The 62,739-nt window shown below is 30.5% G+C and overlaps 1 protein-coding gene across 1 annotated transcript; it reads right to left on the reverse strand.

The window, feature by feature from the left end:
• Positions 1-22,175: 22,175 nt before the first annotated feature.
• On the reverse strand, positions 22,176-60,354 carry LOC147064590 (multicopper oxidase 3-like). Its single transcript, XM_085957584.1, has 5 exons — positions 59,996-60,354; positions 43,522-43,621; positions 41,557-42,683; positions 27,314-27,499; positions 22,176-23,936 (listed from the first exon to the last, which is right to left on the reverse strand). The coding sequence occupies exons 1-5, from the start codon at positions 60,129-60,131 to the stop codon at positions 23,566-23,568; spliced, it is 1,920 nt and encodes a 639-aa protein (XP_085813710.1). The 5' UTR covers positions 60,132-60,354; the 3' UTR covers positions 22,176-23,565.
• Between the last annotated feature and the right edge of the window lie 2,385 nt (positions 60,355-62,739).

Here is a 62,739-nt window from a genome sequence, read left to right on the forward strand (position 1 = left end):
TGCCTTTAACTCATTCGACGCGGATGACACGGCTGCCGTGTCCCCGTTAAGCGGCCGATCGATCCAATTAACATGTTATTTAAATACGGTAATTAAAAAGTAATTAAAAGTTACGCAGCGATTGTGTTAATGTGTAGTGTAATCATTTATTTTCCTCCGTCGATAAGTATATGTATTTAAAATATATGTATATTTCGTTGGATCCCACACGTATTACCAACTACATAATTACATAGGTACATACAAATAGAAAACTTGACCAGATAAATTTTATTCCCATTACCAAATAAGAACATTAAATATTCAACTCTATTCGAAAATGATAAATCAATAGCTCAATTTCTATCTTTCACAAAGCATTACGGTTACCACGTATATTCTTTTGTGAAATACAATTGTATTATTTTCTACGTCTTGCGTTTATTGTCGATCGTAGGTATCCCGAAACAATAAAAGAAAAGACGTAGCAGTTTCTGAAGTACCCGACGCAAGTTGCTAAAAGACTTTTTTATTACCGAAATCAAAAATAAAACTTTAGATCCATCTACAGCTGAAGTATATAAATAATATTACAAGAAAACCCTTTAGTATTTGTCCTTATACGTCTGTAAATGTTAAAAAAACTACGTATTTTAAGTAAAAAAACATTTTTTTAAATATAAATAGTAAGTCTTTCCTCTCTTTTTTTATTTGAAAGTTGGATACCATTGCCACATTCTCATTTTTATGCATCTATGTAGAATGTCTTCTATCAGCGCCATCTTTAGATTAATAAAGCCTGAGCATCTCTTTTTGCACAAGTCACGACTGGTCCACTGTTCAGCTGTCAAAATCAGATCCCAGATTGCTTGACATATTGATTCGCCCTTTTTCGTTTCAAATTGAATTATAAAAAAAATTCTCAAATCAAATATATTAATAAATTATAAATAATATTATACATTCCTGTTATTCATCAGCTGACAAAGTCAGACTATTTCTTCATACAAAAACCGGTGGTAATATCGATTTCCGAAAGATATGTAGCATTGAGCTATGCATTACATTTGTAGAAGTTTTTTTACATTTTTCATTTACACATGTAATTTATCTATTAAAATCAAACCATTCCTTGTGTGAACACGACAGACGCGTGAGTATGAGCACTCTATTGAACAATGACAGGCAATGACAGGTCACCCATAGACAACAGCGGGAGGGGCGGAAAAAGTAGGGACCAGTCATTGTGAATTTATCGGCTTTCTACTTGAGTCAGCAATGCTTCTATTCATTTTTGAATTATCAGTAAGTTACAACATAATATATTGGGGGTTTAAGATTACAGGGGCCTATTTACAATAACACAGTTTTGAGATAAACACAATTAAAGATTTTGCTATTAAAATAAAGCACACTTTACTGAACTATATCTTGTAAACGAATATAATATGTACGACATAGACTATAGAGTATAGAGCTTTGTGTCCCCGATAAATATAATTAAGGCATTATGGAAACTGGGGCTACCTCAAAACATGCATGATCCTAATACACCGACTCTAGATAGATAGGTACTTTTCGTTTTTTAAGATACGTTTCTTTACCTACTTTTTATTTTACAGCAAAGTAGTCCAACGATAATTAAAAGGTTTGCTATCCAGTTACTGTTAGTGATGTACCACACTCTCTCATTGTAATTATTCAACTTGGACAAAAGTATGGCTTTAATTACAAATTAAATAATTAGGTACACTTATCTTACACTGTAATAGAGAAATACTATGGTTCGGTCTTCTTTTGGACACATATTTGCAGCTAGGGACGTCATATCGAAATAAAAAGTATCGATACGACGTCCTTAATTATACCCATCGTTAAACTACCGTGCAAAGAGCCTACCGCGCGCGGGAATTTTCATATATGGAATATACATATATGTGTCACTACATTTCAAAATCAGCCAAGTCCACCTTTAGGTATTTTTGACTTTTTTGTGGAATTTATTAATTTTAAATATTCTATACTCGAAATAATATAAACTTCCACCCTTGTGACTGTGTATTTGAGAAAACAAAAAGCTGTTTTTTCTCCTATTTATCTATTATGGACTTGGCTGATTTTGAAATCTAGCGACATATATCGGAAATATTGAAAATTGTTGGTACTCAGATATATATTTTAAAAATATATGAACAGGATAAGAGTAACGATTTTAGCAAAAACTGTAATTGAATTCATTTCACTTATTTACCTAATCAATACGTAGGTATCTAAAAACATTTTTAAAAAAATTTTAAAATACTTACCAACTATAGAAAATTTGTGTTCACATCTACTTAATGTGATTTTTATTAATTCATCGTATTTCATGAATATTTTTATCATCAAAATGTAGTAAAGCTGGAATCGACGTAAACAAAAAGGATTTTAAATTATCCACATTCATCCTCTCTAGTTTAATCGATGATTGAATTAAAAAAAATGCTATCAATCAATAAATTAGATGTTAAAAATCTTTATGGTACCTTGGAAAAAACTTATCAAACTACAATTTAATGACAAAAACATTCATAAAATATGATGTACCTAGGTAAGTACTAATACAAATCGGATTTCCAAGTAACTCATTATTTTAATGCGAAGAACTCTTTTATAAAATAATAAGTAAAATGGCAAGATGGTTACGCATTTTAGTGGATCGTTTTACTATGAAAATAAGTACTATTAGCATTCATCTATTGAAAATATTTTGTTTTTCTTATCTACCACGTCATTCGTGAGAAGAATTTTTATACCGCCATCTTTGTTTTATTCAAAAAAACATTTAGTCACTATAAAGAAAATACTACGTGAAAATACTCTGATGGCTGATTTCTGTACTACTTTCACGGTAGGTACCTGATAGTAGTAGAAAACTGTAGCTATGCAATGTATGTAATAGATGGCAGTATGTCAGGTAATTGACGACCCGTAATAAATTCTAGCGAATAGTTTTTTACGCAATTACTATTGTTTTATGAAATTTCATAACTGACCGTAGAATGAGGGCAAAAATATTATTTTATTGTGACGCAATAATGCAGTTGTTTTTGCAATACATTTTTGTGGTACGGTAACGCACGTTTGTTTTCTTATTTGTAAATAAATACATAATTTTACTATCATTGCAACAACGTCACTATATTATATATTTTGACATAAAAATATAACTTACCGTTTTTTCTCCACATGGAACATAGGTAATAATATGTGCCCGCACATAGTGGAAGATAATATAAGTATGTAGGCACCTATCAAATATTCATATTTTCATATTAAAGCATTTTCTCTATTAGAAAAAGTATCCAGCCTTGATTCTTTATAAATAAATCATATTATGGACAGATTCCCTATACTATTCCAGTGTGAGCAAATGTGGTATGTAGAACTAGACATTTCAAAAAATTCGAATATTATTAGCATTAATAACTAATTTATAAATAAGTTTTAAAAAAAAAATGGAGCTTGCCCACTCCACACGCAAGTAATAACGTCATTTTTCCAAATTTTCAGTCATCGAGTACCTATTCAGTAAAAATTATTTATTTCAAAATTATAATATTGACGTGATATAAGTATATGTATAGGTACCTATTCTATGACAACATCTTCTTGGCTACGTGTTAAAACTGTGAACTAACATGCTCTCCCATTTTTAACCACACTTCCATTATAAACTAACAAGCTCCTCCCATTTAGTCGACAACAGCGCCCTCCTTCACGTAGCCAAGAAGATGTTGTCGTTCAATACATATATATCTGAAAATACATAAATTTTAATATATTTGATAAACAGCATATTTCACAAAACATCTCATAACAACTAAACATACATACACTAAACAAATACCTAAGTACCTACATGCTTTTAAAATAATTAACAATACCTACTATTAATGTCACTCATCTGGCGAGAAGATAAAATAACAATAAACACAGAAATAAAAACGCATCACCAACACAAAATATCATTCTCATAAATAGTTCTCACTCCTCAATAGCCTCAATCCATGCCAGGCCGTTTTCAGGCAGAAGGTCACCGAAGGAAGGAATATGAGACGCATGCCTCGTCAACATACTCAGAAGTTAAGATATCTCCCCGCTTACACAAAAGAGGCTTTTTTATTCCATACTTATGTATACAATACTCCATGGCCCCCACAAGCAGGGGCTGACAGGGCTCTAGCCTGGGGGCCCTGGCTCAGCAGGGGCCCGGAGAGGCGAGTCGACCAGATAAGTGAGATAAACACACATCACACATGTGCTTTACTAGTAAAAAAAAAAGTAATATTATTATTTTTAATTATGAGGTTGTCATCGTCATCATCAGGGGCGCGACAACCCGGTGTGGGTCCTGGCTTCCTCCAACAGCTCCCTCCACCTGTCCCTATCCAGTGTGGCCGCTTTCCAATTTGGTACCCCCAGAATACGGCAGTCACTGGCAGCTCCATCTAACCAGCGAATCTTTGGCCTCCCTCTTCTTCTACGTCCTATTGGATTGCTGGACATCACTCTCTTTGCCGGTTCATTGTCATTCATACGGTGCACATGACCTAGCCATCGCAGTCTCCCAATCTTTTATCAATTATGAGGTTGTACCATACAATTTTTAATTGTGTATCAATACTCGAGAACTCCATAACTCAAATAGATATATTATGTAAGTATGTATTGAAATATACAAAAAAACACTAAATATACACATTAATTTTACCGCGTACACCATTTAGAAAACGCTACTGTAGAGCGTCACACTGCCTTTATCCTTAGCCATAGGTAGAGGGGCCAGCCAAAGATCCTAGCCTAAGGGCCCGCTTCAGGATGTGGGGGCCATACTATACTCTCATCGGGACGATTCTGCACCTGGGACCCTTATAATTGGATATATCACCAGATATGAGTAACTCACCCTAAACTTAAATAAAAATGTAGTCATTATCTTTCTTCGAGATCATAATATTATGTTATCTGGTAACACGCATTATCGCTCAAAATGACACCAGTCAAGATCCTATAAGTTGTTAGAAAAACAAGATCAAGGCTTCTTTAAAAAAAAAAAAAAGTATGATACAAAACCTTCATCAATCTTAAATAATTGACTCATGGGCTGCACAATTCTGGTATGTAATTATCAATAAAAGATTAGAATGTAACTAGATTCAATGTGATAGTGAGATACTGATCTAAACCCGTAAGCTAGGAAAAGGATACGTGACAATGAAGGTACAACCATGATCCCCGTATTGTCTCACATGTAAAAGTAGAGAGACTCCGTTCGACAGGTCATGTCTGAAGGATAGATAACACCCGATCACCTAAAAGGCTCGTCTTTACGAGGAAAGGGATGGTCGGAATACTTGGACTAGTTACGTCCATTCAAGTGGACTAGGAAACATTTCAGTTGACAATATTATTCATTTCTGATAATTATTTATAAAATAATGTAAACGAAGAATTAATTCAAACATTGTATTCTATTATAAATATTATCGTTGCGTTAGTTTGCAATATTACTGCAATATTTGCAAATTACTGATGCTAAAATTTCTTTGAATTATCAAAACATTAATAAGGATAAACGTAGCTAACCTACAAATATATGCTGTAAGAGCTAAAAATAAAAAAACAGACTCTCAACCACCTATCTGGAACTCTTCAATTCTTTGGTCATGGAACAGCTTGGGGAGACCGATGAGAATATATTTTTAAATAGATCATTTAAAATTATATTTAATATAAAATATACTAGGTACTTCGACAATTTATACGTAAAACAAGTGACATAAATATGGCTTTAAATCGAAGCATCTTTTCCGCTACAGTTTCCTCGTCTTACGCAATGACTTTCTAAAAAATATTACAAACAATAAACAACTCAAAAAGCGTGAACGCCGGTCAGAAAGGTGATCGGCTAAATTTTTTTATGAAAACGTTTATAGTTTAATAAGAACGGTTTATTTACAAATAGAAATTAGTATTCCATGGGCTACTTTCGGTTTAAAGTTGAAAGCATTACTATAATTGTTACTTTGTTACTATATTAAACTTAATGCAACATTAATGTATTCTACTACATCTGATATTATTTCCGATTTAATCGTGAATTAACTGATCAATAAATTAGCTAGTTACCATGTTTGACCTACTCAGTGTAAATACAAAGTTTTGTGCACTTATGCAGTATCTACCTGCCTTTACTGTCCCAGTATCTTTCAAGTTGATACCTACTACCCGTTTTATGTGGCCATTTGAAATTGTAAACAAACAAAAACCTAACACAAATTATTTATCTGGTTATTTATCTACCTATATTCCTAGGTTAAGTACCTACCTAGTATTTAAAATTGTGGCAATACATGCTTTGACTCGAAGTTTATATTTATACAGTGTTTTTAAACCTTTTTTTCTTAAAATGACACCCTTGACACTGCAATGACACACCAAGCATCAACATTATAATCCAGCGGTTCCCAACCTGTAGTACGCGTACGCGAGTGGATAATTGGTGGAACGCGAAAAATAATCAGTAATGGCGGACATAAAAAGTAAAAAAAAATCAGTCATAAATATAACATTTAAACTATTGTATTTTTTCTATAATTCATAATTTTCATTAATAATATACAGTACAGTTGTTAATATGTACAGTCGATGATCGAAAATATTTTTAAATACAATTTCATTAATATTATTATATTTAAAACAAAAAATGTTGCTGTAAATTTGTAAAAATGAAAGTGTGAATTGTCTCGTTTTCATCAGAAGAATTTTTACATTTACCGTGTTTAATTAATTTTATAGAAGTACATATATTATTTTCTATTAATATCGGTAAGTTTTGGAAAAAAAATTGCCTGCGGCGCATTCCATTTTTTTATACAAATAATTTAATTTAATTCTATGTAATTTTTTTTTAATAAAAATTAGTTAAAAAAAACTTCTTTAAATGTCCTGGTTTTGAATTTCGACAAGAAATGAGCTTCGGCACCTTTTATTTTCAAATGTTTCAAATGTTTTTTTTAAACTTATAATAATATACTAGAAATATAGTCACCCTATAAAATTTATAATGCAAATAGAATAACAAATTTATAGAAATACAATCATTTTTACGAAGTGGTACAATTAAGCGTGATGTACGTGAGCCAAAAAAGGTTGGGAAACGCTATGATAATCAATTAGACATGACGGGGGGTGCTGAACTGACTCCAGTCTGGGTGCTCGAGCTTAGGGCGGGCTCGGTTTGGCTGATCGTGTTATGAACAAAAGACATAACTCTCATGTAGTCCGATTGAACTTTGTTGCCTTTGTTTCCAATAGCCACTATGGTCTTGTTATTTTGATCTCCTCACAATCCATAATACACCAACGCAGTGACCTAAGGCATCCTTATATGGTTGAAGACCAGGGCTCGAAATGGACCGGAGTGCTGTTCCGGTTCATAAAATCCCCAAAATTATCGCTCCGTCTCGTGAAAAAAATATTTGACCATCTGAGCTAGACAGGCCATGTAACAAAAAATATAACACACTTTTTTGAAAAATACACATAAAATTAGATAACTACCTATTTTAATATTTTCGTAAAATTATCGAGCGCTCCGGTTCGTAAAATTTTCCATTTCAAGCGCTGGAATACGAAATATAAATTCATCGAAATAAGAGTATCCTCGAATACCTTGAACCTAGAAGTCATAATTGTATTATAATATGATTTACGCCAATGGTCTCCAAAGTAGGGTACATATACCCCAGGCGAGTCGATTTATTGGTGCATGCGAGCTGATTCGTGTAGGCCAAAGTAAATTCACTGTCCTGTCTGTCGATAGATATATTTTATTGGGGGTCCACGCTATTTCTATTTTTTGCTATAAGGGTACGCGATCCAAAAATTTGGAGACCACTGGTCTTCTCATGTATTATGTATTGCTGTTTTAAATTAGAGAAATTTCAAGTACCTAATTCTAAATAAATATGTGTGGATTAATAAAATTTAATGTATTTTATAAGTCAATAAAATTTCAAATTTTACATTAGATAATACTAATTATTGTATATTGAATGATAAATTGCTTGAACACACTCTCTATAAAGCGATCATAACTACTATCTAATATATTCAAAATGAATTGCTGTCACATAACAACGAAATTTATTTAAAAATCAGGGTAAAAAATGTTGCGTGAATGCTTTTTCATTTCACTGGAATATTTTTTCTTCTCAACCAAAAAATACACATTTTTTACTAACATATTATATTATGAATGAATTAAATCACTGATTCAGATAATATTCACGAAAAAAACTCAATACTTACGAAACGAAATGAAGAGACATGAATGACGTGTGTCACAAGATATCTCTGCATGGTATTCTTTTAAATTTAAAGAATTCAGCCAACAAATAAATTCACTTTTATGAATAGTACAATCTTCTTCTACCAACGGTGCCCACGTTACTATGTTAACAATCTTTACCGTAGATGATCATTGGTTGCTATCAAGTAGGTAGGGTAGGAAGGTACTCAAAATTTTCATTTTTTTTTTGAATATGTTTAACGAGTAGCTCTTTCAAGCATATAGTGCATATATAATTTTCCAACCATGTTCGACCCTATTAAGAACATAATAATATGGGACTCCATAGAGTGGAGGTTTGTATTAACAGATTTTGTTTTTACGAGAAATAGATGTCAGCCACTTGCTACCTATTAGGTCCATGCCCTGACTTAAACACAAATTAAAAAACAATATGTGTGATTGCCAGATCCAGAATTCGAACCTGGGACCCACGACGCTATAGGCCGACGCTTAAGCCGCGCAGCCATCGTGGGTGTCAATATAAAGATATAATTACATACCTATTATTGTAAATACTTTTACCTTCAGCTCCACAATCCGATGTGGTTCTTGACTAACACATTAAGATGTTTTTAAACAGTTTGTTTAACAAAAAAGGATATTATACAATTGCTCCACTTATCAGGTCTAGGTTTTCTGAAGTATTTCAAAACTATGTATTTTCCAAGCTTCTCTAATCATAAACCGGTCATTTATAGTTCTCACCCGTTTGAGGTTTCAGTGGGTCTATTAACCTATACAAGGCGGCTATCGACGCGTATCAACGGTAGTTTATCATATTTATGTATTGAGGTATTGTAATTGTTACCATAAGTTAGCCGTCAAAACTATATATCTCGCTGTAAAAGTTAACACATCCAAGAGAGGAGCTATTAAAATATAGCACTTTTTGACAGTTCAGACGGTTAACTTATTGTAACAATTAACCGCCTCAAAACATAAATATGATAAACTAGCCTCGATAGCCACCGATAGCCGCCTTGTGTATAGAATAGACCCACAAGAACAGAATTCAAACCACCGTGAATATAGATGTTACAAAAGTGCGCATTGTCCGTACCTACTTACGTTAAAAGTCAGCCAACTATCCACAACACTTGACTATCTGGGACTGGAACACACCGTAAGACTATTTTCAAATTATGTATCGTGAAAACTTATATTTAGTGAGCTCTATTCTTATTTAAATATTTGGAAAACAAGGAAAATCGTTAAAAGAATAAAATATGTATTTAGTACTAAAAATAGGTCCTGTTAAGTTAAAGAGAGGATTGTAAAAAATAGTGCTAGAACAAGACTACTTTCTTCTAATTTATACAGTTAAAAATGCATGTGAAATCCATGCAAAAGCAGTCCTGATAGTTCTTTGAAAAATTACAGATACATTACTGGAAATTTGATTTATTTAATTTATAAAAAGGCAATATCCACTTTCTTTTATTTTATTTATAATATCTTTGTGTTGTCTTATATCCCGGGTGTTTTAAATCATGTGTCTTACAATCTCTGATCAAGCAATCGCTTTTACTGTCTTATTATTGATGGTACCAAATAATTACTACCTTCTTTATGAAATACTGAGAGTGTCCTGTATCAAAATTAGAAGTTAAAAACTAATTATTGACAATAAAACCAAACCATCTACATTGTACTAAATAAACATCTGAATGATGTATTCCTAAAACTGAGTACCTATTTGATATTAGACGCACTTTAATTTACGGTAATACTACTAGATATCTAACAGATTCAATATTCAAATAATACACAAGTACAAGTTGGTAAGTCATTGCGTTTACAATCTCTTTCGATTTCTTTGATCACTAAATTCTAAAATCCCGGGAGTATTTTTACTATGTCAACAAAAAAATCAAAGCATACTAACTCCGAAATATTACAAGTTTACGAACTCTATCCTGGTTTGAAATTATTTGTAGTACTTACTACCTTTTTTGTGCTAATTCATTTTATATTCAATATAATGAGACAGCCAGATACGCATTTTGTGTGATGTGGTTGATTACACCAAAATAATCTCTATTATTGAAATCAAAATATTATTATAATATGGAGATATCTTAACAAATAAAGGGTACTTAATATTCAAGTTCATAACTCTATATTAAATAAATGTACATACAACTAATCGTGTATTCAAGTTAAAATATCTAAAGTCATGATTAATTCTACTTTTCTTCTATGGTCCATCAGATTGACAGCGTTCATTTAATTTTGGTTTTCCGGTCTTCACCAAATTGGATATCAGTATGCCCGTAAAGTTAGCTGGAATAAATCGTAAAAATACGAGTATAATAACTGTTATCTTGAACTGAAGGTATCTAGGAAGTATTATTAATGTATTAACACCCAATACCTATCTACAAGTGTTATTATTATTATTATTATTATGACCTAAGCCAGTGGTGTTCAAAGTGTGCGTCATGGTGTACTGGGCATGGCCCCCACATCCTGAAACGGGCTCCCATGCCAGGATCTTTGGCGGCCCCCCCTACCTATTGCTAGGATTAAAGATACACGATTTTTAATATTTTTAATAAATCCACTTAAAATTGTCGAGTATCGATACACATTAATCAATAATTGCATTGCAAAACCACGTGTTTTAAAATCTCAAAATCCTTCAAATAGCGCCGCAGGCAACTTTTTTAGTATTAGAGCAAATTTGTGAAGAGTGTTTATCTCACTTATCTGGTCGATCTGCTAAGCCGGGCCCTCCTTGAGACCGGGCCCCCAGGCTAGAGCCCTGTCAGTCCCCTACATGTGAGGACCATGGTACTGGGCGCCGCAGGATGTTTGAAAAAATAATAATACGAGACAGTGTCAATACAATCAAAATTTATTGTAAAACACGATTATTGTATTCGTATGCTTCCGTGCCTGTTTTTTTGTGATAAAAAAAATATTAACTGCTCTTCTTTATTGCTATGGTGATCATTCGTATTTTATTTTTATTTTAGCATTTTGTTGGTAAACATGTCCTTTAATTTCGTTGACATTTTAATGAAAAGGTAATACTCAAAAAACACAACGCATTGAATGAGACATAAGAAGAAACCTCTTACGTCTGTTATGTTAAGAACATAATATTGACAGCTCGGAAAAGATTAAAAAAATTGTTAATAAAACATATACATATAAAGTGGGCTTTAAGCCAGTCCTTCTGTATGTATGCAAAAAAACTCAATCCACGAAGCATTTTGTAGCAACCATATGCCTGCGCACATTACCTGAAAAAATCCCCAATATGCATCTCTCTTGGTGGCGTGAATAATATATTTTTGTGTTTTGGGCCAGTTCTTATATTTATCATTGACACCCTGCTGCCATTTGATTAATTAATTAATTAGTCAATTGCACGGCAGTGTATTCGGTTATATACTTCACTTTGTGTTTGTAATACCAGTATCTATTTATAATGCAATCTTTTGGCGGTGACTTCATAAATTTAAATACTTCTTATTTTTAGAAAGTTGCCATTAAAACAATAAACACGATTCATAGGTCATAGACAATATTTTACTCGTCGCAATAAATGGTTAATCTTTTGTAGTATAACAATTCATTTTTATTGATGTAATAATATTTTATATACGAACTTATATTCAAATTAAACAAAAAAAAAATGAAACAGCTGATATGAAATTTTAAACTTACCCATCATGTGTCAGCAATATTATAAAGCGTCTGCATAGACTGCGGTAAAGATACGTGCAATCAAAACATAATTATTTATTATTATAATGTTGCAAGCATGTTTCGTTTAAAATCTTTAGCGCTGATAACTTTCTTTTTCATTATACCCACACAGCTTTGCATGATTTTAAGAGACGAAAAAAACATACGGTCGTTATTAGTAAGATAGGTATTATTTAGGAAAAGAGATTGCTTAAAAGTATCTAAGTGAACCAGTGTAAGACGTAAATTGTAGTATTTTAAGATCAGAAATACAAGATAACACGATAATTATAACAAATTGAATACACGAAAAATTCATTTCAAAAACATTTTATTTTTTCAACAATAGTAAAAATATATTCATTACAAAATTGGTAACTATAAACAGCCTTTCAAATGCTATAATACTCACTAATATCATGCAATAGTAAAATTACTTTTACAACAATCCTTACAGTTAATTGATTAATACAGAAGTACAACATTATAGTTATATATATTATATTTGAAATGATAATATTTTTTTTTTTTAAATAGAACACTAATATAGTATTCTTGAACTTTGTTTACAGTGAAATAATGTGACATGATATAATATATATATTATATATTTATGATAATATTACTATTTATATGCAATGAACAATTATTAAAATATTAATTGAAGATTTTTTTTAAATATCTACAATAAATTATGTTGATATTAGAATATTTCTCTTTATTCTCAGCTGATTATATTATGAAGCTTTTGAATTATTTATAGAAGTCATCTTTGTTATGACATATGTAAAAAGTGAAGGCTATAGATACTTGTTTTTTTTTATCCCAAGTGCGGTATTTCTTAGCTGAATCCATAGGATTGCCATTTAAACTGCAATCTTGCATTGATTGTAATAAAAAAATACTTTCATTATTATAACATTGTTAAATTCAATGTCGATATAATTATTACTCAAAAAATAATGGTAGTTTTTTTACAATAAGTATGTATAATATGTAGTTACTACGAGTAAAAAGAAAGCTCAAAATAATACATAAAATGTGCCAAAGTTAAAATGCTAAGTATGTGCTTTTTTATCGATATTTCGTCGTGCGATAATATCGAATAAAATTTTATCACATTTTAGTGAGCATATTTTACTATATTTACATGCTTTAATTTTTAAAGACGTATTCGAATTTTATAATCTGCATTTCAGCCCGAATACATCTATTATGACAATTTTTAAAACATACATTCTGCGCTTTAATGATAATAGAACTGTAAAAGTATCAAAATACCTAATTAACACCTTGATAATATTATCAAACTTTACAAATTTTAGTACCTGCATAAATATTTTAATTACATAGATTATTACCTAAGCTACCTACCTATCTTATACAAATATTCTAAAAATCATGATATTTTTCTTGTATATTAAATAGGTACTAAATGTAGTTCTAGATCTAGATCATGAACACTAATAATTAGGCTATTATTCGCATTAAAAGAGACTATAAAAGCATATTAATGACATTTTAATTGTTAACCCTTTTTTGCATTTTGTTGCGTTTCAGCAACAAAGTGTATTTTTCTTTATATTTTTCTGTGTGAATGACATTTTATTTAAATATTGCAAAATATTCTGACAAAATAGTTATTGTTTTTTTTCACAGATGCCACTCTCAATTAGATTAGACACGATTAAAAAAATAATATGTACTCACAATAATAAAGGGTTGCCATATTTATTGTGAGGGTTAAGCTTTTTTAAATTTATTATCGGCAGAATAAAATATAATTAATTTTATTGAATCATATTATACAATAGCAAAGTTTTCATAAATTTTTGATTTCATTCATTGTAAATTCACTGAGAATTATTATTACATCGCATAATTAAATCTCATAATAAATTTCAAAAAAACTTGCAGGCGAAAATTATTTTTTTACAAAGTAATGTAAATTAATCAGCAAATTAAAACAGCATATAACTAGTAAATTTCACGCAACGTGAAATATTTTATTTGAATAATATAATAATCTAAAAAAAACAGAAAGTGCCGAATTTGCAAACCGTAAAACGTTTAATTTTCTTCGTTGAATTTCCCGCGAATACAAAATTATTCATTAAATATTTGATATTGTTAGCAAGCTGGTTTACTTTTAATTTCACCTAATTAAAATTGCAAAAAAATGCAATAATTTTGGCCATCACCAGATTATGACAGGTAAGAACGTATCATACACGCACGCCGTTCATAATATTGTTGAAAATACCTGTATAGTGATTGACAGGTGTACAATAACTCTTATTATTTATTATATTTCACAGCTGTATCTTTTCGTGGGAAGAATTAATTGATCACATTTTATCAATAACCTAAGTTCAATTGCATCAACTATAGACAGAGTGCCGAATGCAGAAACAATTGTCATAACTAAAATTTCCTTAGCAGAAAACACTATGCAGAAACATTGTCCTTAGTTAAGATCATTTCGATTGAAAATAATACCATGTTTAAAAATTCTCTTTCCTTTAGTTTAGGTAAATTATTTTATAATTGTTAAACGATGACAAAAATATGACAACTGCATTTTATAAATGCAATAACTATAAATACATATTAATATTTAATTATAATACTCTTATGTTTCCGTTATAAATCATTATACGTGATTCCACAGGCACCGCAAGATATTTTTTTAACATGCTAACACTAGCGTCAAGTGTCATTCTACTAAAATAATATTCTGCAAGTACATGCCAAACAAATTAACACTATCAATATCCATATTGAGATACATTGTTAAATGAATTTGAGTGTATGGACTGTTTTATAGACATGCGAATTTATTTTGACAGCAGCTGTCAGTGGTAAATAATAATACAGAAGGGGGCGTGTTCATAACAAAAGTAGTCTATGGTTAGGATTCCTTAACTCTATACTCAGGATTGTCTATAGTTAAGTCATGCTTTTCGGCGACTTATCCTTAGAATCGAAATCTTATATTGTGCATGCCGCTCTTACATACAATGTGGCAGACATTTTACAATATGTGTTATACATATGATGATGGTTCAAGAGTAATTTATTCAAATTATTAGGATGGTGGTACACAGATCATAATCGAATAAAATACATAACGTGAATGTTACCCAGGCGATGGTATCGATTCCAGTTCTGTGATATCACTAACGCAAGGCAACATTCCTACACTACAGTAGGTAGTAATATAAGGTATAAAAAATAATGTAAGAATTTATTAATACTTAATCAGCTCAATTAAAATATTCCAGTAAATATTCTTGTGATGTATCTACCTATACAAAATATTATGTATTACTATTAAAGTAATAAAATTGGAATGTCAATCTGAATGTCTGTTTCTTCGGTTATAACTCAAAAATTACTCTACCAATATTGATGAAACTTGCACAGTTTATCTACTACACTATCCGTACTGATTTAGCAGACTTCTCGATATTCTGAAAGAAACTTCTCGAAAATAACGCACTTGTGAGATAAATTCTCTATAATTTACGAGGCGTGGATAGAAAAACGCACGAAATCCAACAATTGATAATTGATATTTCTTCGATGTGTATATATGTCAACCTTTTCTTTCTGTATTTTACGCGGCTTTTAAATCAAATCAAAAGTCAACACTAGGAATATAAAATATAATAACCACTATTACTTCATCATATTCGAACGTAAGAAGATCATATGGGCCCCACAAAGTGTAACAGATTTTGTTTTTACGAGAAATGAAAAACACGCATTGAAAAACATAATTTGAATTTGCCAGGACCCGGGACTCACTGCACTATACGCCGACGTGGGTGTAATAATCAAATCTAATAATAAAACGTTATTTTAATTCAGCAGTAATATTTTCATTTGGTTAGGTGAGGTCGGTGGATTGAGTTTATTCTTTTCATTTCATTTTATTTTTTGTTTTTAAAGAAACCAAAAAGATTTATAATCCAATAATTTCGTAATGTAATATTATTAAATGCATTTTATTCAGTGTCTACAGACGTTGGCTGCTTTGCCTCCGGGCAACCCGTATAATTAGGCGCACAATATTGAAACATGTTTTTGCCGAAACTTACGAATTTCTCCAGAACATGTTCCATTACCTTTTACTTTTCTCTTTTTTATGTAACCGTCGATTCGGCTATGTATGTAAAACTGGTTTCGTTTTGCACCATCTTTTGTTGCCACAACGAACGTACCTCTGCCGAAAAAAATATAAATATTGATTTATTATTATTAAGTAGTATTAATGTTCGAAATAAATTTGTACGTGCACATTTCAATGCGTTGAATATTAATTACGTACCAAATTAACCATTATTAATAAAGATAATAATTATTGTCAAAAATATGGTATTCATAGATATATTTTAGATGCGACAATTATAGAAATAATAAAAATATTTAATATGACGTCCAATACATGTTACATATAGTTATTAATCATGAATGCAGTAAATTTACCATGTATTTTAAAGTACGTTAAACATACATTAGAATATCGTCGGCTTAATTCTAACATATCGTAAGTCATTTTTCTTCAGATTTCATGTTTTGGTGATTTCGATTTACAAGTATGATAACGCATCTATTTCATTCGTTTAATATCCAAATATACAAGTGGAAGGGGGATGAATCATGTAAACATTGTAAACTAACATAACGTATCTCAGTAGTGTCGTATATTATCTATGGTAGCGTCTCGAACATCACGTATGTCATAAGTTTGCAAGCTATAATGTCAGTGAGTTAGCTGCGTTTGACTCGATAATAACACGTAACTCGTTACGCTTGATAGTTTTAATAACACGTAAGTCCTGTAGATACATTATAATTTAAAGTATACTTCAAAAAAGTATATGCATTTGATTCCGTAAGTTGAAATATTTCGTTTTAACTGCCTCCTAAACACTTAGCTTAAACTGACTAGCGATATGTTAGAATTAAGCCGACGATATGAGATATTATGTTATCTTGAATGTAAACTAACAGTACATAGAGCCACATTTAAGGCACTTTAACTTTAAGCCACATGTTATTGGCTATTTTACCTCCCCTCCCCTCTCCCGTCTTCTCATGTTGTCGAATTTCATCATAGAATATTAATTTACCTCTCATTTTTCAATCATTATATAATATTTTTTGAGACTTTCATGTTTGTTTGTCATCGTAATAAATTTTTGCGTTTTTACCGCGTGATTTTCTTACTTTTTTCCTTGGCGTTTCGGGTGCATTGCGGAGGCAATTATTCTAAAGAGATAATGTGTACAGTACACTTCATCAACATATTATCTCTTAAGGTGACGCATCAGTGAAACGCCAAATAATGTTCAACTGTACGCGCGACGAAAATTTGTACTTGCTTCGCATTCATTGAGAGAACGTGGAGTCGGACGCACGTCACTTTGCTGCGTGATGGCGACGGGCCAATTAATTCTAAAATCGTGTAAAGATGACTAAAAACTTTACCCATTTACTTTAAAAAGCAAACATGTCAATGAATATATTATTATTGATACTAATAGAATAATAAACAGAACATAAAATGGACGTATGTTGGATTTATATGAGAAATAATATTTCGTTTGACAGGCGTCATTTTCACCCGCGACCCGCAATCCGCACATCGCCTAGCAACGATCTTTTTAGACCGTGCCTCAACTAATGCATGGCCTTAAGAATGTTCCCTGCAACGAGCCCGAAACGTTGAGAAAAGAAGGAGGAAGAACACGCGGTGAAAATCCAAAAATCTGTTACGATCATTATTTATATTGTCACCTGTGAATACTCTAATTGGTTTTGTGACGCCACATATTCTACAAGTCTCCCCCCCCCCCCATCGTATTCTTTGCAAATCTTTACATTGTTATATTAGATCCTATTTCCCTATTAGAACGTGCCGTCGTATGAATTGTATGAATTATTTTGTAAATGCGTTATCACCATTATAATAAAATTGCCTTTGTTGATATTTATGTATTAGAATGATAGCATTCATGCAAAATGTAATAGATGTAATTTTCTATTATTAATCAACAATGTTTTTGAAATCTTTAAAATATTGATAATTATTCATTACAGGTAGGTATTATATACATGCGATTATTCACACTGACGTTGAATAACCTCAACTAGCGATTCACCGTATTATATAAAGCAATTAATCACTTTTGACAATAAAATAATACATTGAAAACAGTATTAATAAAGAAAGTTTTATATCATAAGTAAAGAGAAAAGAAAGAAAATATTATCGGTGATGTTATAATAATATCATTTATAAAAATGGGTTTTTAAAACTCAATATCAGATCCACGAGTGTTGGGACAAGAAATAAATATGAATTATATTGAATAGATTTTTTCAACAATGATAAATAGATGTTCTGTTTTCAAAACAAAAATAATTGAAAGCGAAGTCATTTAAGAAGCATTTGATTCTACGTGAGGTTTTATCGAAATAATACTTGATCGATAGTTAGAAAAATAATCACATGATTTGCATTTCCATATCAAATACATCAAGTTTTAGAAAACAATTTCAATGCTACTTTCAATTGAAAGTAAATTCAGCTAAATTTGACTGAGTCACGATTTAAAGACACTTGAAAAAATAGATCTGTTTTAAAACAGGTTTCGGTACGTTTCGTGCATACATATTTTTATGCGCCAACAAGGCGTTGGAAATATATTTTAAAACTTGATACTTAGTGCTCGGCCGTAGTCATTTGGCGGGCGCGGCGCAGCGGCGTCTTGCGAAACTCAAACGTATAACCGTGTGTTTTATGCCCCAAAAAAGACACTGTCTACGTACATTTTACACACGGTTATACGTTTGAGTTTCGCAAGACGCCGCCGCGCCGTCCCCGCGTGACTACTACGTTCTTGCACTAAGTACTCGATTCACAGAACAAGTTTCATTGTCCAGCCGACTTCACAAAACTGCTTTTGAGTAGTTACTATGTACCATGTTTCTTTGGTTAAATAAAAATAAATTACACTTAATAAAAATATTTACTTTTACTTTTTAAATTGATAAGATAAATTAGTAAAACTCAAAACGGTTTTATGCGTATTTGAAGTATTGCGAAATGAAATCCAACTCGGATAGCTGTTATTAAGACGGTACTTCAGTGAAATAATTTTCAACTATAGGTGCGACGAAATTTCGGACTGGCTGGCAATCGGAGAGCGAATGTCGAGCTGTGAACACGTTAATCTGTTTTGTGATGGCGACGGGGGAATTAATTCTTAAATCGTGTAAAGATGACTAAAAAACGTTACGCATTTACTTGAAAAAGAAAACATGTCAATGAATATATTATTATTATTAGTAATAGAACAATAAATATAGCATTAAATGGACGCATGTTGACTTTTTATGACAAATTATGTTTTGTTCTGCACGCGTCATTTGCACAATCTTCGCAACGCGTAGTCACGATAGTTTTAGACCGTGTCCCAGCTGAAGTATAGCCTTAATAAGCTTTGCTGTTTTTTTACGTAAATACTCATTTTTAATTAGAACAAATTTGACTTTGATAATAATATTATCTTCGTATAATAAATGCATTAAATATAATTATTATTATAGTAATTTCATTGTACAAATATAATAAACAAACGTGCAATTCAGTCACTACCTGTAAGTTTTTTTGTTGTAACGTAATACAAGCGTGTATTATTTTAGTAGTCTAATAAGTAAGTACCTACCTAATACTTATAATCGTGGTCAGACGTATATAGATGTAATATGTATACAGAAATTGAAGCAGAGTGTAAAACCACAATTATTTTTCAATTAATATATCATTTGTTTATGACAGATACAATGTAGCTTTACGATATGTCAGGCCAAAACATACACACAATATTACATACAATACTGCATAGTGTCGCAAATTTGCGACATTTGGAACTATTTCAATATAGCCAATGCCATCTGTGTAAATTATCAAATAATATCCTTTTTCGATGCCTAGAAAACTGTTTTACCATAAACATCCTACTTTACCGATTTTGTTTGGACATTTCAAGAAATAAAACATTTCTGCATTATAGTCTCTGCATTTCTGCTTTGACAGTTGACGAATTCGTATGTATGCGAAAATCCGCATTTGTAAATAAATAAAAAAAAATAGACAGAAGATTGAAATTGGTTGAATAAAAATATCTACACATCAAATAAGGTGTGTACATTAGTTTTTTATAATTGTTTTCATTTGGTTTTGTATTTTGTCATACTAAAATGTAAGATTTTCAAATGTCGTAAATCTGCAACACCACGCAGTAACATACAAAATTTAATGAAATTTTCGAAAAATATTTTTTTTATTATTTTTTCTTCATTCACACGGCATTTTGACACCAAGAAAAAATAAAAAATTTCAAAAAAAAGAAATCATGCAGTAAAGGGTTAAGAACGGATAGAATATACAAAAAAAACGAGAAATAAAGTGATAGATCTTGTTTTCACACCCCCCATTCTTTTCAACAATCATTAAGGATAGCTTTACGGTTTTCAAAAACTAATACCCGTGTGTATGTGTGCGTGTGTGCGTGTGTGCATGCATTACTTTCGTTTTTAATAAAACCAGAATAGTATTGAAAGATAAGATGACAAACTGCAACATATTAAGAATTCAAAATATATAATTTGACAGGCTATACAACTAATGCATTGTGCATATTGTTACCGTGGAAAAAATCTTACATAACCCAAAAGAGAGGAACAGTCTAGTAAGTATCTGAAACTTTCACTAAACTCGCCTACGATAATCGGCTGTATAATTATTTATGTATTGTATTTTGTATACTCTGGTTTATTCGGCAACACTATCAGCAATAAATTACTCCGGCTTACCGGCGGTCATGGTGTTGTATTTTTTCGCAACTTCTTGTTATGCATTTGTGTGATATTTTTTTTTTTTTGATTAAATTGAGAAAGTCACGTTCAGGCGAAAAACGTAACCTTAGACAAGCCTATTAACTACGCTTTTAAATAGATACCTACTACAAATTTTATTTTTATTTTCTATTGAAGATTTATCAAATTAATGATTTCACATAAATCTGCAATTATTTTTAAAAACAAGAAGTTGTTTTACGATGTACAAACCGATATTTTTTATTTTTAAATTTAAGTATACTTATTTGTTTTTATTACGATCATTTAATACAATACAAAGCAATATTGAGTGACAACTGTGAAAAGTTTTTCTTCAATTCAATCAGGAATATTTTTTTTTTATAAAATAACTTCAACGTAATTTCTATGATTCTTTTTAACTATCGATGACAGTCTAAATTACTTTAATTACTTTAAAAATATATATTTTTAGCTCTCTATAACCATTTAAACATTACTTACGATTGAGTTTTAAAATATTGACGAAACTAGGGTCCCATAAATCGTGATACCTGAAATATGCTGGCATGTTATTTGCTAGGCATGTCTTCCATGTATTAGAAAAACTGCAGTAATATTGCAGTCTAACAAAACTGACCTTTAAAAATCAGGCAGTATTAATATAAATAAGAATATGATAATTGAATGTACAATGAAGTTATAATGTTCAATGGATATCAACACTTTTATTTTCAGATCATCTCTGAAATGCGATGTTATATAATATTACTAGTAAAATATTAGTTATATACTTATATATGTCAAAGATTTACAATACCCATTATATATATTTGATTTAATATGTACGTTACCCTATTGTAATGTTAATATCGATTCATTCTGTATAATAATACTATTAGTTATCTGCATAATTTAAACTTTATGGCTGAACATATCTTTAGTAGAAAATGCTTTTCAAAGTTTTGCCATAAAACAGTTTTCAGTACTCAGTAGATATCCAATGATTTACGTTTTAGAAAGAAAAGTTTGATTACCTACATGTTAATCTCGGCGATTCTTATATAAAGCAACTTGCTAATTATTATTATAAAGTCCATTAACAAGGCATTGAATAAAAGTGAAGTCGTCGACTATTGCTATTGAATTTTAATATTAAAATTTTTATTAAACTTTTCGATGGTGAAATAATAAATAATCATTTTTTGTTGCTATCTTTATTATATTATTATTATGGATTTAAAATTATTTCTCATTATTTTTTAATCAACAAGATACCTATATACTATATAAAGCAAAGCTTTTTTTGTTGTATCATTTTTCAATATATACATATATGAAACTGTGTACGAAAGGAAAAGAAAGATATATTTAGAATCACTACTATTCAAAATAGCTGAAAGAAAATTGAATGTTTACACATATGACAAATTTATATGTATCTTTATGAAATTTTTACTCAATAAACCATGTACTTATATCTTTTTTATATTATGTATTATGGTTAATTTGGCATATTATTCAACTCTTTTTCTTTTTTCAAATATAAAAATATGAACCTCTATTTTCATTTTTCACATAAATACATAATATACTTTTGTATAACATATAATTAATCAATGTGCAAGTTTATTAATGGCTTAATTTTTTTAATGCTCTAAATATCTCGAAAATTGTAAGGTCGCCAGCGCGCGAAATAATTTACGTATGTCATTCTTAACACTATAATATCTAGTTAAAGAAGGCGTGTCTTAAGTACGTAGTTAATCATGATTGTTGGTTTTTTTTAACTAAAAAATCAAAACTTTCACGCTGCGTACTACACGGTCTGTTGCAGAAACTAGTATCTTTAGATATCTGTTCTTGTTATTAATCTTACTAATTACATTCTTATCCCTTTAATTTAAATAAAATAATTAATTATTTTGAAGACATGACACAGCATAGCAAAAAACAATAAACACGTTGGAACATGGTTTGAATCACCAGATGTTTTTCATAGGAAATGTACTTCCAAATAAATATACTGTAGCAAAATAAAATATTATTTGTTTATTTAGTTTTTCACAAGTGATTAACTATTTCAACAATGCAAGTATTGTTACTTACATATATCTATAAAAACTGATAATTTCATTTTAAAAAAAATATTTATTGACCATATGAAATCATTCTATTTTGTTAATTTAATTTCATCTTATCGTTTCATTGAGCAATTTTCAACCTACTATAAAAGTATCATTATTTGCATCAAATTTTCAACAAATATAACAGGTTCTTTAGTTATTGATATGGGGAAATAGATAATTTTTGTTTTTATAACAATAATAAATCAATCTGTACATCAGTAAATATTAAAAGAATGTACTTACTGTTAAATTGGTATTTCTAAAACTATATAACAACGCGAAATTCATCACAGAAATCACTTTTTCTGAAATTGTCATAATACTAAGATAACAGTGATTATTACTTTTTAATATGTACACATTTTTTTTTCACTCACAATCTCTTTAGTTCATAATGAATAAAGTCCACATAGAGCTTTTCCCATTTTAACATTAAAGCTCATATAGAAACTTAAAGTTCATCATGAACACCTATATTAAAAAATAATGCGGCCCCACAAAACTTCCACACTTTGGAAACTCCGCCGGTGCTTTGACGAAATCCAGTTTCTCACCAACTTGCAAGACTACGTCAAGTCCTCGCGTCCACTGGTTAGAATTTTCATCTCGCAGTATCCAATATCCAGGGTTATCTGCTTTGAATCTCAAAGCGACAGCCCCAAATTTAGGTATTGTGATCGTGTCTTTCTCAACTGGGTTGATAAGATTTCTGCTTGCGAATAGTTCGTCTTCTAGATTCATCTTCTTTATTGCTTCTGAGTCTAAAGACTCTGTGAACTGATTGGTTGCCACCACATAGAAGCTGTAGCCGTGTAGATGGAAGGTATGGTCCGAATCGCCACCTAACGAAATATAAATAATGGATTACTTATTGAAATCATTCATTTTTTTTATGTATTAAGAGTAACTCTAAATCTGAAAAAGCCTAATCGGTATAGTGGAGTGGTATTTACTGTAAATAACATTGTTATTATCAATAAGTCATACCGAGGAAGGTAATACATTATACATTACATACTCTGTAGCAAAAATCATTTATTTATGTAGTTATTACTTAGAACAGTAATCTCCCAAGTAATTGTGCCAAAAAACAAGTTTTATAATGCCAGAAAAATTTCTTATATTTCTTTTAAAGTATTTGACATCAACAATAGTTAATGCATTCTACTTAAATATTTGTTTCCTAAACTCTCCCTAGCTTAAAGGGACTAATGGTTTTTAAAATAAATGACAGTAAAGAACCCGCGAGTTTCAGTTAAAATCATCGGGTGAACGATACAAAAATGATACTTCTAGCCACACAAAAGTGACTTTGAAAAAAAGAAAAAATTGTCTAGGAATATTCAAAATTATTATGAAATCAACAAAAATCTCTGGTGCACGGGACAATACACAGAGTATCCAAATTTAGTAGGTAAACGTAGCATCGTTATCATTTTCTGCAAAATCGGGTATTTAAACCAAATATCGGAATCATTATCAAACCAGGATTATTAATAAATATCATTAAACTAGTGCAGTCTCGTTTTTCACATTATATTGTATGTACGCTGTTTACAAAATAAATAGTTCGTTTTCTTTTTGATAATTACGTATATTGAAGAAACGGCCACTTTTTCCTGCTTTAAAATTATTTGATCAAATACTTTTGAAGCACACTGACTTAGAATGTCATCATTAGTATCCTTAAAGTGCGTCGGTAAGAGATATTCTATGGAGAAGTTAAAACTATTTTTGGTAATGTAGTTAGTGAAAAATGTATGACGGGATATCAAAATGACATAAAATAAAATTCTTTTCGATTGATGCTGTAAATTTTTCAATATTTTATAACTTTGTAAAAGTATTGTATGTAAGAATTAAAATATTAAATACTGTCGAATTTTATAATTTTAACGTGATGAAGAAGTTACACGTCTTATATATTTTTCGACCATGTCCGATCCTGATAGATCATATGAGCCTCCACAGAGTGGAGGTTTGTATTGACAGATTTTTGTTTGTTTTACGAGAAATGGATGTCAGCCACTTGCTCAACCTATTAGGTCCATACCCTGACACACACAAATTGAAAAACAATTTTTGTACTTGCCAGACCCAGGATTCGAACCTGGGACCCACGGCTTTGTAGTCCAACGCTTATGCCGCGCGGCCACCGTGGGCTAATATATAATATATATATCTTCTTATATATATATATATATATATATATCAAACGGAATTAATAAATTTATATGAATCACTATTGTCAATACTTCAACTTACGACATAATCCGTATATCTAGAAAGCAAAACATAAATATATTTGAGTTGCCTATAGTCATAACTCACATATTTCAAAAATCGAATTTTGAGATAATCGCAAAAAACCACCAGAGCGAAGAAAGGTATTGAATTCCCTTGAATATTAATTAATGAGTAGGTAAGTGAGTCGATTTAGATTTTTTTTTAATATATACAATACTTCGAGGGTTGCAGACATACTGCACACTATGAAAAATAGAGCTCCTTGATTGGGTAGAAAGGCCTTGGTGACAGAACTCACATTATTCATTGTTATGACACTAACAGTCAACTTTATCAACGATTTTCACATGGTTTAAAACTACTTTTAATACCCAACTATTTTTCTTTATATATAGATTAAAGCCTTTGAATCATTTTATAGAATTTTAACTAAAAAATGACAAAATGTGAGTGTGACTAGGCGACTCATAATATGTTTTTATGTCAATTGACTAGTTTGTAACTTTTGATAAATCGAATAAAAATAATGATGTTATTTAAGAAAATATTTTGCAATGACAATAAATAAATTAAAAACGCATCACATAAAAATGTGACTGCAAAAATATCGGAAGTGAAAATTTATACCGCAAGAAATGAGAAAAAATTTCTCCCGTAAAATTGATTAAAACAAAATTGTAATGATTATCAATACGTGCTTATAATGGTTTTTACAATTAAATTGTGACAATTTTATTTATCTTTATTGATAATTACGCTGATGCCTTTTCTTAAATAACTATTTTTTTCCCAAAAACAAACGCTCAATAATGATTTCGTAATTCGATTTCAAAAATTATATTAGTATTTATTTGACGGCAAGTGAAAGAAAGTTTAGTTTAGAATTATTTACCTTGCAAGTCAAATGAATAAATAATAATATTTACTCTATTATATATAGTTACTCTTTCGGCGTATTCTCGTTTTTATAATTTGAATATTCATATATTATTATAACATAATATATGGAAAAATACTTTATATTATAATATGTAGTTAAAATACATGTATACACAGAACTGAACTGAATTAAATCTGTGTGAGGTTGGTTTCGAATAAACGAGTTATGAGCAGTTTTCATAATATCACAATGGAGCTGATTTATATTAAAAGTTACAATCATTTTATTTCTAACAATGAATTGTATTCCATGTTCCACTCGTGAGTATACAATTTAGTCATTATAGTAATATAAGTAATATATTTATATATAAACGAAGTATGAAGATAATTAATAATATCTATCATTTTGAATTATGAGGAAAAAGTCAGTGAGATTTCCCATCCATTTCCGAAATAACTAATCGCTCTGCATAATTTTTCGATATACGTAGATGTGCGTAACTGAAAAATATACTCCTAGATTTCAGAAATAAATAAGGGGAATCTCAATGTTTTGGATTTTGCAGAAACGAATAGTTGAGTCGCAAAAAAACGCTCTGGATATTTTTCAAAACTCACTGTAGACATTTTGCAAATCTCTCTTTTTAAATCCTTATGTTGTTATAAATTCCTCTTGAATTTGGGTATTTGCCATCACCATTTTGTCAGAAAATATTAATAAAAAATAACATTGTATATATGTATGTAATGGGTATGTAGTGAAAACCGTTTTTTATGACTTTTTATGTTAACTAGAAAAGGTCACCAGAGCAGATTTTGTGACTCGATGACTCAAATAGTTTAATACAACCACCACAGTTAATACCTAATAGTAATAATAATTAGTACTCAATAAAAAATACGCCATATTTAATAATGTAGCATTATTTATTGACCATGCTCAACTTGGATAGATAGCTCAGTAACGAGAGGAGTCACGCACTAAACAATAGTCGTTTTCCAAGAACTTGAACTTAGGTTTTTTCGTCTTATGTATGAAATATAAACAATGTTTTCAGGGACAGGTCTGGAAATAACCTATTGGTTTTACCTTGATCGACGAGAATCATCTCCACAGTGTTCCCTCTGGGGACCTTTTTGACGTGGACGCATTCGCATCGCGAATCCGCTTTGCAAGTGGCTCTCGTACAAATTGCACTTTCGGGAACGCTCTCGCCTTGCGTCAAAAGCGGCGAAGGTGGGAACGTGAAGGTCACTCCATCAGTTTGTGCCAGCCCTAAAAAATAAAACTGAATAAATAAATATTGCTTATATAAAAAGCGATACTCGCTAGAGAAATCAATTAAGTTTATTAAGAATTCTGAAAGAAGTTCATAATATCATAAAAAGAGAAACTCGGTTCAACTCGCCCTTTAAATCTTGAAAAAAGTTATAAACATAAAACCGTTGTTAGCAGAAGAACACATTAAAATTATTTATGATAGTATTATAATAAACAATTATACGAAGTTGTCCCTTAATGGTGGTGGACACTACAAAATGCCGTGCAATGCGCGCAAATATAAATTCATACGAATAACAAAGTATTATGATTAAATATCCCATACCCATAATTCATAAGCACATCTTGTGTGACATTATTTCTAAAAAAATATAATTTCATCATGATTCTATAATTTCTATCACAATATATATTATCTGATTTCAGACAACTCACCACGAATCTAGATTATGAAAACAAAATTTCCCTAAGCGCCGGATTAAAATTTCGCGCCATTTTTTTATAAAGTTGGCAGCTCTAAAAATTTCATAAATTTGCCACCTTTCAATTTTGCGATTAGTAAATATAGAACCCTACATGACGAAAGAACAATGCATTATTATTGTTAATACTCCTCATAAAAATGGGGAAACTTTTGTTGAAACAGTTCGTGGAATGTTTGGTCAAAGTAATAATCTAAATAAGCTATAAATTCGAAGATAAATAAAAAAAAAAGAAGGAAACTGGTTCGATTCTGGACAATAAGTCACCGTAGCGGGATTTCACTCGAAAACATATGCGCAGTGAGAGATAATGTTTCTGAAACCCCAGGGACATCAATCCGTCACCATTCTCAAGATTTAGACGTTTCAATAAGCACCTTACAGGGTAAATGATTCAGCAAACCAAATAACTCAAACCAGTAGCCAAAACCCCGCACTTTGGGATAGCCTTTATAATATGTCTCGGGTTTTAAGTAAATTTTTGTTGCGTTTGAAATTAGCATTCTTCATTAAGAGAGTTTGAATCTCTAAAATTACATAGAATGACGAGAAACGGCGAATAACAAAATCATGTCAAAAATATATTAATAGAATATGTTTTACGTGGATTAACTTTTATTCATTCACACAGTTCAGTTCAGTTTAGGGGATGAAACATAAAAGGAATCACATGAGTATAAACTTAGGTATAAATAGTGTGACATTCGTGTTACCATCCATTATATGGCATATTATATAGCACGATGATTTACGCTCAATTCCTTAAGACTAAAAATTAGGTGTTTAATATAAAAATTGTTTAAAACATTTAATGTATTCAGGATAATTTTACAATATTTTTTTAAAAGCACCAATATATAATAATTCACGTTAGTTTGATTATGTTTTATGAATGCAGGCTATTATTTTTTCATCAAACATAATATTTACTACAATTAATACAGTGATCTACATTCTACATTGATGACACTTGCCATATATGCTAAGACTGGAGTGAGTATAATAGAGTTAATTGTGTCATAAAATTAAATAAAATGTAATTACTGTTCATTTAAAGTATTTAAAGCATCATTAAAATCCCACTTCTCATCAAGTGCGTTTTTTTATTTGAACTAAGTTTTCACTGCTCAAAAACCTTCACTGAGAACAAAATATCTGATTAATCCGGAAGCAAAGCGGAACGTTTTAGGCGATTTTTAATTCGGTTCCTATTTTTTTGCGATATTTACTTTCAAGTAAAATAAAAAGAAATTTGGTTGCGTAAAATCGACAAATTAAAGAACGTGATCTACTTTTTACCATAATAACAGGCTCGTGATTGTCAATTCAGTTGTGTCAAAAAGACCAACCAAAGTCTAATATTATTATTACTGAATCAAATAAAGTCTCGGGTGAATAGAAAACACAAAATACAAATTATTAATTTATTTACATATAATATGATGATAACATTATTTTCTGTTGGCATTCGAATATGGTAGAATAATTTATTTATTATTCTACTTAATTTTTGTGGTCGTACTGTAAATAAATAATATTTAAATTACATTTTTTTGGAGGCCACAAGATTGCGGTGATGAATTTGATAAACAACAATCATCATCTGCAAATAATAGTTTGAGCTATACATATTATATATTATAGTATAGCTAGAGAGGATTTTATGAATTGAACTGGCGTTATATTTGGTAGAAACCATTAGAGCGGAATCATATTATAAACTTGAACTCGGAAAAAATAGTATTCTTTGCTAAACGATATTTCCACATATTGTATAATATGTAAATTAGTATATCAATCCACTTTCTTCAAATATAATAATAAATCGTTTTTACAATTTTTTCAACAAACTAACAAAAAATATTCCTTTTCATATAATATTTTATTTTAAAAATTAATTGTAATTTTGTATGTATTCGCGTGTTGCAGGCATGCCTAACGCGGTGATCGCGGGATGGATTTTGGTTAATCGCATCCTAAAACCATGGGAATTGATTCATGAAATTATTAAAAAAATATATGATTTCATTGATATCCTGAGGGGAAGCATTAGCCATTCCTGTCCATGTTTTCTTGATCAGATTGCATGATAGTCTTTTTCGAATTAATTATTAGAAAGCCCACGTGATTTCGTCGTATCACTTGATTGGAATTGCATTACTAGCGAAATGCTACAAGAATAAGAGATATACAAGATGTGAATCCCCGCGTTTTAAACTGAGGTATAGTTTTCCTTAACAGTCGTAAAGTAGGCTCGATGCACGGTTAGTGAATAGTTTGACAATGAGTGCAATGCACACAAAAAATCAGAAAAATAATTTTCACGACGAATGAAAAATTAAGTATGTTTTTAAACTCATCTTAAATCATATATTAGTTTTATTAATGTGTATTGGTATTTTCACATTTTAAAAATAAGATTTTATGAATAATAATTATCATTGGTTTTATTATATTAAATATTTAATAAATGGTTCCGTGCAAAGATATCGTATGTCCAGTTATTGTCGAAATTGAGTTAACATACACAAAACGTTCGTCTGCATCGTATCTTTATGCTGTAAAAATATTGTACATCCAAATAGGATATTTGAGAAGATATTGCATCATTCAAATACATAATATATCCATTTCACCTATATTTTTCATGAAAGAAAGTTGTATGTCAAATACAATAATTTAGCATAGAAGCACAGTGTACTTAAATATATTACATGTCCGGACTTACAAGCTATTTTGCATGAAAATATTTGGTTATAAATTATAAAAGACAACCCAATGTCTGCAATCTAATCATCATTATTATTTAGGTAGGTAAATATAATATTAAGTTTCAATATAAATATAATTTTGTATACTTCATAATTAACATTTCAAATATTTTACGTAGATTTTATTTATGTTAAAATGTAATATGTCCAATTTTAGACTGTTTTTCATGCAAATATATTGTACGTTCAATCAATCCTCTATACAACTTAAAACAATTCATTCTGGTTTTAAAATATCCAACTTCAAATAATATACCTAATTTGAAAGATAAATAAATTTTCAATGAACTGGCGTACATAAATTTCCTTAAAACGAAAAGCCTGAATTATCCCAGCATCTCAAATTTTAAAATTCTATTTTCTCAAAACACGCAAAACTAAATATACAATATTATCTTTGCACTAAATCATGGTAATTTTCTTGACATTATTTCCTTTAGTAAAAAGTGAGATGATTTTTTTTAAAGGTCTTATTGATTGGAGACTAAATTCTATTCAACTACATGTCATATAACGTGAAACATTTTCATCTATATTTTTCCAGCAAAATCTTTTTCGGCAATGCAGTCCCTAATTACAACATAAATGTACGTTTTTCTACGTCCGCCGAAATATATGAGGTATTTTGATAATTTGTGATATTAGATCAAGAACATAAATACTTTTCATTGAAATATCTTGAAGATTTCACTTCTCCTCGTATACCTAGAAAATACATTGCAGTCGAATATTTGTACAACCATAAAATATTAATAGTTTCGACTAAAACTACTTATCTCAAACTATTCAAATTTCAACTATTTTAAATTGAGTAGACACGCACGAATTTATAAAATAATATATATTTTGTAACTATTAATAAGTACAAAACATTCTAACCTAAAAATTCGAGAGCGAAACGAATTGAAAGTGTTCATGTTTTTAAATCAAATTTTATTGTAGCACTTTGCATAAATACATTTAGATTTAGTCAGTTATGTCGTTATAATACTTAGTATGTTTTAATAAAATGGCAAATAACGCCCACAAAAACCGAGTTTGATTCAATACTCGATTGAAAATTAAGCACGTACCTATATCAAAATCTAAACATCCTCATTGTACGATAATAAATTATCTCAACACATGTATGTCTTCCAAAGCTATTAGAATGTTCGATTCTAGTGAAAAAATCGAACACGGCTCGGTTACATCTATTCAAAAATTGGAACTCAGTTTCTGGGGTTTAGTTTCCGTTCTTTAAAAAAACAATTTTGTTAATCATTAAGTTCATTTTTATAATTACTGGTTCCAGTATAACTAAAAATAATAAACAAAAATAATGGAACCTCGAGAGTCATGGGTTGAAGTCTCGGTTACGGTTTCAAAAGATTTTAGAGATTCTGACGATTCCAGGATTCGGTAAATATAGCCACGTAACAGTCATCAATCAAGAACGAAACATGTCAGTTTACTAATTAATTTTCCAATAGGATTATTGAATCACACGTCAGCCTCGGAGAATAAGACACATGCTAGGTGGTGTGGGATTTGCTATTTGGTACCTAGTGAATTTAATAAGACTTTTTTTTAAATATGTTTACTAAATTAAGCTTTTCCACTCCTCAAACAAACACTTTCGCAATATACATATACTCGTACGTTAATAAATGCTACTTCCGTTTATTTTGAAAATCTCTGCCATAGAGTATAAATACCTACTTATTTCAAAATTGGAATATTTATCAATTATACTTATCTCAAAATGCAACAATTCAAAAAATATGTATACTTGTAAAGTGTTAAACTAAAGTTATGTAATAATTATATTATTATTGTTTTTGTAACTTAATTATAGTGAAAATTTTATCGGTTATACTAAAACCATTATGTTTACAGTCATTTTAATAGTTATAACGGTAGTTTGTGAGTTTTGTTGCTATAAACTTGTGGATATGAAACATAATTATTGTTAACAAAATGTATTAATTAATTCAGAATTAAAATAATCAGACCGAGTATCTTACAACAAAACTTCCCAACCGGTGTGTCGTAACTCAGAGCAATTGAGTATTGTGCTACAAGATATTTTTACGGTTAATTTTTTTCCTGGATTTTAAAAATGATAGAAATGTTCAAAAATATTCAATTATCTGAATACTAGCTTACAATAAATGACGACTTTCCGTATATTAAAGAAAAAGCGATATAAATTATTCTGGCATTTACTACCACATAATTATTTGAAAAAAATACAATAATTATTTACCAAGAGTTTTGAGAAGATATCTCATTCAAGCATTAGTCCAAACATAAAACAGTGTACCTTTTCTGTTAAAAAATGCAAGTATTTCGTTAAATGAATTATTGATTGAATACCTATCCAATAACAAAAACATTATTTCAAAAATATAGTGATATTATTAAGGATTAGTATCCACAATATCAACATATTATTTTATGTAACATGCTTGTCGTAATGCAAATTGCATCTCTCTTTGTATCCTATGGCTTATTACTAAGAATAGTAATCACAAAAATTACTGTCGTTGACAAAAATCTCCTTCCACCTGGAGCGATCTTTTGTAGAAATTTGCATACGTTTTTAAAAATATAATAAGTGAAATAGATATGCGACTTTGAAAAAAAACTACGTAAATACGTAATCCTTGAATGTGCCGAAAAATCATTTATATGTATTTGAAAAGTCTGTTGTGATGCGAAAAATGTTTGGGAAGCACCGTTTTAGGGGAGCCTTCTTTTTGGAAATGTCGAAATTGAGAAAATTACCATGAAAGTGAGATGCTAGCAATGCATACTCACTTTCATTTATTACAATTAACATAGGAATAATAATATATATTTTATTACCGACATAACTTTAGATGAAATGCATGTGATTTGTCGCAAAACTTTCGTTTCCAATTATTTACGTACTGTTCATAAACTGAATCATTGATATAAAATTTACTCTTCACAACTTTTACCTGTTAATATTCTCAACAATTCAACGCGGCAATTTTTAGAACTAGAAATATAATTTTACTTCTCAGGAGAACAAAAATGAAAGTCAATAATTTAATAATCACAATAATTTCAATATATTACATGCCTTGTCAGGCTTAAAGGGATGTTTAGGGATTTATGAAGAATAAATAATTACGACAACGAAAATTGACTTATAAAAATCTTTTTTTTTTAAACCATGTCCGATCCTGATAGTATCATATGGGCCTCCACGGGGTGGAGGTTTGTATTAACAGATTTGGATGTCAGCCACTTGCTCAACCAATTAGGTCCATAATCTGACTCATACACAAATTGAAAAACAATATGTGTAATTGCCAGACCCAGAATTCGAACTTAAGACCCACGACACTATAGGTCAACGCTTAAGCCACGCGGCCATCGTGGGTGTAAAATCAAATAATCAACAATAATCCATGATGTAGGACGTAGTTGAATAAAAACAATCAACAATTTTATTTAAATGTTTACTGTCATACTATCGAGTAGGGAATCCAATCCCGAGTCCAAATTTTGATCCCGGGATTTCGGGATTACAATTCTACTATCCCGGGATTGGCATTTTTTCTATAGTTATTATTATTTTTTTATATTATACAATTAACATTGGTAAAATCGGTCAAAAATAAATCTAGTATAATTTACTTTACTTTTTACTCTCTACTCTCTTACTAAATCTACTTTTTCTATTTAAAATTTTTCGTCCTCTGAATTCATTTAAATAAACGGATTTATTATTTTTCTGTTACGATTGCGTAAGGCAGCAAAAATGGTTATTTATTATCCGGAGATTCCACCTGGACCGGTGGGTCTCCAGAATAGCCAGAATAGCATTCTGGTAGTGCGCAAAGGGTTACTTTCTATAAAAAGAAGACAGATTAGGTGTAGGTAAATAGCTGAAACGTCTAAACTAAATGTTTCTTGATTTATTTATTCTTTCTCTCAAATTCACTTCGCAAATGTTACCTGCATACATAATTATGTGGATTTTTTAATGTATGTTATACTGTTTACAAATCTAAACGATTTTCATTTATTTCGTAGAATTAGTATTGTGTTTAGTCTTTACATATTATATTATATGAAATTACTGCTACTGATAGTAAATACTTAATGAATGGGTTAGCGAGATTTAAAATAGTAAAGTAAATCATGGCGTATGGCCTTTTCGCTTCATAAATCTAAGTCAAACAAATTTGAAACTATCGTAAAACGTATGAGATCATGGTGGAATGACTTTGTTGAAAGTGCGAAGGATTGTTTTATTACAATCTTTCTCATTTTTATTAATTTATGTTAAAAAATAAAATGAATTGGCAACACATGGGTAATAAATCAAACTTCATTCAAACTCAGTTTATTTCTAATGTAAGTTATATGTAAATAAAAGTATTTTTTCTGTTATATTTATTTTATTTTCCATAAAAAATCAATCCTGAAAGTTTCGGGATTATGTTTACCAATCCCGGGATTCATAGGTAACGAAAATAGTTCGGGATCCCGGGATTGGAATCCCTACTATCGAGTACCTACCTAATATAAAATATAACAAACTTCTGACAAATAAGTAATTTCTAGATAATATATAGACTATTAAATACCATAGATTCTACACGTCATAAACAAGTGAAGTAATGGTATTCCTATGAAGTTTCTATGAAATAAATTTGTAGCACCTTTTCATATTGCACAATATATACGAAGATAATAATTATTATTCATCATTTTTTTAAATCACGAAGATAAATAAACGTGCTTCACAAATCGACACGAAACGTGGTTTATATCTCTCAAAAATAATCTGGAATATTAATGGTTTAGAAATAATAATTATTAGTTAATTCTACAATATTGTTACCTAGTTAAAAAAAATAGTTTCTAAATCATTAAAATAGAGTTCTACCACGTAAATTCTACCAGTTGAATTAGTAAGTATATTGAATATGCATAATTTGAAAATTATTTATTTAGATCATGAAGATTATTTTCTATTTAACGAATAAAATCTGTCGTTATCGTAATGAATTATAAGGAATACCTGTACTAATACATAATACTCTTATGTTTATTTTAATGAATATAATATATTTTTACCTAGAATGAATAACACAGCCATAGACCCCTCCAAACCACTACACTCAGACTTAATCTAGGGTATCATGAGGCCCTACGTTTGACAGTGAAGACGTATCAGCACATTTTTATGAGAATATCGGAGCAGATACATATGACTAAGGTCGCCAAGCACTTAAGTGTGTTTTGACTGAGTTTACAGAAACTTCGCACGGTGAACTTATAAATATAAATGATAATACTTGGTACAAAAATAAAGGACATACAAAATTACTTAATATGTGAAGAGACCTTCACGTTTGCAATAAGTGGCCGCAAATTTCCAAGAATTTATTGATAATACAAATATAAACCCTTCCAAACCAACCGCTTTGCACAACTCTCGGTCTCGGTCATGAGGCCCTACGTTTGAATGTGTTGAATTATCAGCAGTTTTACGCCTAGGAATGTCTCAGGAGAAATACCCAAGATCACCACGCACTTAAGTGTGTTTTGACTGAGTTTAGCACGGTGAACTAACAAAAATAAATATTTACACGTAGTACAAAAATAAAGTTAAAACAATACGTACATACATTAGGTGAAGAGGCATTCACGTCTGCAATAAGGCGCCGCAAATTTTCAATAATTCTCAGTTTATAGTCGGCCTAGTGTGTTAAATGCACTTTTGTCAAACACTTACTCCAATATAATATCGTCTCTATTCTGGCAGAAGACACTAATTCTAAAAAATGACATATTGAGTTAGTTATACCAAAATGTTCCTTATTTCAAACTTTACCGTCTGGAAACCTTCTTAATAAATAAACAGTCTTATTTTAAAATCATCCTTTTTACGATTACTCAATAAACTCACATGATAGACCATTTCAAACATTTTAACAACTTCAAAGTGAAATTACTCAAAACTAGTATTCTCCAGTTAGTGTGTGTCTTCCAGAACAGAGACGATATACACTCAACTCATGTAGGTATACCCACAACCTGAATAATAATGCTAAAACATAAAAAATAGTCTTAATTTTGGTAGTTGGTGGATTATAGTACGTTATGACGATTCTGTGTTAATGGCATCATATTCAATAAAATGACTAGTTCTCTAAATCATGAGAATAATGCCACATAAAGTCATGTCCAGCTAATTTACAATACGGAAATGCCTCTGGTTGAATAAAATGAAATTACTGTTCTTACGGTTAGATTATCATCAGATATAATTTGATATACATCACGCACTCTCTGACATAATAACGACATACGTGGGCTGAGTTTTATACACAAAATTTAGAGGCTAATCGTTTCCTGTAGATTAATACTTTTTTTTACTTTAGTACTTTGTTTTTCGACCGTGAAAACTTTCTCCAGCCGCGAATGCGAATTGTTCATGTTTATTGTGTGGTCTTTAAAAGACCAAAAGTGACATTACCTAACAACCGTGTATTGTGTTATGTAAAATGATCTTTATTTTTATGTAATGAAAATATTTTGAAAGAACAAATCATTTATCGTTCGGCTATAGCTTTAAAAATGTTTTTTCGGTACAAGTCTGTTTACTGGAAGCCAGGCGGAAATAGTTTTCATAGCCGATTTCGGCAAAATTCATGAATTCAAGGGTGAATGAACGAATTAACAGATGTATGTATATCTATTTTCAAAATTTGTTTGCCGCTGGCTTACACTAAGTAGACAATAACCATTTTTATGTATACAGTAGAAAGGAAAAAGGACGTAACCCTCATTTTTTTTCAAAATAGGTTTTATTGAATAATAACGTTGTACAAGACTAAATACATGTGGTTTCCAAATGATACAAGCTGAAAATGCAGAACTTGTATCTAAATTTAGCTCTAAATGTAAAAAAAAAAATATTTGGAAAAAACGACATAACAATAATTTTTGTGGGTTTTTCTTTAATTAACTCAATAATTAATATTAGATTAGGAATATCAAAACCAAATTGTTAATTATCATGCACGTCACGGTTATGTATATTTTATATTTTCACTTTGACTGAAAACCAAACCTTTTTGTGCCTCCTGCAAAATTTGATTTGTGTGGATTATGTCCTTTTTCCTTTCTAAGGTCGAGTGTATAACATATATTATTTTATACTTGATGACGAACGAAGAAGGGGTGTCAAATTCAATTGGCAGTTTGCTTACCTATTTTTTTATTTAACAGTTAATAATTTTCTACGTATCTACCAATACCACAAAATAACATAATATAGGTAGGTAAATATAATGTGTATCATTGATTACTATTGTATCGCTATTACGTAATACTTCTCGCTCATGTTGTCGAATATCGTATGATGTTTTTTGTTCCATAACGTAGATAATTATTTTGTTCGGTAATACCGACTGAATGTTTATTTAACTGGCATCGATTATATAGTTATACAAAATTAACTAGTCAACTTCATTTAAATAAGTCACCTTTATCAAAAACTTTACACGGCAAAATTCACATTAATTTACGTTGTAAGATAGCTAATAAAAATAGAGGAATCCTCAGGAACACCACTAATTGTAAATATTTTTAATGGCTGTATAACAAAATAATTAATTTTGCAGACCTTGTGGTTTATACCATTGTAAGAAAAAATAGGTACTTACATAATGACTAAGTTTAATTTCTTCGTCTGTTACAAGATAAACCAGCCAGGTTGTGTTATATGAATTTTGAAAATCTGATTTATATCAATATTAATGTCAACAAAAATTAGAATTTTCGTTTTTTTCTTTTATTTTCGTGAAGAATATAATCCTGAAGAAAAACTAGATTCTCACAATGTTTTGGAACCAAAACGAAGTTACAAAATTAAATCAAAAGCATCAATTTTTATATCGGTAATTAGAAGAATTTTCAAAGAAAGACAATATTTCAATCAATTTTATATTATTTGTATTTTTTTTACTAATATAATAAACCATTAATCTGGTACTATAATAATTGTTAGTTAACATGTAAACGGACAAAATATAATAATATAATTGCCTTCCCTTTCAAACAATATAACTTTATATTTAAAATATAACCTAGAAACTTATTACATTTTTTAAATTTCTACCCAGAGGATGATTTTCATCATTTAAAATGGTGTCATAAATAAATTTCATTGGGAAACATTAACATAAAATATTTAAATCAATTACTTTGTGTTGATTTTACGATTCCTTTTATAAATTTAACTTCGCCATTCTCATTACCTACACAAAGAAATTTACAAAAGATAAAATCAGAAGAAAGCTTTAGCTCCGTTTGACGGCATACGTACTCATATAATGTGTGAATTATTGCGACCATTATAATATATCATTGGTAAGGTATATAAGATTATCTGTGTCAAAGAGGCTGTGACAAATGAAGTGAAAGTCAAATGAGCAGATTCGAATAGTGTTCCGAGATAACTTTATTGACAGATAAAATCTGTTGCAACAGCAAAATTGGTATTTCATCCGCACCAATTTTACGAGCAGAGCATTCGAGAAAACAATAATAATATGTACGTTGCACATACTTTCGTGACTGCTAAATATAATATTACTATATTCAACAATAAGTTACATTCGGCTCCCGTGATTCAATCTTACTGCTTGTGTATTCCAATAAAGGGCATTCAATAGAATATGGTGTCTAACGAATATGCAAGTATTCACTCCCTATATCTCCATATTTTACTACGAGTACCATAACTACTCCGAATGAATTATTTATGAAACTGGACAACGTTTAGGATTTTGATAGGATTTGTATGTGCATCATAGTTGTTAAGCGTTCGCATTTCAATCGAATAAAATAAAAGAAATAATAATAATTACAAGATAAAAAGAACTTTTTATATACAACGTTTTTAAATATTCTGTTGAATCATATAAACTTGACTTGACTAGCTTAAACGATAAAAAAAATGTATTTAATAGAAATAATACTGAAATGTCATTTTGACACTCATAATGATTTCCTTAGTAACGCACATATATATTAATAATTTAGTTGTTAGGACCTTAGCAACCAATAATAGTGGATTGGATTATGGATTTCTTCCGAAATAACTTTTCATACAAAACAGAATTAACTGAAAATGAATTTAATTCTATTTAAAAATGGCTAAAAGTATTAAAAAATGCATTGGCATCGTGTTCTGATATAATATTCTATATATGTATATTCTAAAAGTTTCAAATGTCTAGGTAGTGGGGAATTTAGTTAAAAATCGATTGCAAGATTTGTACCGGACAAATAAGAATACGACCTAATAAAAACGTTGTAAAAATGTCGAATATTAATTATTAATAACATTCATGGTTTCGTTCAAACTATTGTGATTTAAAGAGTAAACTAGGTAGGTACTATTCAACATTTTCCATTATATATTATATAATTTTAAAACACCTCATATAATATACTTACCAGAAAAAAATCTTTGAAAAAAATACGACCCCGCCGGGACATGAACCCTTATCCACTGAATTCGCACCAATGTACTTTACCAATTGGGCACGGGAATACTATCTAATTACGTCAAAATTAACTAGTAATCTATATACATCTTGAAATGTTTATCAAATTGCGTTAATTTTTTAACGTAAAATGTATTTTTTCAAATAGTTTTCTTTGTAGATATATATCTGAGGTATTTTCAAATTACCTATGTTCAATATAAAAAACAATCGACAAAGAACATTCTTCTTGTGAATAATTATTCATTGAATAAATAAATTGTTTATTTTTCACTATTGATATATCTGTAGGTATCTTATGTCCAAATTGAACACTTAATCAGGAAACGTTTATGAAGATTTTTCAGGAGCCTAATGATAATGGATTTAGGGCTTTATCATTTTATAAATATCGGGTTTCTTTCTGTTATAAATAGACTCACGCGATGATTTATTTGCGCTGGGAGATATTGTAATATGTGACGTACAAAATTTACACTTAACTCATTTTCATAATGAATTCACTTTTACTGACTTGAGGTTGGAAGATATAATTCATACAATATCGTGAAGAAAATGAGGTATCTTGTGTGTTTTTCTCTTTTCTCTTTTTCTTATATTTCCAAATATACGATAGAGTGGAATTTTAAAACATACTACGTAGCACTTTATACAGTGCGTTGGAGCGGAGCTCGGAGCAGGAGCATGGAGCACTGGAGCAATGAGATTTTACCCGGAGCACCGAAAATTTGTAGTGCTCCACTGCTCCGGATATTTTATTTTATTATTAAATTTTCGTCCTAAAATCCAATCAAAACAGTATATTTTGAGACTTTTTTGACAGAAGAGGAAAATAATGAGAGACGATTTGCTGTCGGTAATTTTGTTTAATAGAATTAATAATGAAAATGACAATTATTTTAATTCTATTCATTTTTTATTTTTTAACATTTGTATACAATTAATACTTATTAAAACTTTTTACCCGGAGCGGAGCAGATCCTGGAGCGGAGCCGAAGCAAGTATTAGGTCCCGGAGCGGAGCTGGAGCGGAGCAACTCAAAAAAGGGTCCGCTCTAACGCTTTGCTTTAAACTTATATTTCGCTACAGCGGTAAACGCAGTCCTATCTGGCACGGGATTTTGCGAATACTATAATAATTGCATTCATCGCATGCGCACAACGCAATTGCGAAAAATAATTTTTTGGACTTTGTAATACTATCTCACTATAATGTGTGTCGTATAATTAGATTTATAATGATAATAAACATACCTGTGTTTGGATGCTGGTCAGACTTTTTGTAATAATATGGCAAATAAATTGTCGTCTGCAATGTTTCATCTCTCAATTCCTTTGGTAACTCAACTAACGATTGCACTTCACTCACACACAGAGTCTTTTCATCGACACATTTCTCTGTCGTTACTGTATTCAACTCACTATCCGCCATGACACTTTTACTACTGACAAGAACGCTACCTTTGTCACCAATATCTTCAACAAATTTTGCATCAATTTCTCCGTCATACTTCAAAATGGCGGCACTATAAACAGGTGTAGCACAATGTTCTACAGTAGAAACGTTTATACGGTAAGAACCGATTGGTTTGTTTGCATTCAAAACAAAATCAGCTCGTTCTCCTCTTCCAAGGATCAATGAATGTAATTCTTGAGGAGTAGTTGGATGACCATCTAATGCTATGAGCAGTATTCTATGGTTTTCTATACTTAAAGTAACAGGACATCCTTTTACACCTCCAGCGTGTGCTATTCTAAATCTGTAACGTTTTCCAGAAGTCACATTAAATACTGAAAGAGGACTTTCAACTGAAACTATATCACTTCCTTCTTCAGTTTTTAATTTCTCCCCTTTACCATTAACCAAAATCGATTTGACAGATAAAGGTAGTGTATCTAAAATACTTTGAATGGCGAATCCGTGACTCCATTCAGAAATAACCATGACGTGTTCATTTTTATCAAAATCATAAAGACCAATGTGTGGCTCCATCTTGGGAGCCTGTCGAACAACTAAAGCACCAAATAGTCCATCAGAAGCTTCCGCACCAGAATGTGCGTGATATAAATGAGTACCAGGTGCTGATGCCCTGAACTTATACTGGAATGTCGTATAACTTGGTATTGGGCACTGCGTAATCATTGGGACTCCGTCCATGAAAGGCGTCTCGACTTGCGGCTGACCCCGCCAGTGGATAGTCACGCCTTGACCAGGTACTCTGTTGACGACGTCTATCACCATGATGTCGTTCTCGCAGACTTGGATACTGGGTCCAGGTAGGAGACGATTGGCTGCCAGAATTCCTCGAGAGTGGCCATCGGCGCTCACACAATGCGCTCGGTTGCAGTCCGTTGTGTTCCCAGGACAACTTTTGCAAGATCTGGAAAATATTTTCAATTTTGATTATTTATAGAAATTTAAATATGCATTCGTGAAATGGTACCGATATTATAAAATACGATATTTAATACTTGAGATTTCTTTCGATAGATGTGGTTTTACGAAAACATAGATTATTTTTAAAGAATTATAAAAAGCATAATATACGGCTATCCACATACAGGGTCGTATTTGCAGATGAAGGGACCTTGAGGTAATATCATATAGTATGCTGCCCAAAAAAGCTCGTTACAGTTATTTAAAAATACATATTTTTCAAATATTAGCATTATTGCTTTTTGTTCGAAAATCACTTAGTATTTAGTAACTTTTGACATTAGAGCAAATTAAGTCTATCAAGTTTGGACATTGGTGTTGCATAAAGATCTTTTAATTTATGATAATATGGAAAATAACCACTCACTCTCCTCCAGAAGCTTTATTAAAGTAATTTGATTGTTGAGAATCTCTGGAGTCCCCACCTCTTTTGGAATTTATGATAAACCTAACCCTGTCCATATCTGTATATTCTAATTGGTTTTAAAAGCTGTACATCATATTATATTAAAATATAATGCTCATCGCTCTACGATTGTGAAAGCTTAATATTTAAAGTTTCATACCTACTCTTTTAATGTAGGATTCTTACTAAATGTACAGTCAATTGTATAAAACGATAGTACTATCATTAGGAATCTTAAAATATGTTGATTTATTAAAAAGTATGAGAGCATCTTATTTAATGTATTTTCCACTTTACTTATTCAGAATGTGATCAATATTAATTATTATTAAAAATCTTAAATTAACAATGGTATAAAAAATAAATTTAATCTTACTTGCTAAGGGTTTTGTAGACTTCTAAAGTTAGCTTAACCCTACAAATCATTGGCCAGTCGAGCTCATGGCACGGTCTATCACAGCTTTCGAAATACTCCTCTGAAACAAATAAAAAATAATATTAAAAACCCATCATTAAATAGTTTTGAAATATAACCATTTATAAAACCTCCAAATTAAATCAACTGAATATAAAAATACATGCTAGTCTAAGAACACGATGCAGAACCATCTGAATTATCTTTGCAATAAGCACCATCCAGAGTTACTCGTAGATTAACTTAGTTATATATGCGTATCTTGTCCGTATTTTAAATGTTTGAGACACTGCCTTTTATTCGTCGATTTACTACCTGCTATAATTATGAAGTATTATTATGTATGTATACTGTAGGTGACGCAATCTAAGTTGCCGATACTGGCCTGTTAAAGATATGCGCATGGTTAGGGACTATGGTTCTGCATCGCGCTCTAAGTCCCCTTACGCCCTGTTGACCAGTTTCCGGCAACCATGGTTATCAGCAACCAGAAAGTGGGCGACCAAAGACGAGAGACCAATAGGGCAACCACATACGAAAAATCTTTCAGTATCACGCTGACTGAGTCTCGACATGACGTGGAAAATATTATTGCAGTAGCGTTCCTCAAGAAGCAGAGGAAGAAAAAAAATATATATTGGGTGCGCCCCCTACTACAAGAACGTCGTAGTAAAGGGATGTTCAATGTGTTTTTCAGTGATTTGAGAAAGTTAGTATGAAAATATTTTTTTCAATTATGTTAGAATGTCAATAAGATCTTTTGACGAGATGTTGAATGAATTGAGACCGTCAATCACAGGCCAGGATACGAATATGAGACTGTGCATCATGCCAGAATGAAAATTATTTGTTACTTTGAGAAGTTCATTGATGGTTGGTCATGCAGTGCGGAACGCGTGATAACAAACAAGCTATCCCTTCGGTTGCCCTTTACTCTAGTCGCCGAGTAACTCATGTTTTCAGTCTTCGGCAACCGACAGCTTGCCGCAACCATGTGCATATACGCTAATGTCCTTTCTTCCGCCTCGTGGTTGCCCGAGACCAGTCGAAAGTGCGTAAGTGGTCTAAAAATCTCGCAAGTTTAAATTTAGCAAAAATGACGTTTTATTAATAAATACACAACGATGTCCAATTAGCAGTTTGTAGCTTATATTGTTATTGTATATTATTAATTTATTATGCAGAATGACAAGTATTTTTAATGACTACATTAATTACCTATCAGCAACTTTGTGATTATAAATTATGAAATTATGATACCAATTCGCACATTCAATAATAATTGTTTTATAGGTATCTATTAAGTTATTCATTAGTTCGGTCTGTTTTAAAGTTCATTTGATTATACATCATGTTTGTTATTAATATTTAACCATTACTAATTTTAAATTGTTTTAAAGTGTATGTATTATTACTAGTGATTAGGTATCCAGTTATCTATAATGTAAGAGTTTTTACAAACCCTATTTTTTATTATGATCCTTTACTTAATATGTAGATGATAAATTGTTTACATACTTTATTGTGTTCATTTATTATATAAGTTAGAATTAACTGTATTCATTTTCAGTGTGTATTTAACATTGGTAAGTGCACATAGTGTCTGAAGATGCCGAAAAGCGAAACCCGGGTCGCAAAAACGACTCAAATGGAATAATACAAAACTTAAATCCACTACCATTTAAATTCCAAATCCATCAAGTACCCTCGGTCGATAGTATAAATATTATTAATTTTGTTTCAATATATCCATTAAAATAAAACAGCTGATCATGGGTGTAATATAACAATTCTAGAATAAGTACGTATATTAAATTTAAAAAAACACATGCAATAATAATAAACATACTGAGGTACATATTAGAAAAAAATCTTTTAAAAAAGTTGTTCTGAGTGGCATTCAAACTTATAGCTTTCACTGCACTGGTGAATGTTCTATCTTTTAAGCTAGACTCATGAGAATTATTACTAATAACTACGCTCTCTGAATGCTTCAAATTCCGCCAAATAAAAGGCAATCACCTTTTAATTAATTACGGTAAATGATATAACTTCATTAGGTATGGCTGACACAGTTGTTTTATTTTATTTATTATCACAATCACTGCTGACCTTTTAATTACCACATTTGAATAACACGTTAATTATATATATATCTAATAGCCAACTGCTCCAAACGCGCTGGTCGCGGTGTTAGCACTAAATGAGATTTATAATAAAATTAAATTTAAACCTCTTCATAATAAAAAGAAATAAATATTTTTTTATCATGTTTGTAATTAATTTTTCGTGTTATAAAAGCTTTATATTTCGGCAAAACTAAAAAAATAACATTAAAAAAAAACAAAAAATATTTGATATTATTGTATCACCAAAAAAACTTTAATATTAAACATTTACTTTTTAAATCTATGTATATATTTATTGTAATGTGCATACGCCCTTTTTAAATAAATAAATAAATATAATATTAACGTAATAATATGCTATAATTATCTAGGTATCGTTTAATTTATTGGTAATTTTTATTACAGCAGTTGACTTTAAGGTGATACATCAGTGAAACGGCAAATAATTTTCAACTATAGGCGCGACGAAATTTTGGACTCGCTGCCATTCGGAGAGAGAACACCGAGCTGGAAACACGTCAATTGGTTTCGTGATGGCGACGGGCGTATTAATTCTTAAATCGTGTAAAGATGACTAAAAAAGTTACCCATTTACTTTAAAAAGAAAATATGTCAATGAATATATTATTATTGTTACTGATAAAACAATAAACAGAACATTAAATGGACAAATTATATTTCGTTTGACATGCGTCATTTGCACCCGCGACCCGCAATCCGCGCATCGCCTAGCGACGATCTTTTTAGACCGTGCCTCAACTAAGGTAAGTATAGCCTTAACGAATACTCGACATAAAAACTTTCATCTAAAAATAATTGTACCTATGTAAACTTTAAACGATTATAAATAATTAGATAGACTATACATACTTTTACGATTGTATAAATCTATTTCATCATGATGAAAGTATAATTTCATACAATATACATATTATCTACTCAATAAAATTAAATAAAAACTCTCCTATTCTGAATAATGAAGGTACTTACGTTGTATTTAAAAACAAATGTAAAAATTACTCTCAATCTTACGCTGTTTTGTATAATTACCAAGTACACACGCAAAAATGCAACATTGGTCAAATAATTAATTGTAGCTTCAAATTGATTATATAATCACAGCTGAAGTAAAAGCAACACTTTTACTTTGCTCATAAATAAAAAAACTATACGCTTTTGGCTGGCAATCGAAACGAAAATAATAATTACATAGTGACGCAACGACAACGCTAAAAGTTATTACCTAGTTTGTAGGTATGTATGATAAAAAAAACTTTTACATTACTATCTGACAATAGACTTAATTTATTATTTTTAACAAACTCGTTAGTAATTAAATGATAATATAGATCAGTGAACACGAATATTTTTTGCTGTCCGAAGTTGGCAATGTAAAATCTAACCAATGTCGGGGTTATATATTTTTTTAAATTATAGATACATTATACATTCACACTAATTATTGTAAGTATAACAATACATTGAGAATGAAATAATATAAATTCTTAGTTATTGTGTCTGTACCTACATGTCACTGGCGAATACTCGAAAGTAGACGAATCCCGTCTACCATGACATATAAAGATGTCATTCAATTATACTTAATTATGCATTTAATAACCACACAATATACATTTATTAAGTATTGAAAAATTATGCAAATTGACATCTTATATGTGCGTATTTCAATCAGCGCAATAAAACGGTACAGTGGTATATAATATATATAAGTATTATTACTTTCGATAGTAAGCCATTATATAAAACTATATTGAAGGCAACACCAACTGTCAATATTCTTTGTTATGACTTAGTTCTGCAGATGTAAATATTTTAATTAAAATCATATTTAGACAATATTACTGAAAAACCTCTCTAAACACATCATTTCCCTCACCTTACCCTTTTTAATATTTTTTCTCCGTGTCTCGTTCTCTCCTACACATTTTCATACGTTTTGTCACTTCTTTCTCAATACATTTACGTTCCTTAACTCTTGTCTTACCCCTTTTACTACGTCTTCTCTCTGTCTTTCTCTCTCTCATATACATTTACATATGTTTTCTCTCACCTTAACCCTTTTAATATATTCTCTTCTCTCTCTTTCGCTCTCTACCCCACAGTTTCGTATATGATTATGTTTTACTCCCTGTGCGTTACAGACAGAAGATAGATAAATGAAGGCAAATATATTGTAAATAAATAAATATTATAAACATAACTATATGAAGTTGTTTTAAAGAAATAAATATTGCTCATAAACGTCACACGGGGAAGACTCTTGAAAAAAATCATTGCTATTATTACCCCAGTCACATATTGAAACTCATCTCGACTGTAACTCTGCTAAAACGCTAAAAATGAAATAAAAATCGGCAAGAAATCGAGGATCTCGAGAATTCTCCAAAAACCAACCTCAAATTCTCGAGAAAACAAATATTCTTATTTTCTAGAATTCTCCAATATATCTAAGATTTAAAAATAGTCGAGAAACCACAGGCTCTGCCCGGTATTAAGCGACTACCACTATCCAATATTTCGTAAAAATAAAAATATTTATATAATTATATGTATTCAGTAAATGTTTATGCAAATATAATTTCTAATAGATATTTTTTATATAAAAAGAACTTTTTAAACTTTTTGTCTTGTCTGTTCTTATAGTTCTGTTTACTTCTCCATAAAGTCGAGTATCTAGTATTGAACCAATCCCATATTTTCATTGTGCAGGCCTTTTATTTATGTAAGTGCGCTATTTGGATTGTAAATCTATAAAAGTTTGTTAGTTATCATTAATTATTACTATTATGGTGATAATCCATAAATAAAAACACTTCTTAATAACATACTCCACTCAATTCTTCGACGACGCATATACAACAATTACCATTATGAGTTGAAAATATTTCTGGTAAATTTCACTTTGTTTATGTAGGCTTTTGAATAGGTGTGTATCTTTTAGAAGTTGAGATTATTTATTGCCCCACAGTGCTGTATTGGAGGCCAATAAATGGTCGTAATTATACCTTTCCATTTTAGTAGCATACATTTACATATAAGTACATATTCTACAAAATAATTAGTGAGTATATTATTAGTTTTATATTAAACTATAATTTTACTGATAAAAATACAAAATTAAAAATTGAAAATCGACTAAACATTTGTATAACTGAGTGTTTTGTTATATGAAGGGTAATAAATAATCAACAGTAAAATATAAATAAAATACATACGTAGTATAAAACATGGATATTGGAATAATCTTTATTTTGCCTAATTGAACTTTCTGAGTTATATAGTCTCCATGTAAAAATTGCTATCGTTTAATTTTCCGACCATGTCCGATCATATTATGGGCCTCCACATTGTGGAGGTTTGTATTAACAGATTTTGTTTTTACAAGAAATGGATTTCAGCCTCTTGCTCAACCTATTAGGTCCATACTCTGTCTCATACACAAATTGAAAAATAATATGTGTACTTGCCAGACCCAGGATTCGAACCTGAGACGTTATACCTATGCAAAATCAACCTTCAACAAGAAATCCTTCTAACGCTTTATTAAAATTAATGGACAGGAATGCTTTTATTACTTCACTTGCAATACATTTAGGCCCTATCTCCATTGAAGGTTTTCTTCGATATCTTTTGTATAAAATTACTTATGAGCTACAAATTTTGAGATGCTATGTGTGGATATTTAAACGATAATGTTCCAGGTTTGAAAGTAAAGCTTGTCATTATTGACGATCTTTTTTCAAACGTACGGCTGTAATCGTCATTGGTAATAAATTCAAAAAATAATTCAATGCGTGAAAGGAAACAGGAAGACATTCAAAAGTCACTAATTTTCAAAAAATTGTACATTTATATCTGTGTGAAATTTCCTAATTCAAAGGCGGCTGATATGATTCCTCTATTATTATTTACGCATATTATATTATATGCATTATAAACAAAAATACTCATTTAACTCATTCATACATATGTCAATTTATTTGTTTACACACAGAATTAATTTTTGGCCGTGTACGATTACTACGTGTCTATATTATGTATATAGTTACTTTGAGGTTTTGGAAGCATGGCCAAAAAGACTGACAATTTGTTCCTGTATTCATAATCCTACTGGACGCGTTTCTATGCGACGCGGAAATTTAAAAGCTCATATTATAAAATAACAGCATTTGTTATTTGGTTATAATTGTTCAAGTCTTCGTTACATTCAATGACGATCCTTAGAGTTATACAGCTGATGAAGCACTGACTAAGCGTGGAAAGTTGAGAAAGTATAGACGAACTGAAAGAAAATGTTTACCGGTCGATTTTCAAACCATAATCACCATTACCTATCCAAAACCTACACAATAATCTTCTGAACATCTGCGTGATAATATGTATTATTTTAAATATCTTGTATATCAGATTCTCCAACCCAAAACGGATTTAAGTGCAGTTACTATTTACCTTATTTTATTATAGTACAAATCTTACAACCTTTGACAATAATATGTTATTTGTACCACAGTGGGTGTGGGTTCGAATCCTACACTGAATTTATCCAGAGCAAAAATCCACTACATTGATCGAATTTTTTCTTTCGAAAATTCATCGAACAATTTCTCGTAAAAAACTGTTAATTAATTTAACTTTTACACTTTGCTTTCCAGCATAATATGTTGTAATTTATATTTTTCTTTCAATACAGGTGCAAAATGAAGTATTATATTTACAATATAAGCTCTGTTATGATTTTTTTGTTGCCTTCGATACTTATATTTGTTTTTTGTTCGACTATGTCCGATCCTAATAGGATCATAATATGGGCCTCCATAGTGTAGAGGTTTGTATTAACAGATTTTGTTTTTTACGAGAAATGGATGTCAGCCACTTGCTGAACCTATTAGGTTCATACCCTGACTAGCCATACCCAGGATTCGAACCTGAGACCCACGGCGTGATAGTCCAACGCTTGGTGTCTGATACTGATATTATTTATTATTAATTTAATATATAATCATGGTATGGGGTGATATTAATACAGTCTGCTTTAGGACGTTACTGATTGCATTGCATTCGCACTTGAATGCTTTTATTTTCGTATTTATACCTATAATAATTTTACAATAGCGGCACTGGACAGACAGACGCATTAGTTCAACATTATCGGCGTGACGAAGTGTAACTTCTTTCCTTTTTGTAAGACACTTTGTAAGGAAGGCTTCGCGCTTTATTCTAGCTGGCGAGGTACGATTTGAATGAGCCTCGCATTTTTTGCGGGCCTTTAAAAGATCGTCAACTTTCACTGCACTCTGCTGGATATTTATTTACCAGTGCAACGCTACTCAATGTTTTCGAATACCGAAGCAAGTTTCGTTTCTCCATTCATTTCGAAGTGAGTCTCCATTTTTTGGCATCGCATGCAATGTTAGTTTTACTTTTTTTTTAATAATAACAGTCAGCATCTTTTAGTTTTTTTTTTACTTACACAGTTACCTAACTCAATCGTAATGTTTTTTAATTTATAGTTTGGTACACCTTCTAATATATCAAATTATTTTTTTTGAATAAAATAAGGAATAAATTCAATATATAATAATTACAAGATAAAAAGAACTTTTTATATACAACGTTTTTCAATTTTCTGTTGAATCATATAAACTTGACTTGACTAGCTTAAACGATCAAAAAAAATTGTACTTGATAGAAATAATACTGAAATGTCATTTTGACATTCATATTGATTTCCATAGTAACGCACGTATACGAGTATGTTAATAATTTAGTTGCTATGACCCCAGACCACTAGCAACCAATAATAGTGGATTGGATTACGGATTTCTTCCGAAATAACTTTTCATACAAAACAGAATTAACTGACAATGAATTCAATTCTAATTAAAGATGGGTAATTTAAAAAATGCATTGGCATCGTGTTCTGATATATTCTAAAAGTTTCAAATGTCTAGCTAGTCGGGAAGTTAGTTAAAAATTGATTGCAAGATTTGTACCGGATAAACAACCACCAGACAAATAATAATACGACCTAATAAAAACGTTGTAAAATAAAATAATCAATGAAATTAATACCACTATTAATGAAACATTAATTATTAAAGTGGCGATTTGAGGACGCATATCCAAATTATTTGTATAGCGCCGGGAGTGAATCGAGAGGACTAAGGAAAGAGCTTCTGGAGAAGACAAAATCAATGACATCAATCAATACTTTCGAATGTCACAGTAATTTTATTGTAGAGTTTCTGAATTATTACTAATTATTGGATTAATTGGTCTGTCTAAGGTCTAAGAAAATACGTGTCATAGTTTTATAATCACGTACTACAGTGGTTAAAATGTGGCTAAGCAAAAAATAATAAAAATGTAGTTTCTAGCCGTTGCAGTACTAGGTACGTTTCTTTGATATAAGTTGCAAATCGCATCCAGTGTGCAATGTTTTGTTCTGCAAGTTGTGGTTATATTAATAACACATATATTACTTTTTGCATGCTTTTTCTTCTTGTGCAAGATTTCAACGATATTATAGTTAACCGCATTTTGTAAAAAGCGAGATTTTTATGAAATTTTCATAACAATCTTTTGGAAAGAAAGACACTAGTCGAATTCCAACTCTGGGAATGCAAATTTCATATCGTTTTTTTTTTCATTTTATATGATAAGTACAAATAATGATCTATACTTATGTCATATTATATATAAAATTTCTCTACATTATTGGATTCTCGTAGGAATATTGCATTCTCAAAATAACGAAATATGATTTTTAGATTCTAAATTAAACTAGAAGAATATCTAAGACTTTTTTATGTTTTCTGACTGCCAATCGATAATTTTCCTTTCAGTTGTAGATTCGTGAGTTTTCCTTAACTTTTTTGAGCAACAAATTAGAAAAATCTTTTTGACAACCACATGGTAATATGTAACCTCATAGTATGAGGATTTTTCCCGATTAGCAAAACAATAAATTCGATATACCTACATTACAACAAGAATTTTCTATAAATCATTCAATTACAACCATCATTTATAAGTGAGAATCACCAAAACGTATACTTACTCAGTATTTTAATTAAAAACATTTGTTAAAATATTCTAAAATACTCGAGAAACTCACTGAAAATTTATCGAGAAAAGAAAATCTTTAAAAACAAAAAAAAGTTCAACTTCCCTCAAAATTTCTCAGTGGATTGTGACTGATTCAAATGAACTTTTTGGTGTTCCAATCTGTGTTCGGGAGAATGGCCCGGCCAACAATCTATAATTCCTCGTAAAAAAAACTACTATGAAGATAACCCGACCTCAGCTGAGACTGGCATATTGTCAAAAGATGGTATCAATATAGATGTTACCTGGTTGGTCACAAGGCATTCTTATAAACCTTTGAATCGGTGAACCAGTTAGCTTTATCGGAAATACATGAGGAATAGAGTGTGTAAGCGATGTATTTATGAACTTTATTGTTAAATTAATCATAATTGTGAATTAAAGAATTACAATAATAATTTGCGGTTAATGATAATAAATTATTGTGCTATTTTTGTTATTCGTAATATTATAAATTGCAATCGAATTATTTGAATCTCACTTAATTGCGGAAGTCAAAACGTCATCTATCAATTATTAAGAATGGCGCGGGTTCAAAATTCAATCATATATGTTTTTCATTTTCAATTATATAGAAAGTCAAGTAGGTACGACATATGGTAAAAGTTAAAATATTATTATATTATACAATATATACTATTTCTATATATTTAATAATCATTTAATTAAGATACTTACATTCTGTTTTCCAGTTCCAAAATCTTTTATCGTAAAACAATTTCATTCAAATCAATCAAATCAAATAATGATATAATGGACACTGTCTAATTTAGAATGCAAGTATTTGTGAATGCACCTTTCATATTCATGTTGTGTGCAATTTTCAATGATAATTTTTTTATCTCAATAAGCATGAACATTTTCTTTTTTATCTCGTACTAACTCAACTTAGATCATATTATTTAAATGTATTTAGATAGGTAGGTACATATTTCAAAACCCACTGTTACGTTAAATATTGACTATTGACTCACTCTCACATTTAGTTGATAAAATAGTATAAATATTGACATGGCTACTTGTCTCCACGAGAAATTTTTTTTAAACTATGAACACCTATCTGAAGACTTTATAACTATACAACTTTCATTATTTATTTGCTGTCCGCTCCTTCTTTATCGAATTGAAAACAAATTAATAGAAAATGAAAATTTAATTCGTAATTAAATGAAATGGGGATGAAATCATCTAGACAGGGGTTGATTCAGAGTAAAATAAAACTTTAAATACAAACGTTTATCTGGAATGACTGTCAGTCAGTGTTGGAGAAGATAAACATTTGACAACAGTATCAACCATTGAGGAGGATGAAACTTATTAATAAAAAAAGAATATTTAGTTCGTAATTAAATGAAATGGGGATGGAATCATCTAGACAGGGGTTGATTCAGAGAAAAATAAAACTTTAAATACAAACGTTTATCGTGAATGACTGTCAGTCAGCGTTGGAGAAGATAAACATTTGACAATAGTATCAACCATTGAGGAAGATGAAAGTATTAAATACCTAACAGACTAATATTCTACCAGAGTAGATATTTTTTTCATTGGCGATCATCAATCATCTTAGTCACTCCGGTGTGGATCGTACCGCCTCACGGAGGGATTTTATAACAGATTGTTATTTATAAAAAAAATAGATGTTAGCCGATTGCTCAACTTATTAGGTCCATACTATGGGTTCAAACACACGTTTAAAAACAGCAGGTGTATTTTTCTAAACCCAAGATTCAAACCTGAGATACTCGACTTACCAAACGGATACGTTATCAATCGGTCATCACATCATGGTACATTTAAACTATACATACGATCTAAATAGTCTAAATCAATGGTTTCCAAACTTTGTTACTACGCCTCCTTTTTAAAACAATCTAATCTTGGCGCCTCCCCCTTTATTTCATTAAATACATTTTTCAAAGCCCTATTTTCTACTAAATGGGCTCGATATATGGATTTCATTCTAATGCAGAAAATTCCGTTTCGCATAATTATGATGTTACAAATGGTAGCAGTGCCTACTTTACCGACTTTTTTTTACTAATAGAACAAACTTGTGGTGTGTTTATCTCACTTAACTGGTCGACCCGCAGCACCGGGCCCCCAGGCTGGAGCCCTGTCAGCCCCCCTTTTGTGGGGGCCATGCACAATAGTATAGAAATGAGGTATAGTAAAATTAGTCTCCATATCTTCATACAAGTTTACAAACAACCTAACTTTTATGGGAATGTTTTTTATATAGTTTATAACTAGCTACCGTTGTATAAACTATGCACTTGCAAACTGCAAACCTGTGGGCCCTGTGGCTATATTGTTGTAAACTTTTCGCGCCTCCCTTTGCAACAGTCCATGCCTCTCCAGGGAGGCGCGCCCCACAGTTTGGAAATCGCTGGTCTAAATCCATTAATTTTCGCCGTCTACAGTATTCTGTTTTGAATATTGAAATAAATTATAAATTAAACTAATAATCACCATCGGCATTCCAAACAGAGAATATTATCGACATCGTATCTATAGAGATATTTTATTAGACTTTTCGAAGCTCGATTGTTATCAATTTTTTCAACTTCTATTCAGAGGTAATGAAATAGAATGTCATTCACGTGTATTTATTATTAAACGTCATGTATGTAAGTAAATACACAATGCAAGTATATGTAAAATCTATGATAATCATCTTTAATTAGGTCTTCTCACGTACGTAAGTTATTTGTTAGGTACATTCAATTATATCACTTAATAATCAAATAATATATTACCCCGTTTACACGTGCATATATTTACTGTTGACAGTACGTATTATCGCAGCCATAACGAGAAAATGCACATGCAAACTTGTATTAATCAAAAAAGTTAGGAGCTTCTGAATTTTCACGCGACAGTTGGATTTGTTCGAAACGGACTACACTGCGCAGACTCATTTTGAGGTTAACCGATTTTTACGACTGTCAAATATACCATAAAATGACATCATCGCGTCTCGTTTACTCTTCAAGAATGTTTAATTAGAATTAATTGAATTGTGTAAACAGTTATTGTCACGATAGTTTAAAATACATACTATTGCTGACAATAAATCCATACATATGTACAGGCGCTATATAATTACAAATGACAGTAATAGTTACAAATAAGCAATACTCTCTATAAACTTGTATTGTGAGATATTCGCAAAAAAACCATTGATAGGATATTAAAGTAAAATATAAGTATTATTAAGTAATTAAACATGAAAATTTCAAAATAAAATGACATTGAACACATTCTAATTATTATAAAACCATGTTGTCTCGATGGTCAAATAATATATCAATATTCGTCGATGGATGTTACTGACTTTGCACTACCTGGCAAAGGAGCTAAATTTTATTATCCTACGACTTTGGACACAAAACCACGTAATTCTTAACAATTGTCAAAAAATAATGTAGCTTACTATCTATATTTTTATTACAGTTAAATATTTTCTCAAAGCATAAAAAACAATGTAGTAAGGAAGTACCTAGTAAGGAATTATTTATGAAAGCAAGTACCGTGTGCTTGCTATATATATCTATCTTACTATTATCTTATACTGAAAATTTGGTTATTCAATATTCTCACCGCAAACTTAGTTATAATAATTGAGGTTGTTGAGTCATACAAAATTATTATATAAACGATTACTACGTAATATCAATGTAATAATAAAAGTGCTTACGTCATATAAAAATTGTCATGTTTTATATTATTTTCATACATTCATAACAAAACAGCTAAACTATTCTAATTGTTTAATTACATAGTAGTAATATAGTAGAATAACATCACATCTAGAGTTGGGTTTCGGGAATTTCCCGACGGGAATTCTCGAGAAATTTTCGGGATTTTTCCATCCCGAATCTCGAGAATGGAAATTTTTAACATTTCGGGAAATCCCGGATCTCGAGAATCTTTTCTCGGGATTCGGGATTTCTTTATTATCAAATATTAATTTAAAAAATGTTAGAAAATTTTCTATATGGAAAAGGTGGACAGAAAACACAAAATTCAAGGACTGATCGGGGCATTTAACACAATTAAACTAACGTCGAATCAAAATGAACGAAATTTTTGCAACATCAGGGAATTTTGTGTCAATAGCGCATGCAATTGTCAGACGCAGCGATTGACAGTCTGTGTTGAAATTCTATTTTAATAAGTAATGTTTAAAAGTTGGAATTTGTCTGTTTTTACACAGATTTTAGGATTTTTACAAGTTTTTTGAAATCTCCCGATTTCTCGAGAATTCTCGAGAATTCTTTTCTGGAAATCCCGAATTTCGAGATTGAGATTTTCTCGGGAAATACCCAACTCTAGTCACATCCACGTGTTCAATTTATTTCAGTTTCAATTTATTTATTTTTTAACATATTCTGTACACTATAAATTATATTATATAGTTATACCTACATTGTGAATAACGAACGTATAAATAATTCATGATACAAAAATTATGTATTATAAAATTGTAAAAAGTATTCAAATATCTAACAGATTAACGTCTATATTGCCAAAAATACAACTAAACCTAGAACTGATTGCCAATAGCCGTTTGGAACATAATGTCTCTTACATAACAATTAAGAATTATAATATCGCCTTGAATTAGATAAGATGGGGTTTGAAAAACTTTTCTAAAAATGCTTTAAATTTAAACGTTTTTTGTATCATTGATTATTGATCTCCAGTGAAGACAATTAATAATTATCAAGTTATACGTATACATAGGTCAATGAAATGTCATATTATAATATGGCACTCATAATATGTAGGCATACGCACATATATAACAATTATTATACAAGAAAAACCTGTTTTTGTTGACATTTATTCAAAAGTTTTTGAGCGTATTCAAATTAAAAATCTATACCCGAGTGCCAGACTACCTTATTTCCATGATCATTTTCTGGAAAACGCAATTTAAGATTTTTCGTGTTCCTACGTCAATATAATTGCGGCTTTATTGTTTCAAGAACCTTATGTGTCTGTTATATACCTACTCAAAGTGATCGAATAATTCACAAGATTTGAGAATGTTTCATTCTTTACTGAACATACATAATTTGAAAACACCCAGAGAAATATAAAAAATAAATTTGAAAAAAAACGACGCCTAGAGAGACTCGGCCATGCGTTCACTGGATTCGTTGCAAAGTGCTCTACCAACTAAGCAATGTGCGTCCTATCTAACTGCGGTGAAATTAATTAGCAGTTTAGTTTTTTTTTACATTTTTGAGATGTTTTACAAATTGCGTTAATTTTGGCAGTCGGTTATTGTATTTATCATTATTTTATATCCCTCTTATCTTTTATGAACTATTTTTTTTCTACGAATATTTCACAAGATTTCAGAATGTAATATTCTTTATTGAACATACATAATTTGAAAAAACACATCAGAAAAATATATAACTATGTAGGTACTAGAAAAAACACGTTGCCGCAAATCCAGGGAACGCGGGGACAATTCCCGCTGGGCGTCATGTTTTTCACCTGTGTGTTTTAATATGGAGGATATTTCCCATTAGAAACTCTTCCAAAAATACTTACCAATTACTGAAACGATCGATTTGAATTGTATTATTATTTTGAAGATAAATCATAATTTACATGTCTACCTAGTTATGGTATTTTTAAACATGTTAACTTTAAAATCAATAAATGAGAATAGTTTTTTTAAACTTAGTACGACAATCAAAATAATAAATAATATTTTTCAATATTTTTACTCCTAAAGTCAACAATAATAGTCACTGTATTATTACGTTAATGGTTTTTTTTGTCAATTAATATTATATCCAATCATATCTTAATTTGTAACTAAGTAATACTTACTAATAAATATTGGTCATTAGCTGATTTTAATACAGTCAAAAATACAGAAACTACTCAATCATCTATAACTAAAACAATAATACGTATTATTAAAGTAGTGTAGATATAATGGCAATCATAATAACTCATGTATTATAAGATTATCATGAGATGGTTAGCGGCTGCACATTTAAAGTAGCGGCAAATAAATAAAAAACATGTGAAAACAATTTTTCAGAGATCTCCTAAAGGGGGAAATTTTTATAGGGACATTATTACTACTGTGCAAGCTGACGATTATTTAGTATATTAGTATACGAGTATTATTTTTTAAATTCGCCAAATTATTGATCAAGTATTTTTTTATGTCATTTAAAATCCAGGAACATTAAATAAATATAATAGTTTATGTATTACCATAAACACAATAAAAACATTAGTTTTAGATGAATTTACATCATTAATTTAATAAAATGGTAATTGCCACTGACGTTCCTAGGTAAAATGCCGCCTCATTTTTTTTAAACATTATTTTTGTCATTCTTTCATGAGTCCAACATCTAAGAAATGTGTTGTATGGATACATTACTAACAAAATATCGGACTAATTATTTACAAATCTCCATGTGTCATTTCTGGTCACCAAGGACGTCGAATGACAATGGAAGTAAACTAAATATCGCGAACCCGTCAAAACCAGTGAGCTGAATTTTTTTATGGAATGATAATATTTTCGTTATTACTAAGTTTAGGTAGGTATTTCTATATATTCTAAATAATTTTCCTCGGTTTGCCGCCCTTCGAGTAACTGCCGCCCCCAATGTCACAACCGTCACTGGTAATCGCGCCGCAGAGGTAGCCATGAGCTTTTATATAAGTATATTTTTTTTACGAAAACAGTTTATTCCATGTAGGTAGACAATTGTAATAAATACCTTTTTCTGTCGGCGCACCGGCTTTTCAATCCAATAATCGGTAATTGAAAATTTGAAATTTTCATACATTTTGATTCACAAACTAAGATTATATGAGGTAATAATAGGTTGGGGTAGGTTAGGTTATGTTATGTTAGGTTAGGTTTGGTTTCGTCTAAAAAGAAATTTGTAAAATCTCATGGCTACCTCTGCGGCACATTTACTAATAGTTTATGTATTACCATAAACACAATAAAAACATTAGTTTTAGATGAAATTACATCATTAATTTAATAAAATTAATATACACCCTACGGTTATTATCTTATAATAAAATAATGTAATAAATTAAACTATTTCGGAAAATACTTCCTGGTTTTTCTTCAGGTAAAACCAAATTATCAGATACTAATAAAATATAATTATCACCTGGCATCGGAGTAATATACACGATAAATGACACTAAGAAGATCAATCCAACGATTATCCCAAGTCGTAACAGTGACCCATTCTTATGATTTATTTCTTTAGGGGCTTTTTCACTAGGTTTCGTTACGACAGTCATTTTTATATAACTATTGTTATTCACCAGCACACGTTTTATAATTTTATTATTTGTTTAAATCTCAGATCATAATACCATAACCTTTAAAAATCACGTGAACCGTAGGTATTAACTTGCACAATTTATTGTTTTCGTACTATCATTAAAATATTAGATCTGTCAGATGTGTTTATAACGAACACCGTCGACGATATCCGACAACATCGAGAGACAGCTGGTTACTAAATGAATGGCCGGTAAATTTCTGTTCTTTGGTAACAAACTTGCATCACCTGAGCTCAGGTGTAGGTATATAATATCTACTTTTACGGCGGCAAGCCGGCAAATGATACTGTTTAGAGCAGTGGTTCCCAACGTACCGGGGGGCAATTTGAATGGTTTCGGGGCAAAAAGGTCATCTTGAAAATTGTTTGAAGACGAAGCATAGCACAAGGATCGCACTACTTTTCTTTCGAGTTGTACATGTAACGTAATATACATATTTACTTACTGAAAGTTAAATTAAAAATAGTATAGTCTATGTGCATTTTGGGTTTGGGCCGAAATCCCGAAAGCCGAAATCCCGAAAGATGAAATCCCGAATGGCCGAAATCCCGAATGGCCGGAATCCCAAAAAATAAAAAAAATACAAACAATAATGATTGCGCAATCTTAACACTTATTTGCTTGATTATTCATTTTTTTTCAGAATTAGTTTGGTAACTATAAAATGTTGATAGGGGGGGAGCATGGAGATTTTTGAAGCGTTGAAGTGATGCTTGGCAGAAATAAGGTTGGGAAACACTGGTTTAGAGTGTTTAGTTTAGACCATTGCCTACGAATACTACAGCTGTTTCTAGCTGAGGTAAATTAAATTCATGCTCGTGTAAAATAATATTAATAAAGAAATTTTATTATAATTTCTTAAACAGGCTAATTATCTCCCATCAATAAGATTTTCAGATTAACTACCTAAATACACATAAATGTATTATGAAAACGTTCTAAGTTAAGTCATTTCAGAGCATTCCAAATATGCATGTATTCCGAAAACGTTACGAGTCCAGTACAATAATTGTACTACTTATAAATATGTTGATTCCGCGAAAAATGTGAAATTATATAATTGTCAAGAATTCAAGACGAAATGTGTTTACGTATTACCTACCTAAAGCTTTTTCAGAAATATTATGTGAACACTTAACTTTTTACCAGAATATAGAATGGCCAACAAACGATGTTGAAGGTGTAGAAACAGACTATTATTAAGTTGTACGTACACATCGTAGACACAAGCAGATTTTTATGTTTCTTCGTATCACTTATTTTCAAAAAATGTAGGTATTTTTTCTGAAATAAGGATATATTATTTCCTTTCAAAAGCGACAACATTTAAAATTGCCTCTACTTCATAATATATTTCGAAAAGGTTACATGTCCACCTAAAAATATGGAATTGACTTAAAAAAACTTTTCTTAAATTTTTTGAATACAAGAGTAAGTTAATTAATAATACTAGGTACTTCACCAAGTTCGATTCTGAGAGGATCATATTATGTGTGTAATAATTGTGACATTTTGACGGTTTTGAGTAACCTATGAATGTTGTTTTGTTCGTAATTTTTTGCTTCACATTATAGGCAAAATGGCATTTGTGGAGCTAAATCCATGAAATAACAATTTTCGAAATAAAATAAAAGTCGCTTGTGTATTTCTAAACTAATCTCCAATTAACGTAACTAGCATGTACATGATTTTGTCAGTCTATGTGCAGTGGTTACAAAAATAATAGGTATAAGAAAGGGTACTATGTGTAATTATTTTAAAATGTGTAAAGGCCTTTGCAGCAAAAAAACATTTCAAAATATTAAGAAATAACCTCCACATGATTTTTTTTTTCACTCAAAAAAAACTTAAAATGCGTTTTTCTCAAAACTCTAGCTTTGCACAAGTGCCCTTTTGCTTTTGAGGCGACGATATGGGCCTCAGAGTGGAGGTTGTATTAACATATTTTTGCGAGAAATGAATGTTAGCCACTTGCTCAACCTATTAGGTCCATACGCTGACTCCAAACACAATTTAAAAAAACAATAGGTACCCATGTGTATTTGAACGACCCAGGACTCGAACCTACCTATGAACTACAAATACATACTATCTATATAATATAAAAAAACTTTTCTTTATATTTTTTATAATTTCCATATAACCTACTCTCACAAATCACCCCTAAGCCAGCGCTCGAAATGGACCGGAACGAACCGAAGGGCAACTCTAGTTCGTGAATTCCTCGAGACTTCCGTTCTGTCTCGTTGAAAATTTTAAATTGGCACTCCGGTTAAGAAATTATTATGAAATCATTACATTAATTTATATTTTTTTAGTAAAGTTTATTAAGTAATTTGACATGTGGTACACACTTATTTTTACAAACAATAATGAGATTTTGTGTTGTTTTGATACAAGGTTTTTAGGTAACATAAACTCTGGTTAATGAGAGTTTGGTACCATTCCATAGGATTTGTGTTTCGTATTCCTGGATTCGCCTTCCGACATCTTCAATGTTTGTCGATATTGTTTGATATTACTAGTTGATATAATTAAACGATCGTAAATAATGCATTAGATA

Source organism: Rhyacophila brunnea, unplaced genomic scaffold (genome assembly GCF_057557595.1).
Source record: "Rhyacophila brunnea isolate RB1 unplaced genomic scaffold, BYU_Rbru_1.0 scaffold_7, whole genome shotgun sequence".
Lineage (NCBI taxonomy): Eukaryota > Metazoa > Arthropoda > Insecta > Trichoptera > Rhyacophilidae > Rhyacophila > Rhyacophila brunnea.

Coding starts and splice junctions, on each gene's coding strand:
- LOC147064590 (XM_085957584.1), bottom strand. CDS start 60,131: ATGACTGTCGTAACGAAACCTAGTGAAAAAGCCCCTAAAGAAATAAAT. Junction 43,622..59,995: donor GTATATTACTCCGATGCCAG/GTGATAATTATA, acceptor TATTTGTTTCAG/AGGAGTATTTCGAAAGCTGT. Junction 42,684..43,521: donor GTCTACAAAACCCTTAGCAA/GTAAGATTAAAT, acceptor AATATTTTCCAG/ATCTTGCAAAAGTTGTCCTG.